Consider the following 72,089-nt stretch of genomic DNA (forward strand, 5'->3'; position numbering starts at 1 on the left):
GAAGGAACTGCAGTGCAGTCTTCCTCTGTGAAACAGCTTTGGAAAAGGACATTTAGTATTTCGGTTTTAGTCTGCCATCCTCTGTTTCAGTACCATTTTGGTCCAGAGTGTCTGGACATTTTGTTTTGATCCACCTACCGCTTTGGCATAAGACCAAAATTTCTTAGGATTTTCTGCCAAATCAGTACACAGAACTTTACTTTCGAATTCATTGAACGCCTCTCGCATAGCCCTCCTCACACTACATTTCACTTCGCGTAAGTTTTGTTTGTCTGCAAGGCTTTGGCTATGTTTATGTTTGCTGTGAAGTTCCCTTTGCTTCCGCAGCAGTTTTCTAACTCGGTTGTTGTACCACGGTGGATCTTTTCCATCTCTTACGATCTTGCTTGGCACATACTCATCTAACGCATATTGTACGGTGGTTTTGAACTTTGTCCACTGATCCTCAACACTATCTGTACTTGAGACAAAACTTTTGTGTTGAGCCGTCAGGTACTCCGTAATCTGCTTTTTGTCACTTTTACTAAACGGAAAAATCTTCCTACCTTTTTTAATATTTCTATTTACGGCTGAAATCATCGATGCCGTAACCGCTTTATGATCGCTGATTCCCTGTTCTGCGCTAACTGTTTCAAATAGTTCGGGTCTGTTTGTCACCAGAAGGTCTAATATGTTATCACCACGAGTCGGTTCTCTGTTTAACTGCTCAAGGTAGTTTTCAGATAAAGCACTTAAAAAAATTTCACTGGATTCTTTGTCCCTACCACCCGTTATGAACGTTTGAGTCTCCCAGTCTATATCCGGCAAATTAAAAGCTCCACCCAGAACTATAACACGATGGGGAAATCTACTCGAAATATTTTCCAAATTATCCTTCAGGTGCTCAGCCACAACAGCTGCTGAGCCAGGAGGCCTATAGAGACATCCAATTACCATGTCAGAGCCTGCTTTAACCGTGACCTTCACCCAAATCATTTCACATTTCGGATCTCCGTCAATTTCCTTCGATACTATTGCACTTCTAATCGCTATAAACACGCCTCCCACTTCACAGTCCAGCCCGTCTCTGTGGTATACATTCCAATCTGAGTTTAGGATTTCATTACTGTTTACGTCTCGTTTGAGCCAACTTTCTGTCCCTAGTACTATATGGGCTTTGTGACCGTTTATTAATGAGAGCAGTTCTGGAACCTTTCTATAGACGCTCCTACAGTTTATTATTAGCACATTAATATTGTTATTCCCTGTTACATTTACCCTACTCCTACCTTGAGCACATTAATATTGTTATTCCCTGTTACATTTACCCTACTCCTACCTTGCCGCGTCTCAGGAGGTGTCTTGTCGGGCCTAGGGAGGGAATTCTCTAACCTAAAAAACCCCCATGTGCACTCCACACGTACTCCGCTACCCTTGTAGCCGCTTCCGGCGTGTAGTGCACGCCTGACCTATTCAGGGGGATCCTACATTTCTCCACCCGATAGCGGAGGTCGAGAAATTTGCACCCCAGATCTCTGTAGAATCGTCTGAGCCTCTGGTTTAAGCCTTCCACTCGGCTCCAAACCAGAGGACCGCGATCGGTTCTGGGAACGATACTACAAATAGTTAGCTCTGATTCCACCCCGCGAGCGAGGCTTTCCGCCTTCACCAATTCCGCCAGCCGCCTGTACGAACTGAGGATGACCTCTGAACCCAGACGACAGGAGTCATTTGTGCCGAAATAAGCAACAATTTGCAGTCGGGTGCACCCAGTGCTCTCTATCGCCGCCGGCAGGGCCTCCTCCACATCTCGGATGAGACCCCCCGGCAAGCAGTCAGGTTCAGTCAGGTTCAGTCAGGTTCAGTCAGGTTCAGTCAGGTTCAGTCAGGTTCAGTCAGGTTCAGTCAGGCTCAGTCAGGCTCAGTCAGGTTCAGTCAGGTTCAGTCAGGTTCAGTCAGGCTCAGTCAGGCTCAGTCAGGTTCAGTCAGGCTCAGTCAGGCTGAGTCAGGCTCAGTCAGGTTCAGTCAGGTTCAGTCAGGTTCAGTCAGGTTCAGATCTGGCGAGCCAGGGGACCAGCACATCAATTCGTACACGCCATTGTGTCTCTCGAACCACTCCATCACACTCCTGGCCTTGTGACATGGCATATAATCTTGTTCAAAATGCCACTAGCATCAGGAAACACGATCGTCGTGAGGGGGTGTACGTAGTTTGCAACCAGTGTACGATACTCCTTGGCTATAAAGGGTAGCTTCCACGAGTTCCACTGGACCCATGAATGCCCAGGTGAATGCTCCCCAGAACATAATGGAGCCGACGCCAGCTTGTCTCCGTCCCTCAATGCAGGTGTCAAAGATCTGTTCCCCTGGAAAGCGACGGATTCGCGCTCTCTCATTGGCACAATGAAGAAGGTATCGTGGTTCGTCGGACCATGCAGTGCTCTGCCACTGCACCAAAGTCCAGTGCCGATGGTCATGTGCCCAGTTCAGTCGTAGTTGCTGATGTCGCAGTGTTAAAATTGGCACAGGCAAGCTGCGGAGACTCACCATTAAGAGTGTTTGGTCATCTGTGGTTCAGACACGCTTCTATTTTGCCCAGCATTAAAGTCTGATGTTGGTTCCGCCACAGTTTGCCGCCTGTCCTGATTTACCAGTCTGTCCAGCCTACGACGTCCGATATCTGTAATGAGGGGTAGTCGCCCAACCCCACGACGTCTGGACGTATTTTCACTTTGGTTTCGTCACCTGTTGGAGACACTTACCACAGCACTGCTCGAACACTCAACAAATCGTGCAATTTCCGAAATGCTCGGGCCGAGCCTCCAGGCTACCACTGTCTGCTCTCGGTCAAATTCAGATTCATAGCCCGCCTTTCCCGTTCTACACCCGGACAGCGCGCTCACGGATGCTATGTGCACCTTATGTGTGTCTGGCAAGCACTCATTCCTCGCCAGGTGACGCTGTTGTCGTCTGGAGTGGTTTATATCGATGTGGACGGTGATGTTCAGGCTGATTAGAGTATCTGACATTACAAAAGAAAAGTGGGTACTTCTTTTATTATTTTTAAACCAAAATAAATTCAAGCAGAAAATCATTCCAAGTAAAAGATCTTCCTCTGGAATAAGTAACAGTCGTATTGTATAATACCCAGTCTAATCTGCCTAATAATGGCTACTATAACCTTTCCCTGGAATACTCTATACAAGACTTTTTGTTCTTTTGATAGTATCAGCATTAGTGGCAACTACCAAACTCTCTAGTAACAGCATTCCGCCAGGAACTCATGTGTAAACTTTGCGTATTCCAGTATGGTGCTTTTCAAGGTGACCATAATCGTTTATAGATTTTGAGCGTTTCACGTAATGAAATGAAAATATTTCCAACCAGTTCTGTTATGGAGAACGCTATGTTAGTTAACAGAGCTTCATTTGCGCTAGTTTCTAAAGCTTTTGAAAATTGATCTTCACTTGCTAGTCGGGTTAAACTCTGCCGAAAACAAAGAAGGAACACGTGTGATATCACCTGCAGCATAACCAGTATCGCTTACGCCTGTAGCTTATTAGAGCGTAAGGTAATGTTATGAGTTGACGGAGAAGCGTGGTACTTCCTCATACAGTGCAAACAGCTACAAGGTAAAGTTCTGGTGGTACCTCATTTTCGTAAATGGCTCATAGGGCGGAAAAAGGTATTTTGTTGTAAAACGCGACCTGCGCAGAACTTGAAGGAAGAGGCATTGCAAGAATAGCATACATCCGGGTGAAGTAGTAAATCAGAGTAGAAGTTTGGACAATCGTTTGGTGTTAAGCCAGTTGAGTGAACAGACTACAGCTGACGAGGGAAAAAAGATAAAACGTAATTCACTTGCGATACTGATTACTGCATTCATAGAGATTCTGTAGACACCAGATGTTTCACAAGAGTTTCTGTACAGAATTCCATTTTGGACCTAACACGAAAAAGCCTAGAACAGTAATAGAGCAGAAGTCTCACTGTGATTTATGACTAGAACACTGATGCGAACCTCTTGATTCCGGATGATTGAGGACTTATTTACTTCTATTTATAAAATCGAATAAAACATGCTGTTTGTAGCTGTGTCTGTTGTTATTGTCGTTGTGCTCAGTCCGAAAACTGGCTTGATGCGGCTCTCCTTGCTACTTTACTTTATGCAAGTCTCTTCATATCCGAATAACTACTGCAATAAACATCAGTTTGAACCTGTTTGAGGTGTTCTTGTCTTGGTCTCGCTCTAAAATTTTTATCCCCACTTTTCCCTCCAGTGCTACACTGATGATTCCTTCATGTCTCAGAATTAGTCCAAACAACCAGTTCTTTCTTTTAGTCCAGTTATGCCACTAATTTCTGTTCTCCCGAAATCTATACAGTACTTGCTCCTTAGTTACCCATTCTACCCCTCTGATCTTGAGCAAACTTCTGTAGCACTGCCTTTAAAGGCGTATTTTCTTCTTGAACTGTTTACGTCCACGTTTTACAAGGTTACATGCCATGTACTTTCACAAAGGACTTTATAACAGTTAAATCTATGCATAATGTGTCTTCTTCAGAAACGCTTTTCTAGCCATTTTCCGTTTATATTTTATATCCTCTCCACTTCTGCCATAATCAGCAACTTTGCTGCCCATATAGCAACACTCATCTACTATTTTTAGTGCTCATTTCGTAATTAATTACATCAGACTCGCCTGATTTGATTCGACTACATTCCATTACCACAGTTTTGCTTTTATTTCAAGCACTGTTCACTCCGTTCAACCGTTCTCCTAGGTCCTCTGCTGGCTCTGACAGAATTACAAACCGCGCGACTGCTACGGTCGCAGGTTCGAATCCTGCCTCGGGCATGGATGTGTGTGATGTCCTTAGGTTAGTTAGGTTTAAGTAGTTCTAAGTTCTAGGGGACTGATGACCACAGCTGTTAAGTCCCATAGTGCTCAGAGCCATTCGAACCATTTGAGCAGAATTACAAATGTCATCCGCAAACCTCAAAGGTTTTATTTGCCTTCTTGAAATTTAATTCCCTAAAATATATTGTTGATTTCTTTTACTGCTTGCTCAATGTACAGTTTGAACGACGTCGGAGATCGGCTAAAAACCTGTCTCACTTCGTTCTCTGCCAGAGCTTCTACCTCTAACCCTGCATATTCTATAAACCTACTTTCCCCCTTTCTTAACCCCTCTTTACTATAAGTCGTAGCATCAGTGCTGCCTCACGTGTTCCTATTCCTATATTTATCCGGAATCCAAACTAACAATTCACGAGCTCGGATTCTGTCAGTTTTTCCATTATTATGTAAATAACTCGCATCAGTTATTAAACTGATAGATCGGTAATATTCACACCTGTAGTACCTGATTTATTTGTAATTGAAGGTCTTACATTCTTCTTGAAGTCCTTCGTCCATCTCGTGCCTCTTGCATATCAGGTGGAATAGTTTTGTTCATGGCTGACCCTCCAAAGGATATCAGTAGTTCTGACGAAATTCTATCTACTCCATGGGCCTTGTTTCGATTTACGTTTTTCAGAGCTCTGTTACATGCTTCTCGCAGCTTCATATGTCCCATTTCATCTTCGTCTACGTCCCCTTATTTTTGTATGGTACTGCCTTCAAGTTCGTTCTCTTGTGTAGCTCTTCTATACACTCCTTCATCTTCCAGCTTTCCCTTCTTTGCTTAGTACTGGTTTTCCATCTAAGCTCTTGACATTCATACTCCGCTTCTCTTTTCCCCAAAGGCCTCTCTAATTTTCCTATAGGCGGTACCTGTCCATCCCCTGGTGACATGTGCTTCTACAACCTTGCATTTGCCCTCTAGCCTTTACCGCTCAGCATTCTGCATTTTCTGTCAGTCTCATTCTTAGACGGCTGTATTCCCGTACTCTTGATCGACTTGCTTCGTCTTCATATTTTCTCCTTTCATATATGTAGGGCTACAGAAGGACTTCTGTTAGGGCTTGTATTTTTACACGTGGGATCCTCCGCTGCCGGCACTATTTCATCTTCCAAAGTTGCTCCCTCTGAAACTTTCCGCAACATTTGTTTCTTTCAACTTATGCACTCCCCATCTCCTTAGTTTCTCACCATTTTGCAAATTATTCAGTTTTAATCTACAGTTCATAACCAATTAACTATGGTCAGAGTCCGCATCTGCCTCTATAAATGTCAAATGTCTTACATAATCAACGTCAAACCTACATGTGTCTTCAGATCTCTTCTATGATTCTTTCATAATTCTTAAAGCAAGTACTAGCAATGATTAAATTATGCTCTGCGCAAAATTCTACCAAGCGGCGTACTCTTTCATTCTTTTAACCAGTCCATATTCTCCTACCGTTTTTCCTTCTCTTCCTTTTCCCTCTATCGAATTCCAGTCTATTTCACATTCAAAGTTTCCTCTCCTTTAAATATCTGAGTAATTTGTTTTATCTCACCATACAGTTATTTTTAATCTCTTAATCATCCGTGGAACTAGATGGAATATTAATCTCTGCTACTGTGGTGGTTGTCGTATTGCGTTCACTATGCTGCTCATAGTATTTACCTGCAATCCTATTTCCTAATTCATTATTAGACGTGCCCCTACGTTTGCTCTATTTGATTTCGTGTTGGTAAGCTCACTAGAAAACCACCTCATACTGCACTAATTCCCACTGTATCTAATTCCAACCTTTCCGTTTCCCTTTCCAAATTCTTTAAGTTAACTGCTCGACTCAGGGATATAAAATTCCACTCTGAGACGTACAAAGGTATTCCCCGCCTAGAGATCTGAATGGGGGACTATTTTAGCTCTGGAATAGTTTACCCAAGAGGATGCTATCATCATGTAACCATACTGTAGAACGCCATGGCTCTGAGCACTATGGGACTCAACTGCTGAGGTCATTAGTCCCCTAGAACTTAGAACTAGTTAAACCTAACTAACCTAAGGACATCACAAACATCCATGCCCGAGGCAGGATTCGAACCTGCGACCGTAGCTGTCTTGCGGTTCCAGACTGCAGCGCCTTTAACCGCACGGCCACTTCGGCCGACCGTAGAACGCCATGCCCTCGAAAAAAGTAATGGCTGTAGTTTTCCTTTGCTTTCAGCCGTTCCCAGTACCAGCACAGGAGAGCCGTGTTGACTGACGTTACAAGACCAAATCAGTCAACATCCAAACTGTTGACCCTGCAACTACTTAAAAAGCTGCTGACTCTTCAGGAGCCACTTGTTTGTCTGGTCTCTCCATAGAATCACCCCGTTGTGGTTTCACCTGCGTATTGAAGGTGTCTTCCGGGTTGAAGCAATAAAGCCATCCCACCTCAGCAAGGTCCGTGGTTCATGGAGGTAGCTCTATGTCGTGCAGTTGTTTAGAATTTCTTAACTGATTGTGTTCTTCTAGATGAAGCATTGTATGAGAATAACAAAAAATAAACGGAACGGCTTGAAGCTGATGTTTATTTAATTTCTTATACTTTGGTTATAGTTTTCTTTCCATTAAGGCTTATTATTTTGCGAATTCTCTTTATTTTCCTTTATTATTTGATTTTGATTTCTAACATTTTATAATTTCAGCGTTTTTGTTTGGATACCACTCTCTTTGGATCATCTCTGACTTCCTAAGTCTCATGTTGAAACTCAGATATCTGGTAGAACAGTTCTTGCTGGTGTTTTATTGAAGTTAGATGGATACGATTTTATTGAGCAACACTATTCCAAAACATGAAAACATGCACATGGATATGAAGATGTTTACCGTGAGTAAATTAAACCCGTTTTCTTTTTCAGCTGCTACATATTATGCCGCACAATAAACTCCAGGATGGTTTTCACTGTCCACAGGGTTGTGAATCATGATGCACTTGTCCACTTCATATATCATTGTGTTAGTTTCCTCACTGGCAGAGGACGTCTGACGTAAATGTGTTGACCAGTTACATCAGCATGCTTCATATGCGCTTCTTTGTAAACAACTTAGACGAGCAAAGGAGAGCGGTCAGGCAGGTTTCTACGCCCAGGTTACGGAAGCCACAGAAATACACTAATTAATATTCAGCCTGTTCTTCCACGTTTAACTCAGTAGAGACTACAAACTATGCACCTCTTTACTTGTTATGGCGGATTTTCTCAGGTGATCAGTCTTCTTTAGTTATATAATGGCACCCGACACGACTTTCTCTTACTTATTCTTGTAGTGGTACATGTTATTATTTAATAAAGCAACATGTCTGACTTCTTCCTGCAATACCTGTGAAAGCTGTTCGTGGAGAAACGTGAAGAAACATGATTTTAATTAGTTGTGTAAGAAGAACGACGCAGCCGGCCGCTGTGAGAGAGCCGTTCTAGGCCCTTCAGTCCGGAACCGCGCGAAATCTACGGTCGCAAGTTCGAATCCTGCCTGGGGCTTGGAGTGTGTGATGTCCTTACGTTAGTTAGGTTTAAGTAGTTCTAAGTTCTAGTGGACTGATGATCTCAGATGTTATGTCCCACAGTGCTCAGATCCATTTGAACCATTTTTTAAGAACGACGCACTAACCGCCCATTTTTAGGATTTGGTGCAGATATGAAGGGCGAAATATGAGCACAGTGCATCCACAAGATGCGACGACGGGCGACTGTCTTTGCTTGCGATGAAGTCGTTTACACTTTGCAGTCGCGCTTTTAGGATGCTCCGCACTCCAAAAAGAAGGGACCTGACGACAATGGTCAAGCTGCAGAACAAATGAAGCTATAATTTGTAGTCTTTTACGTAATTTCCGTCTTTCATTCGATGACTTACGGCGTCTAGACTGGCTAAGAGCATGCTGTAAATGAGAGATCTGTTCACTCGATGTTATTGTGGTTTATGAGAAACATTAAATAAAGAACTGTTCTCTAAAAAGTGGTTACGTGATTTCGCAGCTAGTTGCTAGAGAAGCTCTCTCTTACAGCCCTCGACCCACGTCAGTTGGAAATGAAGTCCCACGGTACAGTTAGTGGTACTGCATCAAGAATCGGCGAACAGGCGCCCGTAGGAAGACGCTCAAGGTAAAGATACTATGAATAGCACCATGATGACTGATCTCTTCGTGAAATAGGTACCCTCAGCAATGCTAACATAAACCGTAGTGAACCGCACCACTTCATTTTGGCGCCATAAGTGCAAGACGCAAATGAGAGGTGCGAAAAGAAAACTTTAATCAAAAACAAGAATAATTGAAAAAGTAACGAAAAACTGTACGTTGTTGCCTTGAGCAACTAAAATACAGTGAAGAACGTAAGGACGAGCACACGTTTTAGTGTCGCCCAAGAAAATTCGAATATTTAAGTGGGGTAGGACGTCAAACGGGTCGACTTTGAGCAGGAGAGGTACCACAGGACATTTTAATTTCCACTGTCTATACTTTTACAAATAAATTCATAAAACTTTAACAGCAGGACCAGGAAGGATTCAGGGTTCATACTCATAGCAGTGGAAGCTCAAAAACGTAGTAAAACACTTTTTTTTTACATGTGAAATTTCATCATTTTTTTTCACTTTCCACTGGCTGCATTTGTTGCTATAGGTACACTTTCCTTCCTAAGTGAGAGAGATTCTTCAATGACTTTTGCACAGCATACAAATCATAGTTACAGGTGTATGAAACTCTATAAGTTATTTATTTTATGAAAAAAATGAATGAACTGTTACATTTTAAACTTCATGTTTAGAAAAAACTCAAGTTCTATAGTTAATTATCTCAATTTTTTCCACAGTTTTTTATTAGATTTGGAAAATTCTAGAGTTTCATACACCTGTAGCTACTGTTTGTATGCTATGAAAAAATCATCGAAGAATCTCTCTTACTTAGGAAGAAAAGTGTACCTATAGCAACAAATGCAGCCAGTAATAAGTGAAAAAATGATGAAATTTCACATGTAAAAAAACAGGTATTTTGCTACGTCTATGAACTTGCACTGCAATGAGTGTGAGTCCTCAATCCTTCCTGGTTATGCTGACAAAGTTTTATGAATTTATTTGTAAAAGTGTAGACAGTAGAAATTAAAATGTCCTGTGGTGACTCCTGCTCCAAGTCAGCCCGTTTGACGTCCTAACCCCCCCCTCAGAAGAAGTAATTCTTGATCTCGTTCAAATCAAGTGTGTGTGTGTGTGTGTGTATGTGTGTTATCACAAGAGAAGAGAGATCAAAGATTAGTTGACCACAGCAACCAAGTCAACAAGAAATATTTACGTTCTGAAATAACCGTCAACTCGTGAAACATTACGTCGGCAAAACGGGAGATTCTCCGTACTGTGTCAGAGACCAGGAGCGCTTCCGCGGTTTCCGATGGCATGAGCGGCAGTGAACCTTCGCAACGGCAGAGCAACTAGGCTCCGCAGAATGACGCCCGGTTAGCAGATTACGCAACGGCGACACGCAAGTCTTCTGAGCGGTTTGATGCGGCCCGACACATCTTCCTTTTACTTCTTCCCAATGTCACCAGTTATTCCAGTATATTCCAACATCTGCCTTCACTTACAGTTTCTACTAGCTATAGCTCCCATTTCTCCGTGATGCCCTGTTATTCCGTACCTTCGTCTTGTCAGTGCGTGCCACATACTGTTTTCCTCGCCGATTTTGCGAATAACCTTATTTCTAATCAGTCCGCCGAATTTTCAACACCTACTTTAGTGCCACATTCCGAATGCTTCGATTCTCTTTTGTTCCGGTTTTCCCACGGTCTACACTTTATTTCCATTCAGTGCGCCGGCCGAGGTGGCCGAGCGGTTCTAGGCGCTACAGTCTGGAACCGCGCGACCGCAACGCTCGCAGGTTCGAATCCTGCCTCGGGCATGGATGTGTGTAATGTCCTTCGGTTAGTTAGGTTTAAGTAGTTCTAAGTTCTAGGGGACTGATGACCTTAGAAGTTAAGTCCCATAATGCTCAGAGCCAGCCAGCCATCCATTCAGTGCTGTGTTCCGGATGCACATTCCTAGCATTTTCTTTCTCAAATTAAGGCTTATTTGATACTAGTAAACTACTTTTAGCGAATAACTAGTGAATTTCAAACTTCTTTTACTATTTTATATCTTGAACGTTTTTCTACGTCTTTAAATCTTAAGAAACTGGCCTCTTTTTCTTAAGTCATGCCTCAGTTACAAGCACAATATCGTATTTTCCTCTCTGTATCCTCTACCCTTCCTAAAGCCCAACTGTTCGACGTGCAACAGATGCTAAATTTTCTTATTCATACTTTTTATATTATACTTGCCAACAACTTGGATGCGTGAGCTGTTAAACTGATTATGTGATAGTAAACACGGATAAAGATGAGAACTATCTACGCGGTTGTGTGAAAGGCCGGCATATCGTATGTTCGTTCTCATAATCTAGTCTATAGTCTGTATAATCTTTCGGTTGCCACTTCTTCCAATGATTTTATACGTCGAAAGGAATGTCATCGATCCATTTCGATCTGTTTAATTGCAAGTCTTCCGAAGTTCTGCGGAAATCTAATATCAATCCCCTACATTTACCAAATGGTAACGAATTTCATCTTTTGTAACACTTGGAGAAAGTCCCGCTCCCATAACACTGGAATTTCCTTTGTATACTTAAATTAATAAGTTTGCTTTTAATTTCACCAAATGTTTCTTTGACCTTTCTATAGCCCGAACCTGTCCCCCCTTATAACCACTTAGTTTTAGATTTCTTCATATTTGTCCTACAACCATCTCGATTTAACTTCCTTTCACTTCCTATAGATTTCATTCAAGAGTGACAGATATTATTGTACTCCTTTCTTTTTCTGAATATTTTTGTGTATACAACTAAAAGCTGTTGGCAGAGGGATAACGAATGTCTTTGATAGCCATTGTTCATTTTTCTGTTCAAAATTTAAGTAGCGGCTGGAATCGAAATCAAGTCGCATGACGTGATCAGCCTACGTTTTATTATAAATGTGCAAGCATGTTCGAAACTACTGTACGTTTTTAAAATAAATACATCGTTAACTTGTTTTCGTGGGATTGTAATTCGCCTCCTATCTTCGTCACGTGACGTATCATTTCTCAGCCTTTATGGATGAGTGTTTGGAGGAATAATTACCTAATTGGAATTTTAACTGTGGCAAATATTTAACTTTCATCTTAGACTGACATGTAGTATAGTAGATTTTCTGTTATTGGTTTGATGTGTATTTACGAAATTCATTTTTATATAGAACTTGACGCCATGCGAAGATGAAGACCCACAAAGCTGTAAAACGGTTGTAAGCAGCATGTAGTCCTAGTGAGTTTAGCAGTTCTAGATGCTAAAGTATCCATAGCACATCACTTCAGGTGGACTTACAGATTTTGAAATAGACAACCATAATACGCTATCAGACTGAATAGGAAAGTTAAATTAATGTGGCCCGCATCTCGTGGTCGTGCGGTAGCGTTCTCGCTTCCCACGCCCGGGTTCCCTGGTTCGATTCCCGGCGGGGCAGGGATTTTTTCTGCCTCGTGATGGCTGGGCGTTGTGTGCTGTCCTAAGGTTGGTTAGGTTTAAGTAGTTCTAAGTTCTAGGGGACTGATGACCATAGATGTTAAGTCCCATAGTGCTCAGAGCCATTTGAACCATTTTTTTAAATTAATGTGCATAGTATTATCCGCACAAATGAGCATGGTCCTGCATTTTAGTAAATTCATCCACTAAACAATTCCGTATACGCATCAAACCATGTAAAAACTAAGCGTTAAACAAAAATAAAGGCTGAAAATAGTTGCTACTATTGTATTTTTTAAACCTATTGTTAAATACACAATCTACAGAATAAAGAACAACTTTTTTCTTTTCTTTCAGTCGTCTTTAGGTTTCTTGCAATTCTCAGTCTTTCTGCGATGTATGATTCTAAATTTAAATTTTTGAGGTAGCCACAGGTCACATATGACTTTACTTTATTGACATGTTTCATTCGACAGACGCGATTCTCTTCAGAATTGTGGGAAATAGAATAATTTATGCCAAAATAAAATGAAATAAATTAAAATCACAGATTAAACCTACAAGCGATGTATTTAGTAGTGAAGGACAACAGTACAAATATATTCAGATGTGTATAGCGCAGTCATACATGAAATAGAGTAAGTTGGTTGTGAACACTCATTGTAAAGTCTCTGGTTAGGTACAGTCTGAGAGTAAACAGCAAGACATATTATTTCTTGTTCAGTGAGTCAGAACGCTACCTATGTACACTTCGGCAAGACAAGCAAACAATAATTTCACTAAAGTGTAACAAAAATCCGCTGATCTTACGGGCATTAACACAGACAGGTCCAAACTTCATACTTGAGTGTTAATACATGTACATCTTTGAAACAGGTTAATAATACTACTAAAATTAGCCTGTATTATAGATAATGTGGATTATACGTACTAGTTGGACATAGTGAAATGATTCCTCTACATTTAGTTGTTCTTCTCATATTCTGTTATGGATGCGATGTTGGACTGTAGTTCATTCAATTATAAATGTGTATTTAGATCCATCGAGCGTCGTCAACATATCTTAGGTAGTAGTGTCTATTATTGCTCTTCTCTTTGTGCTTACTGAAGAAGAAATTTTCAATTTTGTCAAGAAATGTCTTTGCTAGAGTGCCAGCAAGACAGTTTCCCATAGCAAATGTCTATTTTACATATGCGGAGCTTATAAATTAAAATGTAAATGAGTGTGAAAAAAAATAAATCCGTCAAACAAGGAAAAATTTTAAAACTGAATTCCGAGAAAATATGAGCAGCAATGAAAATATATGTCAGTATTCAGTACGCCTCTGAGAGAGCATAATCACGAAAAGACGGGCATAGCACAATGTAGGTCAGTTGTACCCGACAAAGGCTAAAAACTAAACATTCTTCAGGAACTAGAAATTTCTGCTCAAACGAGGAACTATTCGAGTGGTAGATTCTAAATGAACAAACCAACCAAAGACACACAAATTTTATGGAAATGATAAAGCAACCTTTAAAACAAAACGTAACCAATTTTATACTATTTACCCTTACACTTTTTACTTAAGTATTAATTGTATATTTATTACCGCACTATTACCTAAACCAAAGAAAACAATACTAAAAATCTATATCTTGATATCGCTGACAGCAAAATGTATTCGCTGGTCTTATAAAGCACAATTAGTCTCATTTGTGCGAAAAGAAGAATGTGACAGAAATCATACTCTTTTTAAGTTAATAGAACATCTACAAAATGTTGTTTGACGAATTTCAAGCAAAATACAATCTAACATAAAATACACTAAATTATAAACACATGTAGACTCCTGTGCCTTACAGCATATAACACATGTTGTGTGTTACACTCGCTGTATCTTCAATAGGATCGCTAACGATAAGCGTGTGCTTGACACCGGACTGGTAAATTAAAAAATATCATAAACAACCAGCTTTGTCTTTACATGCAAATAACAATGTTATTTATCACCTGTAAAGTATTGAGATCTACTTGCTACTCTCTTTAAGAACTTGAATATAAACTCCGGCGAATATCAGCACAAGATCGTCTACAAGCAATCCTCCTTCCAGCTCTCAATTCGTGAAGGGAGCCGAATGAAACAATAATACGTAGCACAAAAAGTACCCTTTGGCATGCACTTTTTATTGATTCATATACGTAAACCTACACCCTGAGAAGCAGTTACTAACTATACAAACTTCCAAATAAGTTTCAAAAATGGTTCAAATGGCTCTGAGCACTATGCGACTTAACTTCTGAGATCATCAGTCGCCTAGAACTTAGAACTAATTAAACGTAACTAACCTAAGGACATCACACACATCCATGCCCGAGGCAGGATTCGAACCTGCGACCGTAGCGGTCGCTCGGTTTCAGACTGTAGCGCCTAGAACCGCACTGCCACTCCGGCCGGCCCAAATAAGTTTCAAGCCGTGGTAAGATCTCTCATAACATTTGACAATATCATGAAAAAAAATTTTGAAGAATGCCTCGTTAGATGAAATCAAGTCTGCTTGCTGTTTTCAGTAATTGCATTAATGAATTAGTTTGCTGTTCAGAATGTACCAGCGCTAAAAATTATGTTCCTTCACTACAAGTATGTGCAGTTCATAACACACCGGCATGCCCTTTGCATTTTAAATCATTGCTTTTCATCGTACACGAAACGTTGATCTTTCAGCTATTTTATAACGCACGTGCGCGTCGAAACTGTAGTGAAAATGCCACTACTTGTGCAATATTTTTGTTAAATAAAGTGCTTTGCGAGTGTTCAACACTTATTTTCTCTTTGACAGGTTTTTCCGCAGAGAGAGTGATGCGAATCTCGAGCAAAGTGCATCTTTTACGCACAGCTAAAATATCCCTCAGTACTGAATGTGAAATATAAAAGTCTACTCCACCTTGCAAATACACAAAAACCGTACAAATGTACATCAGATGCAACAGACAACATGTAATTTATTCATGTTCATTCATGAATAAATAGCTGTGAGCTCGGCGCTTATACGTTGTTCAGTACTGTAAGCAGAAATGAAGGGGCCCACAGCAACAAGTGGATGCCTTGAGGAAGCTCTTGAGGTGATGCGGGACAAATCTTCCGCCCCCACTTGGACGAGCCGCTCTCAGGAGACTGAATAATTCACAGAGAGAGGCATATAGTGACAAAGCTACCTCTCTCTGACCCGAGTTTTAACTTCGTTAGTTACAAAAACTTTTGTAGGCTTAGGCGCAAAGTGCTACTTAACAAAACCGAGGAAGTTATCCGTAACTGACTGGAAAGGCTCAGTGGATTAATGGCCTGCTTTTCCAAGCTAGTAAGAGACGTTTTTATTCGGTTTTTCAAAGTTATACAGGGAAATGAGCGTCTGTTTCTTGTTTGCGTCTTGAAACGCAGCGCAGAATAGTCAAGCAACAAATGCATGAAACAAAATTTACACGATTCAGAGACAGATGATTCATCCGACTTTACTCCCTTAGCTAATTATTGCTGTAATTGAGATAGATATACTTTAAGGTTATACAAGCATGCTAATTTCATACATTTTGCAGCAGTTTTCAGCTGTGACGTGCACATGCTCTACAGGAAAACTCACATACATTTGGCACTGAACAGTGGTAAAAACTGGTGTTTGCGCGTGGTACCTATACTTCTCGTAGAAGCTATACAAATATGAACTGCAGTTTATAATTTGTTGTATTATAACTGTAGTTTTTCTGTTATATTTATTGTAACAGATCTGAAGATGGTTAACGTCGAATCTTGGTACTGATAATGAAGAGCATGCTGTCAGTGACTGAAAGTAATCGTAGTAAAAGTTCCACCATGATCGATGCTCTCGAAGTGCCATTATGTTCGCCTTAGAAAAACTTAAAGACTCATTGACCATAAGTAAAATAAAATTAGTTTTATGCAAGGCAAAAAACCATAGAAGCTATAAATTTTTGCTTCGGTAAAATCTGTGAATTTCTGACAAAGTCAGAAATTCTATTACGAAGTTTAAAGCACTTCACTCACGACAGCACGGTTTAAGGGAAGGAGCTCAATAAAAACTGCAACTACACGTCTTTTCTGTGCTCCCTGGACAGACAGCAGAAAACGTATGAAATTTTTTGGGATCTAAGGCTTTGGGCGATGTGAACTGTTGTAAAGTAAACGTGAAGGTATATCAATCCGGAATTCAAAGGAAATGTTATTAAATTTGAAATTCTTATATGATAACCAAGAAAAAATCCATAGGCACGAGACAGAGTACTGAAGGAAATGTAATCAATTATAGATGTGAGATAGAAACCATCAAACAAAGTATGCCAAAAGGTATACGTGCACGTTGAGCAACAAATTTTACACTTAACGAAATTAATTGTACAATACATATTCTTTTACTTACGTGGACTTTTTCACACAGTAGGGACCTATACTATATTTATGGTGTAAATTAAAATATTTAACGCCTCCATCCGAAGTCTAGCCACAATATAACTCCATCTAGACAGCGAACGACACGTTGCTATGTTTCTAGACATGATGCTCTATTGACAATCGTCTAATATGGTATACCATAATAAGTGTATATATAACTGTCTATATTGCCATTTCTTGATATGGAATCTAATCACTTATTAGATTTAGTTTCTGAATTCGGTGTTCGAAAGTCAAATTTTACTGTTTGGAGCCTGTTTTATCGATGTATGTTGTAGGGTATGAAGAATTTTTGGCATAATTACTGGATTATGTGGTAGGGTATGAAGAATTTTTGGCATAATTACTGGATTATGTCATAAACTGGTAAAATAAACTCGTTTCGCATGTCAATAGAATGGAATCTTTTGGGAATTCCCTAAAACTTTTTATAAAAATTTGTTGTTTTAGGATCACAACGGTTTCTGGTTTGGATTATGCTTTGTACATAAATAATGGTTTTTTGAAAGCTCTTTTTTTCGAGTAGCATATTAACAGTTACTTAGTATTGTATACACATGCCTTTGCTTCACACGAAAGACTTCCAAATTGTACTACCATAGTGCCACCTGATGGTCTTACTGAATGGTTGTTGTGTTTACTCTGCATCTCTGTATATACTGAGCTGTTTTGTGAGCATGGGCGAACGTATTCGGTGCACTATCCTTATATTTGTATTTATTATTTATTTTGAATCTGACATTGCGATATCCAGTGATTTTCATGATACTTTCATGTATATTCGTGATGTGACACGATACATAGCACAGATAGAAGAGGTTCCGAGAATTTGTAGAGCTTTATGTATGTTACTGTTCTAAGCATATGGGCAATTAATTTTGTACATTGTTATACTTGAGCTGTAAACCTGTTACCCTGTCAATTTGGTTCTGTCCTTCGCAGATCCGGAGGTGGTAATATAGTCTTACCGAAACCGGTTACCGAAATAAATGCTTTACTAGCAGTCTTTGCTTTTAGAAGTTTTTCTTCTGAATTTATTGCACTGCCTCTCCAGCTACAGGTGGAGTGCAAAGGTTGTCTAATGAGTAGAAAAAAACTTTTACGTTAATCTTTGCCCAAACACGGAAATGGAACAGGAATTTTGCGAGTAGTCTCTGCAGACAACCTTGATGCAAATATCTAAAAGTGATCCTGGAAGTACTACAACTACTTTATTTACGACTAACCACGCGTTAAGGTAATGACAGCGATCTCTACACTGCTTGTACTCATCATTTTAGTTTAGGTATTCGCAAAAGTGGACAGTGGAAAAGTTGTCCATTGCCGGCAGTTCACTGGTTACACGCCATGACTGATAAGCCTGCTTGATTATGCAGCCGGTTCGCTCCTATGCACTAGGGAAAACGTACCGCCCACACAAAGGGCTGTCCGTGGCTTTGTCCCCTCAGTAGTGCCCTCGCATGCGCTACTTCAAAGGACCTACCCCGGCAGTCGGTCTGTTTAGGAAGACCCCGCCTTCAGGCTTATTACTACTTTCCTTTGTAATTAACGGGAAGCTGAGCTGAATGCGAAACAGCAATGATGGTTCCACTACACGGGAGTTAAGCTGAAGCTCGTGTTGCAAGACATCATCAAATTTTAATGCGTCTGTTGTGACGTATTGTGTGTCAGACCAGTTAAAGGTAAGAGCCATAGATAATGAAGTAGGTTCCTATTACTGCTGTTCTCAATTCAAGACACCAAACTGTGTCGCAGAAAATAATGCTTAATTCACATTTATGACGTCATTTTCAAGTTACCAAGCTACAAACAGTGTTTTGTGTCATACATTTTAAAGTTGTATTGTCTTCAGCTAATTTTTAGGGTTATTATTCTACATATGTTTTGCACCGTTCAATTAGTTTCACATAGTACTGCTTCGTTAGGTTTCAAATTTTCTTATAGGAGAGTAATTTTATTGCAACAGATGTATTCTGTGCGTCTTACTTTCAAGTAAAACAGTTATTTAAATTTGAATGTTATTAGACCAACGAAGCATCCTGACAGACTGAAACTCGAAACTTCATTTATTGCCGGCAAATGATTAGCCATATTTTGCCTTGTATTTGTGGAACTAATAAGGCTGATCACTGTATTACATAAAAAAATTACAGAATTATCCGCTGTCAACTCAAATTAATGCGACCACCTGTAAAAAGCTTGTATAATCACCTTTTGCAACGAGGACTGCTACGAGACGTGCAGGAAGAGAATCAATAGAAATGAGCGTTTGGCGTCATTGGCCGGGAGGCCCCTTGCGGGGCAGGTCCGGCCGCCTTGGTGCAGATCTTATTACATTCGTCGACACATTGGGCGACCTGCGCGCCAGATGGGGATGAAATGATGGTGAAGACAGCACAACACCCAGTCCCTGAGCGGAGAAAATCTCCGACCCAGCCGGGAATCGAATGAAGTTCTGGAAAGTACCGACAGGAATGTGGAGCCATTCCGATACCAGTGCCGCTGCCAACTACGATAGGCTTCTTAGCTGAGGACCAATAGCGCCTACAGGTGGTTCACAGATTCTCGATTGGGTTTAAACTAGGGAAGTTTGCTGGCCAGGGGAGTACGATAAATTCTTTCTGGTGCGCCTCGACCCACTCGTGTACACTGTGAGCTGTGTGACGCGTTGCATTGTCCTGCTGATAGATGCCATAGTGTCAAGGAAAAACAAATTGCGTGTTTGGTTCAAATGGCTCTGAGCACTATGGGACTTAACATCTGGGGTCATCAATCCCCTACGACTTAGAACTACTTAAACCTAACTAACCTAAGGACATCACACACATGAAAGCCCGAGGCAGGATTCGAACCTGCGACCGTAGCGGTCGCGCGGTTCCGGACTGAAGCGCCTAGAAGCGCTCGGGCACAGCGGTCATCTGCATGTTTGGGTAGACATAGTTGCCAAAACATAGTTGCAAACATGTGTTGATCCACTATGTCTTCCAGAACGAAGAGCTCACCCAGGGAATGCAACGAAAAAAATTCCCTAGACCATAATGCTACTTCTGCTGGCTTGAACCCTTCCGACGATTGTTACAGCGTGCTTGCTTTCAGATGTTTCACGCCGTACACGCCAACGTCCATTTGTCCGATGGAGCACAAAAGGTGATTAATCTGAAAAGACCATCTGTCACCATTCAGTGTACGTCTAGTTACGGTACTGGGGCGCAAATTCCAGGCTTCGTCGCCTATGAACAGCAGTGAACATAGCTGTATGAACTAGGAGCCTGCTGCAGAGGCCCGTACACAACGACTTTCGCAGAACGACTGTGAAGGAGACATTGTTAATATGCTCCTTGATTCATCTGGGCGGTCAGTTGCTCATCTGTTGCACGTTTATTGTACAACACATCTCCGCAGCAGTCGTTCAGCTTTGTGATCTATGGCCCGTGGTCAACCGCAGTTGCCTCGGCGCCGGTTTTGGATAACGCCATTTTGCCATGCACGGTATACTTCAACCACTGCTGTACGTGAACAGTGTGCAAACTTAGCCGTTTCGGAAATGCATCCACTCTTGATCCGAAAGTCAATGATCTTGCCCTTTTGGGTGTCAGAGATAAATTACTCCGGTTCCGCATTACGACAATAACTGCACTGTTTCCGCGTCCCCGAACACTCTTTATATACCCTCCGCTACTGGTGCTTAGACCTGCCGTCTGTGAATGGTTGTGGCACATTGACGTCGAACATAGGCGATGGTCACATTAATGTGACCGGACCGCGTAGTTACTTAACTTTCATTTACACATTACTACAGCGAAGTGTCTTTTGTTGTATCTGTAACTGTATCCACTGTAATGACAATTCCTTTAAAACTATAGAAACCGAGCCAGCCGCTGTGGCCGAGCATTTCTAGGCGCCTCAGTCCAGAACCGCGCTGCCGCTACGGTCGCAGGTTCGAATCCTGCCTCGGGTATGGATGTGTGTTATGTCCTTTGCTTAGTTAGGTGTAAGTAGTTCCAAGTCTAGGGGACTGATGGCCTCAGTTGTTAAGTCCCATAGTGCTTAGAGACAGTTGAACCATTTTATAGCAACCGAACCAGGTGTCGCAGTGGTTAGAACACAGGACTCGTTTTCGGGAGAGGACGACGATTGAAATCCGCATCCGGCCATCCAGATTTAGGTTTTCCGCGATTTCCTTAAATAGCTTAACTCAAATGAGGGGATGGTTCGTTTTGAAGGGCATGACCAATTTACCTTCGCCATCGTTGAAACAATCTGAGGTGGTGCTCTGTGTCTAATGGCCTCGATGTCGACGGGACATAAAACATTAATCTCCCTTCCTTCCTCTGTGTATTATAGAAGTGCCGTGTATATATTTCTTGTATTAGTACAACTGTTTTTTTTTAGAGTACTGGTACTTCGCTTTTCCCAGTTAAACCTACAGTTCAAGCAAATACAGAAGCACTAGCTAATAAATTCTTCTGACGCCGCAAAGAAACTAGCAGAAAGTCTTTTCCAGCAACTGCTGCAGCTAGCTTTTAAATACGAATCGGTGTTGGGTGGGTTAAACTGAAGATCGCAGTTTGTTTAGGCATCTGGAACATTGCTTAATCCATCAGTGAATGAAAAAAAAAGAGCTCCGGATTTTCAGTGAATGCTATGTTTTTCTTTAATTTTAGTAAACTAGATTACTTTAGCGGACTGTCTTTTCTGGAGCAAGACTGAGTCACGTGGCACGTTTTGAACAGGAGCAATTTCGCATTTGACTCTGTTTGGTTTTAGATATCACGATTGCAGTTTTAGCCTTACGATGACTTTGAAGTGAGAGATACTGTGTGTGTCAAAAACCTGAAAGATGATCTGCCATACACAAACGTTCCAAGCCATAGTCAAACATTGTTCATGCAGTGGAATGTAACAACATTTGTGCATCTTCTTTATAGAATTTTACAAAACAGGGCACTGTTCTGCGCACATTCAAATTGTAGTGGCAGTTCAGGTATAGACTTTTCATTTGAAAATGACCATAAAGTAGAAATTGGCATGCCCTTTATTGAAATTAAATCGTCTGTCGAAGGCGAAAATTTTGTCGTCCAAAGAATGTAAGAGTGATCTGTATTGACAATGCAATGACTCATGTGTCTGGACGACAAGATGTATTTATCAGTATCCACTGCTGCTCATGACTGCATTTTGATATGCCATTTTTGGACGACTGATACAGCTCTCTTCTTTAGATGGTGGTCCGCCCCCTAGCTGAGTGGTCAGCGCGGCGGCGGCTGGGTCGGAGATTTTCTCCCGTCACGTACTGGGTGTTGTGTTGTCCTCATTATCATTTCATCATCATCAGTGGAAGGCAATGGGAAACCACCACTGGAATCACTTTTGTAGACGCTCATGCGGTGGACCTCTTTGGCGATGTTCCCCCATGACAAGACCTACCGTATGGCAGAACGCAAAGTTTAGATGCTGAGAGTCGCAATCTCGTGTCTGTTATCTGCCGTATTCCAAGAAGAGTTGAATATCAAATCGGATGTCTTTATGTGCGCCGCCTCACACAGGGAGAAGATAGGCTTTGCACGATGACATACCTATTGTACAGCCCGAGATATCTGAAATAATCTGTGAGTGGTTTCAAAATATGAAAAGGTGTTAAACTACATAGATTTATATGAAACAGAGGATGGGGAAAATGTGGGTGGGGAAACTTGCTTTTCCAGCCGCAAAGGGCGCTGTGATAAAGCAAGGGCGAAAGCTGCAATTTGTGCCGGACCGAGAACCGAACCCAGATCCTCCGCTTCTCAGGAACGTTGCCTTAAGGGGCTCCGGAAAGGCTCAAAATAATGAAAAGTTCAATTTTTACTTTTTTGCGTTTTCTGAATCTGCAGACTATTACCTTTTAGTAGATATATAATTTATTCAATTCCGAAGACTACAACTATTTTTAAATTTTTTTTGAAATGTGTTCTACATGGGCGTGACCCACTGTGGCGCTGTTAAACTGCTGTCAAATGGTGTTATTAACGTCCGTGTTCATCAGGTACATTTTAGTGATGTGAGATAAAGTATGTGTTGTGGCTAACCTGTGATGGTTCAATATATATCGCTGGTGTGATTGTCGATTGTTTCATGTTTATTTATTCTGTCGTCATCTCGAAAATATTCGTAATTAATTCTGTTTCTTGAGTCTCTGTTTTGTTGAAGTATAATAATGAGTAAAAGTAAAGTTATTAGAAATCCTCTGAAGGCTTTTAAGAAAAGGAGAAATGTTGGAAAGCCAAAGGTATGTGTTATTACTGTAAACAATAAAGACAATAACCAAATGAGTGAACCTAACCTCTCAAGTACACCTGCCCATAGCAGTCAAAGTGGGAAAGAAAATACTTCACAGAAGAAGCTTGGTTCAATGAGTGAAAACTATGAATGTTTTATGGGCGAATCGGATGTGAATGAAATATTTGATATGTCGGTTCTCAAAGGAATTTTTTCAAACTGTGTAAGATGTATTCATTGTAGTGAAGTTGGTCTGGAACTCTCCATAATAAAGCACGTAGGACTTGATAGTGAAATAAAACTGAAATGTGATAAGTGTTCATACATGACCACCTTTTGGAACAGTGTTGCAGTAACTGCAACTGAAGAAAATGGTAGCAAAATCTACGAACACAACATTAGATTTGTTTATTCCTTGCGTTCAGTTGGTAAGGGTGCTACTGCAAGTGCAATTTTCTGTGGCATCATGAATCTTCCAAATCCCCCAACCAAGTTTACGACCTATAATAAATTAATAGGGTCTAAAGTAGAAGATGTCTGTATAGAATCTATGAAGAACGCTGTGGAAGAGGCAGTAATGGAAAATAATGGTAACAGAGATTTGACTGCAGCGTTCGGTGGTACCTGGCATAAACGGGGACACACATCTCTTCATGGTGTAGTATCTGCCACCAGTATGTATACAGGGAAAGTTTTAGATGTAGCAGTAATATCAAAGTATTTTAGATGTCCACAAAAATATAAAGGTACACATGAAAATACACTCCTGGAAATTGAAATACGAACACCGTGAATTCATTGTCCCAGGAAGGGGAAACTTTATTGACACATTCCTGGGGTCAGATACATCACATGATCACACTGACAGAACCACAGGCACATAGACACAGGCAACAGAGCATGCACAATGTCGGCACTAGTACAGTGTATATCCACCTTTCGCAGCAATGCAGGCTGTTATTCTCCCATGGAGACGATCGTAGAGATGCTGGATGTAGTCCTGTGGAACGGCTTGCCATGCCATTTCCACCTGGCGCCTCAGTTGGACCAGCGTTCGTGCTGGACGTGCAGACCGCGTGAGACGACGCTTCATCCAGTCCCAAACATGCTCAATGGGGGACAGATCCGGAGATCTTGCTGGCCAGGGTAGTTGACTTACACCTTCTAGAGCACGTTGGGTGGCACGGGATACATGCGGACGTGCATTGTCCTGTTGGAACAGCAAGTTCCCTTGCCGGTCTAGGAATGGTAGAACGATGGGTTCGATGACGGTTTGGATGTACCGTGCACTATTCAGTGTCCCCTCGACGATCACCAGTGGTGTACGGCCAGTGTAGGAGATCGCTCCCCACACCATGATGCCGGGTGTTGGCCCTGTGTGCCTCGGTCGTATGCAGTCCTGATTGTGGCGCTCACCTGCACGGCGCCAAACACGCATACGACCATCATTGGCACCAAGGCAGAAGCGACTCTCATCGCTGAAGACGACACGTCTCCATTCGTCCCTCCATTCACGCCTGTCGCGACACCACTAGAGGCGGGCTGCACGATGTTGGGGCGTGAGCGGAAGACGGCCTAACGGTGTGCGGGACCGTAGCCCAGCTTCATGGAGACGGTTGCGAATGGTCCTCGCCGATACCCCAGGAGCAACAGTGTCCCTAATTTGCTGGGAAGTGGCGGTGCGGTCCCTTACGGCACTGCGTAGGATCCTACGGTCTTGGCGCGCATCCGTGCGTCGCTGCGGTCCGGTACCAGGTCGACGGGCACGTGCACCTTCCGCCGACCACTGGCGACAACATCGATGTACTGTGGAGACCTCACGCCCCACGTGTTGAGCAATTCGGCGGTACGTCCACCCGGCCTCCCGCACGCCCACTATACGCCCTCGCTCAAAGTCCGTCAACTGCACATACGGTTCACGTCCACGCTGTCGCGGCATGCTACCAGTGTTAAAGACTGCGATGGAGCTCCGTATGCCACGGCAAACTGGCTGACACTGACGGCGGCGGTGCACAAATGCTGCGCAGCTAGCGCCATTCGACGGCGAACACCGCGGTTCCTGGTGTGTCCGCTGTGCCGTGCGTGTGATCATTGCTTGTACAGCCCTCTCGCAGTGTCCGGAGCAAGTATGGTGGGTCTGACTCACCGGTGTCAATGTGTTCTTTTTTCCATTTCCAGGAGTGTAATTGCAAAGCTAACTATAGTGGAATGGAAGTGGCTGGTGTTGCCAGTATATTCCAGCGTTCTGAGGCGTGTGATAAAGTGCGATATGTTAATTACCTTGGTCACGGTGAGTCTAAAAGTTTCAAACATGTTCAAGGACTGAAGCCCTATGGTGATGATGATGTAGTGCAGAAATTTGAGTGTATTGGACAGGTACAGAAGCGAATGGGAACAAGACTTCGGCGACTGAAAGCTTCGTACAAAAAACAAAAACTCAGTGATGGTAAAGGGTTGGATGGGAAGGGAAAGTTAACTGACAGTGTAATTGACAAAATACAGAACTATTATGGAATGGCTATTAGGTAAAATACACAAAGTGTCGACGAAATGAAGAAGGCTGTTTGGGCTCTTTTTTTCATACTTCTTCAACCGATGAAAATCCCCAACATAGCTTGTGTCCCAAAGAAGACGACAGTTGGTGTAAATATAACAAAGGGTTGCTAACTGGTGAAGTGTACACTCATAAGCATAGTCTGCCTCATGCAATAATGGAGGTGATAAAACCTATTTTCAGAGACTTAGCAGCACCTGGACTGTTGAAAAAGTGTATTCACGGAAAAATTCAAAACCCCAATGAAAGTGTAAATAGTGTTATATGGTCGAGAATCCCCAAGACTGTATTTGTTGGAATAGAAACACTTCACTTTGGTGTGTATGATGCTGTTGCGACTTTCAATGATGGCAACATTGTAAGGTGCAAGGTATTTAGAAATATGGGAATGAAGATAGGTTCTAACATGGTACGAGTGATGCTTGCTTTAGACAAGGAACGCCTTCGGGCTGCAGACAGGGCTGTAAAGAGTCTATAAATACAAGCAAGTGTAAACAGGAGGAGGAACAAGAGGAAGCTGGAGGAGCAGTTTGCAGAGGATGAAGATAATCCATCCTATGGACCTGGAATGCACTAAAAAGTTAATCCAATCTTTGTCGCTCGATTCCCAAAACTTTTATTTTCTCATACTAATTACATGTTTTCTAAGGATCTTCCAAACATATTTGTTTCAAACTTTCAGTAAATGTTACACAGTACCTTCTGCATAATTTAACACAGCCTTTTTCCAAAAAACTGTATATTTTTGAATATATAAATAAAAATTGCAAAAAAATGTTGTGAATTTTCATTACAATTGAAAAAAAATCATCTTTAATAGCTGAACTAAAATTTTGTAAAATCCCTGTGTTAAGTTGTAGCCCATATTCCAATAAATAATCTGTAAAAAGTTAAACTTCCTACCTCAAATACTTTGTGAGGAAAGATGTAATTTATAAGCGTTATTTTAACATTGCAAGTATAGGGCGTTCCGGAGCCCCTTAATTGCGTCAGCCATCGGATACGCTTTCCGTCCGACCCAGATTTTCAACTTACAGCGAACTGCAGTACTCCCTCGTCTGTTAATCCCTTACTCGCAAATTATTCATTCCCGTACCAGTTCGGACGATACAAATGCATACGCACTGAAGCAGTTGTCAAGGAGACTTTGCGCTCTTACAGAAATATGAGTCTGTTCCTCAGGCATGTTCGACAGAACAGCCAACACTCAAGTATAAACTACTCAGAGTTTGCAAGTTAATACATCTGTACAGAGGTTTTGACATTGAGTTAGTATACTATAAATCCACGTCCTTACTTCTCAAGCCACCTTACGGTGTGTGGCAGAGCGACTTGTGATACCTCTATCTGATCTCAATGGGTCGTGAGAGACACTGCAGAGAGCAGAGGTGTTGAGCGCGGCAGCTACTCTGCGGGCTGCAGAACTCGGCTCCGGCGTTTGACAGACGGCTAGGTATTAGGGAAACCAACCGCTGGCCGTGGCCGCAGCTACTGAGACCAGGACTGCGGCTGGCCGGCACGGCTGGCACTTGGTTCGCCGCAGCTCAGTCGTAAGACGGAGATAACGGAGATAGCATCGGCTGTGTACCTCTGGCGTCGTCAGGCGACACGATAGAAGGAAAGATACTGGGTACATCCCGTGTTGCAATCCCTCTCCACAAACGGAATGCTTGTTACTTTTTTTGTGAACTTCGTGAACAGGGAGATAAATTCTTCAGTTTCACTAGAATGTCTACAAAAATTTTGATGAAATATTAAAGAAAATTGAAGACAGCATAAGAGGTACTGACATAGCAATGCGACAATGCATAGGAAATGAACAGAAACTACGAATCACATTAATGTAATTTCTACTATAGAAAATTTTTACCAATAACGAAAATGTAATTGTTACAGTATGTAGTGAGTAAAATCAAGTTGTTGATTCACCGAAACATGTAAGTTGTGGTAATATAATACGATTATCAATACTGCCGTCATCGTTGATTTCTGGTGGAGACTGTACTGAATTATTATTTTGTGGAGAAGAAGAACAGTAAGAAGAAGAGGGAGAAGAAGAAGAAGAAGAAGAAGAAGAAGAACTTAGGTTTCCTGATAATATCCTGTTCCATCACAAGATAACGATGTAGATAGAGTTTCGTGTTGTGAGGAACATCCGGCTGATGATTGTGGACGGTGAAAAATGTACGCTGCGTAATGTTCGTAGGAAATTGTGTTTCGACAGTTAGGATGCGTCTGTTTTACAAACAACTTCAGGTGCTGAGGTTTTTTTTTTGTATTCTTAAGTCACTGACCAAAGACAAAAAAAGCCTGTCCTCATCTCTCATCATTTGTGTGCCCAGTTGCTGCCTAGCTTCTGCAGATTTTTGCAGAATATCGATTACTTGTCTTCCAATTTCGTCTTCGGCTCTCCTTTTCTTACCGAGCACTTAGCCTGGTATGATTCACTTGGAACTTCACTTTCTGCTGTGGCCTGATTCTCAGCATTCTCAGGTGACACGCTGCTATGTGTGTGAGACGGGGAAGTGGTAATATTTAGAAACAATAGGAGATTAAAATACAGATACGGTGTCTTTCTAGCAGCTGAAGAACCACTTTTAGCAGTTAATCTCGGATTTTCTCGACTGTATGGACCTGTAAAAATGAAATATTATCTTAGCTACCAATAATGTCTATACTTTGTAAACGGAAGCTAGAAACAGTGGTATGTTACATGAGTTTCTCCACACCAAGTGTGGTAGGAACTGATGGGACATACGCTAATTTAAACAAAATGATTACAAAGAAATGGTTCAAATGGCTCTAAGCACTATGGGACTTAACATATGAGGTCATCAGTCCCCTAGAACTTAGAACTACTTAAACCTAACTAACCTAAGGACATCACACACACCATGTCCGAGGCAGGATTCGAACCTGCGACCGTCGGAGCCGCGCTTCCGGACTGAAGCCCCTAGAACAGTTCGGCCATGATTACAAAAACTCTGCTTATTAGATTATCTTAAAAAATATTTCAAGACATTTTGTTCCGAAAAATGTTGCCTTAAAACTAACCTAACTCGAGAAAGTGTGAAATAATTTAGTAATTTCTTCCTTTCAGATATCTGACAAATGAGAATTTGTTCGTTGATTTGCATCATGCTTTCCGACTTGGAGTAACAACAGTTAGAGTAGTTTTAAGAAGAGTATTTTCATCAATCTGGATTATCTCAAAAAATGAATGTTTGTCACAACCCACCAAACACGACTGGCTGAAAATAGCGAAAGATTTTGAGACTAAAACCAATTTCCCAAACTGTCTCTACTCTGTTTATGGAAAGAATGTACGACTGATGGAACCAGCAAACAGTGCATCAGTGTTCAACTACAAGAAATATTTCTCTATTGTATTAATGGCTGTTTGTGATGAAAACTATAAATTTGTAGCTGTAGACGTGGGATCGTATGGCAAATGCGTTGCCTCAACGATATTTCAACAATCAGTGTTATGTAAGCGAATACTGCCTAATAACTTGGACATTCCGGAAGACAAACACATTTCAGACACAAACAAAACGCCAGTGCCTTATGTATTTGTTCCTGACGACGGGCTTTCACAGTCACACAGAATTATACAGGGTGAGTCACTAACTATTTCCACCAAGAATGAGGTTCCAAATGATTGGAAAAGAGCACAGGTAGTCCCAGTCTTCAAGAAGGGTCGTCGAGCAGATGCGCAAAACTATAGACCTATATCTCTGACGTCGATCTGTTGTAGAATTTTAGAATTTTTTTTGCTCGAGTATCATGTCGTTTTTGGAAACCCAGAATCTACTATGTAGGAATCAACATGGATTCCGGAAACAGCGATCGTGTGAGACCCAACTCGCTTTATTTGTTCATGAGACCCAGAAAATATTAGATACAGGCTCCCAGGTAGATGCTATTTTTCTTGACTTCCGGAAGGCGTTCGATACAGTTCCGCACTGCGCCTGATAAACAAAGTAAGAGCCTACGGAATATCAGACCAGCTGTGTGGCTGGATTGAAGAGTTTTTAGCAAACAGAACACAGCATGTTGTTATCAATGGAGAGACGTCTACAGACGTTAAAGTAACCTCTGGCGTGCCACAGAGGAGTGTTACGGGACCATTGCTTTTCACAATATATATAAATGACCTAGTAGATAGCGTCGGAAGTTCCATGCGGCTTTTCGCGGATGATGCTGTAGTATACAGAGAAATTGCAGCATTAGAAAATTGTAGCGAAAAGCAGGAAGATCTGCAGCGGATAGGCACTTGGTGCAGGGAGTGGCAACTGTCCCTTAACATAGACAAATGTAATGTATTGCGAATACATAGAAAGAAGGATCCTTTATTGTATGATTATATGATAGCGGAACAAACACTGGTAGCAGTTACTTCTGTAAAATATCTGGGAGTATGCGTGCGGAACGATTTGAAGTGGAATGATCATATAAAATTAATTGTTGGTAAGGCGGGTACCAGGTTGAGATTCATTGGGAGAGTGCTTAGAAAATGTAGTCCATCAACAAAGGAGGTGGCTTACAAAACACTCGTTCGACCTATACTTGAGTATTGCTCATCAGTGTGGGATCCGTACCAGATCGGGTTGACGGAGGAGATAGAGAAGATCCAAAAAAGAGCGGCGCGTTTCATCACAGGGTTATTTGGTAACCGTGATAGCGTTACGGAGATGTTTAATAAACTCAAGTGGCAGACTCTGCAAGAGAGGCGCTCTGCATCGCGGTGTAGATTGCTCGCCAGGTTTCGAGAGGGTGCGTTTCTGGATGAGGTATCGAATATATTGCTTCCCCCTACTTATACCACCCGAGGAGATCACGAATGTAAAATGAGAGAGATTAGAGCGCGCACGGAGGCTTTCAGACAGTCGTTCTTCCCGCGAACCATACGCGACTGGAACAAGAAAGGGAGGTAATGACAGTGGCACGTAAAGTGCCTCCGCCACACACCGTTGGGTGGCTTGCGGAGTATAAATGTAGAAATGTAGATATGTAGAATAACTCCGGAGTATGATAGCAGATGAAACCTTTGTGGGACAAAAGTTGCATGGGACAACGGGGGCCTTAATATGACGATGGCTTTTTTGTTGCTAGGTGGGGGTCGCTTCACAGATGTGAAGGTCACCTTTTTTTATGGGATGCTATAGTTTGGTACATCTTTACTGATAGCAGCTATCGAGACGAAGCCAATGATGTGTAACAGTAAGGTCTTTCAAGGTAAAAAAAGGTGGCATGAAAGTCGATTTACAGGAGGTGTTCGAAGTGATGATCATTGGTACAAATGTTTTGCTGCTACCTTCTTATCATGGATTGAGTGGTATTCCTTACCACATCGGCACTTACCGAAGCACATGCTCTGACAATTCACACTCCCATATCTTCAGGTGTAGTTGGGATGTCTTCATAAACTATATGGTTTCACGGATCCCCACAAGAAAAAATCCAGAGGCGTCGGGTCTGGTGAATGAGGCGGCCATGGCACATCTCCTCCGCGTCCAATTCAACGATTTGGGAATTGTCTCTACAACTCATTTCTAGTATCAGCGAAAAATGTGCCGGACATCCATCGTGTAGATAGCACATTCTGTTCCTTGTTCCTAAAGATATTTCTTCCAATAACAGACCTAATGTTTCTTGCAGGAATGTGGTGTACTTCCTACCATTAAGATTTCCTTCGATTAAATAGGAACCTACAATTCTGTCCTTCAGAATCCTACACCATACATTCACCGACCACGATTTTTTGTGTGCAACTTTCCGCAGCCAATATGGATTTTCAGTTGCCCCATAATGCATGTTATTCAAATTAACATTTCCATGGTTCGTGAAAGTAGCATCGTCAGTAAATCAAATCAAATTAATAAATGTGTCGTTTCTCTGAAGCTGAAGTTGAGCCCATCGGAAAAATACAATACGACCATACAATCTGTACCAGTTAATTCTTGGTGGAGACTGATATGGTAAGGACGATATTTATGGCGATGCAGAACACGAACAACACTACTCTCGCTCATGCCAGATTGCCTTGCGATTTAACGCGAACCAACACAAGGATCTCGAACCACAGTGGCAAGAGTACCAATTTCCGTTTTCCCTTTAGTAATTTTCCTTCGCCGAATATGTTTCCGATCCGCTAAAGAACCAATTGTTCTCAGTCTATCATATACACATTTAAATGTACGATGTGTAGGGTGAGTACGTTGTGGATATCTTTAGGCGTATAAGTCTCTAGCTTTCATTGAATTTCGTTGACATTCTCCGTAAATGACGATACTAGTCTTACCGTCCCTATTAGTGTTGGATTGCGAAACCGTCGAATGGTGTTTACGTGTCAATGGCACGTTAGCTGGATACGACGTATTCGGCGAATATTTACTATTTGCACGATATACGAGAGAGCATGTGCTTCGATAAGTGCCGAAGTGATAAGGAATACCCTTCAATCCATGAGAAGAAGATGGCAGCATTGCATTGATACCTATGGTCATCACTTCGAACACCTTCTGTAAATGGACGTTCATGCCACCTTTTCGACCTTCGTTGACCTACAAAGACCTTATCGTTACACATAACTGGATTCGTCCCGTTAGCCGCTATCAGAAAATAAGTACCAAACTATAGCAACCCATTTAAAAAAACAAATTTGACCTTCATATCTCTGACGCGACCCCACCTAGCAACAAAAAACCAACGTCATATCGTGGTCCCCGTTGTCCGATGCAACATTTGTCCCACAAACTTTTCAGCTACTGTCATACTTCGGAGTTATTCTAGGTGGCAATAGTTAGTGACTCACCCTGTATGTTGTTAAGGCATGTTGTGTTCTACACAACTATGTACGAAAGAGTGATGGTGTCCAGTATTTAGATACATTGTATGACTGTACATCAGTTGAAGAGGATATTCCACAACGAATACGTAGGCGTGCATCCAATTCATACTACAGAAACCGTTTTGCCGATTACTTTGTATAGAAGGCGCTCTGCCATGGCTGTTGGATTATTCAGTGAAGTCTGAATTATATGTACATGTTGTGTTACTAAAGATTAATAAAAGTAATAGAACGAACACAGAGTGATTTGTTCCTGTGGTGTTGCACTTTCTTTGCCCCCGAACATCATAGTCACTTCCTCCCAAACTCTCTTCTTCACATTTTTGTCAGCATATTCTTCAGATGACAAGTCCCACAAAGCAGGCCTCTCCCTTACGTTTATAATAAATTTCTCGGTATCAAAGCCCATGATGACGAACAGATCCTTTTGCAGACACACAGCAGCACAAATAAAATGTAAAATATCTCCACAGCTGGAACTGCATTGTCAGCTGGCCACCCACTGGCAGTGCAACATGCGAGATGCCACATTGAGCTGCGTGTAACGTTTTTTTAACCGCTTTTTTTTAGAGTAGCTAACATTATTTTTTTAAAAAAAGATGAGTGACAGCATGGGTGGTTGACCCCGACCCCATGCTGGTGTACTGGGAAACAGACGGAGAACTTGTACACCTGTTGATAAATGTCAGTTGTCCCGTTTTCTGTGAAACATGCGAGAAAGCCACTCAAAGCTACAGTGGAGCAGTCAACAGAGGTCAAAATATGCATGTTCGTGACTATTACAACTTCACGCTGAATTCACGGTCCGCAGAGTCTGAAGCAAATCAGGTGAAGAGCGACAGAATGAAATACGCCACCCTCCAATGGGAACGTAGGACCAAGGAATTTGAAGTACTCTCCTGGGAGTCAGGATTCCAGAAAACTTGGTGTTGTGCAGATGCTAACCTTGATGGGTGGCCTGGGGGGAGCTAAATAACAGAAGTTGAGAGGAAGGGAAATTTTGTGGGAATTTGTTCACTTCCCAGAGCAGGCATTGGTAGGCGCTGGGAAGCAACGCATAATTAATGCGACTTGCGCTGCAATTGGAGTAAGTGATTTTACTGGAGGGGAAACTGAGGCAAAGAGTGGACTGTGAGAAGTCTCTGTAGAGGTCTTCCATTCCCAGCTTGCCTAGAGTGCGGACGTGGCGTTCTTTACTCAGCTTGCCTGAGAAAGAGTGAGCATCTCTGCAGTTTAGAACTTAGCAAACGGAACGATTGAGCTTGGAGATAGGCAGTTTTGGTTCAGCTATGTACTGAGCAAGATAGCTAGGAGTGAGAAGACGAGTGCAGCCTTGCAGCATCACGAGGTCGGCTGATGTCAACACAACAAAACCGCTCCACCACGTTGTATTCGTTGATATTGCGCCCGCTCCGGCCATTGATTAATTTGCTGAATCACGTCGGCAAAGTTTCCACGAGGGTTTCATGGGCCGTCTATTGTAGAATTCTTCTCGCACTTCGCATTACGCCTGGTCAGTTGGTAGGAATTACTTTTGATTTATCGCGCTTTACTGCACGCAAACGCAATTTATTACCACTGCCTGTTGGGAGAGTCATGTAATGTGATGATTGAAGGTCGTGAGTTAAAATAAATCTGTGCTAATCGACTGCCTCTGTTTTCAATCAAGTAGTTGAAATCCCAAGTCACTTTCTTAATTAATTTTATGTCCAACATTTGCATCTGTGTTCAATAGCTGAATATAACATCAATGTGCACCACTTTTTAATTACTTTCTTTGCGTTATCCGACATTGCCGCAGTTATGCACTTTCTGTTGATCTGTTAATCAATTACCTGGGGTGAACACACACCAAAACCAGATAGGTGATGGGTGGGGTGTTACATTTTATTTGTTGTTCATTTTGTTCTTAGGTATTTATTTGTAATTATTTTTTGTTCTACTTTTTACTTTTTTTTTATTTCTTTCTAGGGGTTCGGGGGTGGGGGGGGGTGGGGGGGGGGGTATCCACAGTAGCCAGACGGCGGGATGTCCTGGTCGTCTTCTCGTTCAGCGAGGGTGAAACACCCTATAATTACCGTTGATGTCTCTCGTCAGTCCATCAATCTCTATCTCTTCTCACACCTGGTACACCCCAATGGTCTGGAGGGCGCGTAAACAACGACCACAAGTAATTCGCAAAGAGCGTACCATACGACGCATTGCGCCTTAAAATAGTGTAGTTACTCGTTAAATAATGCCAGAAATCTAACAACCCTGCAACACTCTCACTAAAAAAAGTATGACAATACCATAAGGAAAACAACAGTAATAATCAAAAAATTAAAAACGAATATCTTTAATTTACAAAGGAATATGACGTAAAAAGGAAAGCGCGTTGGTGCGAGTGCGAATGCTAAACCGGCCAGAGCTGGATGGATCGCGAGACGTATCTCAGTGGAGGAAAAAACGGGGGCTGGCCGTGGTAGGGGGGAGGGGAGGGGGGGGGGAAGAGGGGACGGACGCGAAAAACATGTGGTGGTGAGCTTGCTTCAAAAGTCATCTAATCCAGTTGCAGATGCAAGCCTTATTGGGTGCGAGGTGTGTACCACAGAGTCAGTAGAAGTGATATTATACCCTAAAATTAATGTAAACGACTACGGTAAAATTAAAGGCTTGACTGGCTTATAATAGTGCATATGTGAATAAATCATAGAGTGCGTAGAGCATGTCTGCAATTGATACAGTGTGTCAAGAAATACTGTAGTAAATGTGGGGATTCAAACGGCTCTGAGCACTGTGGGACTTAACTTCTGAGGTCATCAGTCCCCTAGAACTTAGAACTAGTTAAACCTAACTAACCTAAGGACATCACACACACCCATGCCCGAGGCAGGATTCGAAATAGCCGGCCGAAGTGGCCGTGCGGTTAAAGACGCTGCAGTCTGGAACCGCAAGGCCGCTACGGTCGCAGGTTCGAATCCTGCCTCGGGCATGGATGTTTGTGATGTCCTTAGGTTAGTTAGGTTTAACTAGTTCTAAGTTCTAGGGGACTAATGACCTCCACAGTTGAGTCCCATAGTGCTCAGAGCAATTTGAACCATTTTTTTGATTCGAAACTGCGACCGCAGCGGTCGCGCGGTTCCAGACATGTAGCGCCTAGAACCGCTCAGCCACCCCGGCTGGCTGTAAATGGGGGCATTTAAGCAAAATAGCAATAACGAAAATCATATAGCTGGGCTGTGTCAGTGGTCCGTAATTAGTATTTTGGCTAATGGATGAGACGGAATCTGTTTACCTAAAGGTAAATGATAACCAGGCTTCCAAATACCCCATATACCCTTAGGGGTATTTTATAATATGTAAGGATTAATTTTCATCTTCGTTGCAACGCGCACCTTCTCATACTTCCACTTCAAAATAACACGTCTGAATCAAAAGTAAAATCTCCGGCTAGCTGAACGGCGTAAATTCGCAGATTTCAAAAGTTCGATTGACTGTACCGTACTTGTAAAAGGAAGCTACCATCTTTACTTTTTGTGAGTCGGACCGAAGGGGCAGAATCCACGCATCTCTATGTCTTAGTTTCAGCCGTTCGAGTTTGTTGTACTTACATTTCGCATCGTAGCCACGCGAACCTGGAATAATTGCATCGAGTGTACGTTGGATTTGGTCACATGAGTAGAGACAATTTGGACTTGCAATAACTTCGTAGCGAGTTGGACTCTGTAATATTTCACGTATGTCGACAGGATAATTTCGTCGAGCATCGGTTCGACTTAGGTTCTCACGAAAAGTGCTAATCTGGAGTTAAAACACTACATGGCTGTGAACAGTAGCATTTGAAATAATTTTACAATGCTGCCAGTAATTAAAACTTACCGCGTTTATAACCACAATATTGGGGCTCGAGTGACTTACAAATTTAATAAGTTGCGGCAGCTTGGTTTTCACCATTTTGCTACTTATTTTGTGCGGGCTTTGCATAAGCAGAGAATAATGTGAACGTTAAAAACATTGTTAGGAAACATTATTTACGTGTCTCACCTGTTATCCAGCCTAACAGAGTATTAGTTATGATTTTATGTACCAAGGACAATTAACTAAAATTTTTATTCGTAAACTGACCGGCGAGGTCACAAACCCTACGATGCAGACACGAGACTAGAATTTCAGCCAGCGGCCACACAACAGTTATTATTACCATACCGTCGCTCCTCCTTCTTTGTTTTTCTCTGCCTCGTGATGACTGGGTGTTGTGTGATGTCATTAGGTTAGTTAGGTTTAAGTAGTTCTAAGTTCTAGGGGACTGATGACCATAGATGTTAAGTCCCATAGTGCTCAGAGCCATTTGAACCATTTGAACCTTGTTTGTTGCATTCGAGAATGGCGCATGGGAACAATCATTGTCAGTAAACATCCATTTTAACCCTAATTTCACGGATTTTACAGTTATTGCCATTGCGATAGACGTATTTAGGACCGTAACTCCAGGTGTAGGTCCAGTGTGTCCAGCACGCAGACAGATTGGTTGCAGGCCCTCAACTGGTCTCTCTCTCTCTCTCTCTCTCTCTCTCTCTCTCTCTCTCTCTCTCTCTCTCTCTCACACACGATCACACGGTCATCACTGGCACCGAGGCAGTACCAGCTTCAATCGGGAAACACGATAGACCTTCACCCCGCCCTCCAATGAGCTCTTGTTTGACCTCACTGAAGTCGAAAATGGCTGTGGTTTGGGATCAGCGGAATGACTGCTACATGGCGTCTCCCTCGATTTGTAGCAGTTCGTTGTGTCCCTGTGGTGCCAACTGCTGTTCAAATTGCTGCTGCACTTGCAGTACGCTGCGCCAGAGCCATGCGCCGAAACCAATGGTCGTCCTTCTCGGTAGTGTCAGGTGAACGTCCGAAGCCCAATCTTCTTGCGACCGTACATTCTCGTGAGCATCGCTGCCAGCAGTCACGTACAGTGGCCACATTCCTGGCAAGTCTTTCTGCAGTATCGTTTAAGAAACATCCAGCTTCTCGTAGCCTGTTGCACGACCTCTTTCAAATTCAGTGAAGAGTTGGTAATGGCGTCTTTGTTGTCGTGAAGGCATTCTTCATTAACATCAGCTCACCTCGTCGATTCTCGAAGGTAACAAATGTTCATGATCATTATAACGCGTATTTAAAGCAAACCTGATTTGTATCCTCACAAGAGCGCTGCTGGCGCCATTCCTATGCGACTGGCGCCAAAAGAGAATGAACATTATCTTTGAGATGTAGAAAGACGCTTACCAACGTTATGTCGCACAACTCCACCTTGGAGTGAAATTTCTTTCCATCAGCGTATCTCAATTAATTTAAGCGCTATAATGTAATGTGTGTGAATTCCTAAGGGACCAAACTGCTGAGGTCATCGGTCCCTAGACTTACACACTACTTAAACTAACTTAAATTTAACTTATGCTAAGAACATCACACATACACCCATGCCCGAGGAAGGACTCGAACCTCCGGCGGGAGGGGCCGTGTAATCCGTAACATGACGCCACAAACCACGTGGTCATTCAACGCGGCTGAGCGCTGTAACATATTGAAGTCGTAGCGTACCTTTTGAGATACCCTGTATTTCAAACGGTACATCTACTCACTTACTCCCGATCCTAAGCGCTTTTGCAGTTACTAAAATTCTTAGCTCTGGTGAGACCAACACAATAGGCGTCGAATACTAAATCTTCATAAGTGCAACGGTTATTTATTTACAATTGTCTGTATTTGAAGACATTATATATCCGTTAGACGACGCATTAAAATCATCTTGCCTATACGAAATCTAAAGTTTTCTCATAGATTCTAGCGTTTTCAAGGAATAAACGTTCTTCGCGCAATTATTGTCAAATGATTTTAAATGCTTCACGGATTAGTAACCCTCAATTCAGTTTACACAGTTCCTAACCATCACACAAATAATCTTCAGCCTACAAATTGCAACCAACCAACTGCTGTAATGCATTTCAGTTATACACTACTGGCCATTAAAATTGCTACAAAGCAGATGATAAACGGGTATTCATTGGACAAATATATTATACTAGGACCGACATGTGATTACATTTTCACGCAATTTGGGTGCATAGATCCTGAGAAATCAATACCCAGAACAACCAACTCTGGCCGTAATAACGGCCTTGTTACACCTGGGCATTGAGTCAGAGCTTGGATGCCGTGTGCAGCTTCAACATGATACTACAGTTCATCAAGAGTAGTGACTGTCGTATTGCGACGAGCCAGTTTCTCGGCCACCATTGACCAGACGTTTTCAATTAATGAGACGTCTGGAGAATGTCCTGGCCAGGGCAGCAGTCGAACATTTCCTGTTTCCAGAAAGGCCCGCACACGACATGCAATATGCGGTCGTGGATTACCCTGCTGAAATGTAGGGTCTCGCAGGGATCGAATGAAGGGTAGAGCCACGGGTCGTAACACATCTGAAATGTAACGTCCACTGTTCAAAGAGCCGTCAATGCGAACAAGAGGTGACCGAGACGTGTAACCAATGGCACCCCATACCATCACGTCGGGTGATACGCCAGTATGGCGATAACGAATACACGCTTCCAGTGTGCGTTCACTGCGATGTCGCCAAACACGGATGTGACCATCATGATGCTGTAAACAGAACCCATATTCACCCAAAAAAATGACGTTTTGCCATTAGAGCACCCAGGTTCGTCGTTGAGTATACCATCGCAGGCGCTCCTGTCTGTGATGCAGCGTCAAGGGTAACCGCAGCCATGGTCCCCGAGCTGATAGTCCATGCTGCTGCAAACGTCGTCGAACTGTTCGTGCAGATGGTTGTTGTCTTGCAAACGTCCCCATGTGTTGACTCAGGAATCGAGACATGGCTGCACGATTTGTTACAGCCATGCGGATAAGATGCCTGTCATCTCGACTGCTAGTGATACGAGGCCGTTGGGACCCAGCACGGCGTTCCGTATTACCCTCCTGAACCCACCGATTCCATATTCTGCTAACAGTCATTGGATCTCGACCAACGCGAGCAGCAATGTCGCGATACGATAAACCGCAATCGTGATAGGCTACAATCCGACCTTTATCAAAGTCGGAAACGCGATGGTACGCATTTCTCCTCCTTACGCGAGGTATCACAACAACGTTTCACCAGGCAACGCCGGTCAACTGCTGTTTGTGTATGAGAAATCGGTTGGAAACTTTCCTCAGGTCAGCACGTTGTAGGTGTCGCCACCGGCGCCAACCTTGTGTGAATGCCCTGAAAAGCTAATCATTTGCATATCACAGCATCATTTTCCTGTCAGTTAAATTTCGCGTCTGTAGCACGTCATCTTCGTGGTGCAGCAATTTTTATGACCAGTAGTGTATTTAGCAACTGAACGTTACACGCACTGCGCGTTATATTCCTTGTCTACCCGTACGTATTTCATATAATTCAAACACTAGTTGCAATAAAAGTCTGACCTGGCACAACAGAAAAGTACCGTGTCAGTCGTCCAGTTATGCAAGGGTAAGACTGGCGGTACAGAGTCTCATTTTATGTCATGAAAAGCAGCACTCGTGCCTCGACGCTCCATACCGGCCGGAGTATTGTCGGCCTGCTGTTGCCGTACACGCTGTCTTGGCCGGATACTACTTCTCCCGTAGTGCTTCCGGAACAGCATAGCAGCATAAATAATCTTTTCTACAATCTCCGAACACAAATTATAACATCGTTTACCCCTGCTCGTGACTTCATCCGATTGCTCAGGAATGATTTTCTGTGCATTCTGCTGTCGTTACTATTTATGCAAAAAGTAAAGTTAACGTGCTAACTGTCCTCATTGGCGAACCATTACACTTTTCTGTTAATCCAACCTGGTAAGGATTTCAAACTGACGAGCAACATTCCAGAATCGGTTGAAAACGTGTTCCGTGGGTCTCTTCTTTAAAGGAAAAATTACGTTTCCTTAGGGTCCTTCTTATGAATATAAGCCTGACAGCTGCTTTGCTTCTACACTCCTGGAAATTGAAATAAGAACACCGTGAATTCATTGTCCCAGGAAGGGGAAACTTTATTGACACATTCCTGGGGTCAGATACATCACATGATCACACTGACAGAACCACAGGCACATAGACACAGGCAACAGAGCATGCACAATGTCGGCACTAGTACAGTGTATATCCACCTTTCGCAGCAATGCAGGCTGCTATTCTCCCATGGAGACGATCGTAGAGATGCTGGATGTAGTCCTGTGGAACGGCTTGCTATGCCATTTCCACCTGGCGCCTCAGTTGGACCAGCGTTCGAGCTGGACCTGCAGACCGCGTGAGACGACGCTTCATCCAGTCCCAAACATGCTCAATGGGGTACAGATCCGGAGATCTTGCTGGCCAGGGTAGTTGACTTACACCTTCTAGAGCACGTTGGGTGGCACGGGATACATGCGGACGTGCATTGTCCTGTTGGAACAGCAAGTTCCCTTGCCGGTCTAGGAATGGTAGAACGATGGGTTCGATGACGGTTTGGATGTACCGTGCACTATTCAGTGTCCCCTCGACGATCACCAGTGGTGTACGGCCAGTGTAGGAGATCGCTCCCCACACCATGATGCCGGGTGTTGGCACTGTGTGCCTCGGTCGTATGCAGTCCTGATTGTGGCGCTCACCTGCACGGCGCCAAACACGCATACGACCATCATTGGCTCCAAGGCAGAAGCGACTCTCATCGCTGAAGACGACACGTCTCCATTCGTCCCTCCATTCACGCCTGTCGCGACACCACTGGAGGCGGGCTGCACGATGTTGGGGCGTGAGCGGAAGACGGCCTAACGGTGTGCGGGACCGTAGCCCAGCTTCATGGAGACGGTTGCGAATGGTCCTCGCCGATACCCCAGGAGCAACAGTGTCCCTAATTTGCTGGGAAGTGGCGGTGCGGTCCCCTACGGCACTGCGTAGGATCCTACGGTCTTGGCGTGCATCCGTGCGTCGCTGCGGTCCGGTCCCAGGTCGACGGGCACGTGCACCTTCCGCCGACCACTGGCGACAACATCGATGTACTGTGGAGACCTCACGCCCCACGTGTTGAGCAATTCGGCGGTACGTCCACCCGGCCTCCCGCATGCCCACTATACGCCCTCGCTCAAAGTCCGTCAACTGCACATACGGTTCACGTCCACTCTGTCGCGGCATGCTACCAGTGTTAAAGACTGCGATGGAGCTCCGTATGCCACGGCAAACTGGCTGACACTGACGGCGGCGGTGCACAAATGCTGCGCAGCTAGCGCCATTCGACGGCCAACACCGCGGCTCCTGGTGTGTCCGCTGTGCCGTGCGTGTGATCATTGCTTGTACAGCCCTCTCGCAGTGTCCGGAGCAAGTATGGTGGGTCTGACACACCGGTGTCAATGTGTTCTTTTTTCCATTTCCAGGAGTGTATTTATTTCGTGTGGTTATTCCACGGTCATTCTACTTTGGGACACTCCGGTATGGTTAGTCGTATGTATTTTACCGTAGTTACTGTTCCCGGTCATTTTCCATTTGTATTATACTGTGAAACCACTATTGAGGCGCAAACGAAACAGAGGCTCTTTGATTACTTAATTGGGATAGACACCTGTAACCACCAAAAATTCTATTTAAAGCATATTACTTGAAATACTGAAAAAGACTTCATGCGTACCAGATCCATGCGTACCAGATCAGCAACTACTGGAGACGATGGCGTCACAGGCTTATTACTGACTCACTACTGACTACTACAGCAGATACCTTCAACCACTCCTGAGGCCTGGAAACAGTGAGTAGTTAATCCACTAGCTAAAAAGGACATTGTTATAGTGCCCTTTGATTACCGATCTATTTGCGTTTTTCCTGTACTGTCGAGGGCCTTAGACTTCGTAGTCCACGAGGAGCTAACAAATTGCTTAATAACAAACAATTTACTACAGGAATACCAATCAGGTTTCCGTGAACATCGCAGCGCATCATATGCCTTAATAATGATAGCAGATGACCTGAACCTTGCAACGGATACGCAAGAGCGACAATCACGTGCTTCTTAGATTTCAGCGAAGCTTTCCACACTATTGACTTCGGCATTTTACTTTACAAACTTAGCAGCCTAAATTCCTTGCCGAATTCAGTGCAGTGGTTTCTCTCATATCTGACGCCTCGCCAACAATGCATCATGTCAGGCACCATAAAGTCAGATTTCATCAATTTTGTGTTGTTGCAAATACCATATGTACACTGACGACATCCAGTTGTATCTATCTAAGTATGAAATCAATTAACATGAACAAAGTTATCGACAGTCTCAATATCCATCTTATAGGTACAGAATGTAGGAATAAAGCTCAATCCATCCGAAACGCAAGCGTTACTGGTTAGTTATTCTAGGCTTATTATCGGAAATACCTACCACCTTTAAGGCGAAATAGGACCAATATCAGCTTATCTCCTTCTGCAAAGAGTCTAGGAGTAAAACTAGATGAAAATCTAACTTGCTCTGACCATGTAACAGCAATGTGCAAGAAGGCATCAGCGTCTCTCCATGCCCTACAAAAATACAGAAAGCTCTGCTGTCTCGACCTGGAAAAGAAAGTTATACACAAATCTCCAGTTTTGATAGTGATGTTATCCGGCAAGTACTTTCTCAAGAAAGCTCATGTCACCTCTAACTGGTTGTGGATGCCTGTGTTAGTTATATCTTCGATATTCCAGTCTTTGATAGTATTCTACCATCATACGAAACGTATTTTCCTCGAATCTCAGTGTTCCTAACTGGTCTGGTCTCCTTAAATTTCCCTTCCCCAGAACTCGATGTATCAAAACAAAAAACATCCAGGTTGTACACAAATAAATTTCTATATATCTGTCAGTATTATTATTATTATTTCTTTACTTTCTCAGACGTTAAGTCTGGTTAAAAATGGAAAGTGACGCGGACCTTGATCAAGTGTCACTTCCTTTTAACTGTATGGTATGTGTTATATTGCAGTTAGGAACTTTCGGGTGATTGAACATGTATCAATAATTACAGATTTCTGTAGTTGTATTTATAAGTTTGGATGTAGCTGTATTGCATTGATGTACTGGTGTATATTGTGTGGTATGACTCCTGTAGTTGATAGTATAATTGGTATAATGTCAACTTTATCCTGATGCCACATGTCCTTCACTTCCTCAGCCAGTTGGATGTATTTTTCAATTTTTTCTCCTATTTTCTTTTGTAGATTTGTTGTATTGGGTAGGGATATTTCGATTAGTTGTGTTAATTTCTTCTTTGTATTGGTTATGTGGTGTTGTTTTATCTGTTATAATGGTTCTGTTCCAGTATAATTTGAATTCATCATTCTCCAGTACACTTTGTGGTGCATACTTGTATGTGGGAACGTGTTGTTTTATAAGTTTATGTTGTAAGGCAAGCTGTTGATGTATTATTTTTGCTACATTGTCATGTCTTCTGGGGTATTCTGTATTTGCTAGTATTGTACATCCGCTTGTGATGTGATCTACTGTTTCTATTTGTTGTTTGCAAAGTCTGCATTTATCTGTTGTGATATTGGGATCTTTAATAATATGCTTGCTGTAATATCTGGTGTTTATTGTTTGATCCTGTATTGCAATCATGAATCCTTCCGTCTCACTGTATATATTGCCTTTTCTTAGCCATGTGTTGGATGCGTCTCGATCGATGTGTGGCTGTGTTAGATGATACGGGTTCTTGCCATGTAGTGTTTTCTTTTTCCAATTTACTTTCTTCATGCCTGTTGATGTTATGTGATCTAATGGGTTGTAGAAGTGGTTATGAAATTGCAGTGGTGTAGCCGATGTATTTATATGAGTGATTGCTTTGTGTATTTTGCTAGTTTCTGCTCGTTCTAGAAAGAATTTTCTTAAATTGTCTACCTGTCCATAATGTAGGTTTTTTATGTCGATAAATCCCCTTCCTCCTTCCTTTCTGCTTGATGTGAATCTTTCTGTTGCTGAATGTATGTGATGTATTCTATATTTGTGGCATTGTGATCGTGTAAGTGTATTGAGTGCTTCTAGGTCTGTGTTACTCCATTTCACTACTCCAAATGAGTAGGTCAATATTGGTATAGCATAAGTATTTATAGCTTTTGTCTTGTTTCTTGCTGTCAATTCTGTTTTCAGTATTTTTGTTAGTCTTTGTCTATATTTTTCTTTTAGTTCTTCTTTAATATTTGTATTATCCATTCCTATTTTTTGTCTGTATCCTAGATATTTATAGGCATCTGTTTTTTCCATAGCTTCTATGCAGTCGCTGTGGTTATCCAATATGTAATCTTCTTGTTTAGTGTGTTTTCCCTTGACTATGCTATTTTTCTTACATTTGTCTGTTCCAAAAGCCATATTTATATCATTGCTGAATACTTCTGTTATCTTTAGTAATTGGTTGAGTTGTTGATTTGTTGCTGCCAGTAGTTTTAGATCATCCATGTATAGCAAATGTGTGGGTATCTTCCAGTAATATTGTATCCATAATATGTATTATTTAGCATGTTGGATAGTGGGTTCAGAGCAAGGCAGAACCAGAAAGGACTTAATGAGTCTCCTTGGTATATTCCACGCTTAATCTGTATTGGCTGTGATGTGATATTATTTGAATTTGTTTGGATATTAAGTGTGGTTTTCCAATTTTTCATTACTATGTTTAGGAACTGTATCAATTTAGGATCCACTTTGTATATTTCCAATATTTGTAGTAACCATGAGTGGGGTACACTATCAAAAGCTTTTTGGTAATCAATGTATGCGTAGTTTAGCGACCTTTGTTTAGTTTTAGCTTGATATGTCACCTCTGCATCTATTATCAGTTGCTCTTTACATCCTCATGCTCCTTTGCAACAGCCTTTTTGTTCTTCATTTATAATTTTGTTCTGTGTTGTATGTGTCATTAATTTCTGTGTAATGACTGAAGTTAATATTTTGTATATTGTTGGTAGGCATGTTATGAGGCGATATTTCTGGGTTTGCTGTGTCTGCTTGATCTTTAGGTTTCTGATAAGTTATTCCATGTGTAAGTGTATCAGGGAATGTGTATGGGTCTGCAATGTAACTGTTAAATAATTTAGTTAGATGTGAATGTGTTGAGGTGAACTTCTTTAGCCAAAAATTTTCTATTTTATCTTTTCCAGGGGCTTTCCAACTGTGAGTAGAATTAATTGCTTGGGTGACTTCATGTTGCAAAATTATCACTTCAGGCATTTGTGGTATCATCTTGTATGTGTCTGTTTCTGCTTGTATCCACCATGCATGCCTGTTATGTTGTACCGGGTTTGATCATATGTTGCTCCAGAAGTGTTCGATGTCTGTTATGTTTGGTGGATTGTCTGTTTTAATATGTGTGTTATCTATTGTCTGGTAAGATTTCTTTTGGTTTGTGTTGAATGTTTGGTTTTGTTTCCTTCTATTTTCACTTTTTTTGTATCTTCTAAGTCGTTTGGCCAATGCTTGTAATTTCTGCTTCTTTTCATCTAATTGCTCTATCGCTTGTTGTTGTGAGATTTTACCTAACCTTTTTCGTTTTTTTTCTGACATTTCATTTCTTATAAATTGTGTTAGCTGTCCGATGTCCTTTCTCAGTTTTTCTATTCTGATCTGTAGCCTGTGTTGCCATGCTGGTTTTGTGGGTTTCTTCTGTGTGTTGGTTGGTTCTGATCTATGCCTAGTGTGTATATTTACTGTAGTGAGTGCTCCTATATAAACCAGTAGTTGTAACTCTTCCATAGTTGTGTTTTCATTTATTTTGTTGTGTATGATTGTGTTGATAGTTTTTATTGTTGTTTCGACTTGTGGGTTATTTGGCGGTCTTTGCAAGAATGGTCTAATGTCTGTATTTGTGTCTTTGTATTCTATATATGTCAGGCTGAAATTTTTCTTCTATATCTAACATGTGTGTCACTTCGTGTTCTATTTGTGCTTGTTCTGGTGGTTGTCTTAAAATTTCGTTTTCCTCTGATTGTTTAATTGATGCGTGTTGTTCTTTGTTTGTTTGCTCTGGGATGTTTGAGTCCATTTCTGTGTTTTCTTTTTCTTCTGATTGCACATTATTTTGTTCCAGTATTTGTTGTACTCGTTGTTTGATGTTTTCTAATCCTGACTGGGGTATCCTGTTCTTTTTGATTATTACACGGATCTGATCAGCTAGTCGTTGTTCTGTTAAAAATTTTAATTCTGGGTATCTGGTAATAAATGTTGTATATACTTGTGATCTATATCCAGTTGTGTTGGTTCCTAGGTTTGTTGCTTGGTAATAACAGAACATGTGCCGATTAACTTCATCCGACCATCTCATCCTCTTTGTTTTCCTTCTAGGGTGGTTGCAGGAAGCATATCCTGCAAAACACCTCTATTTGGATTTAAATCATTTTCCAGTTGGCTAGCAGTGTCGTTACCATTGTGGGTGGGCATAGGGTTCAAGCGTCGTCCCCGACCATGACGGCGCTTGTCCGAGGCTTCTTTAGTTCTGTCCTGAACCAACTAATCACACTAAAAGGGGGGTTAGCCCTATTAGTGGTTTGTTGTTTTCGTCGCCTTTTACGACTGGCAGAACATACCGGAGGCCTATTCTTTTCCCGGGCCTCCACGGTGTTTATTATTATTATTATTATTATTATTATTATTATTATTATTATTATTATTATTATTATTATTATTCTCATTATCATTATTATTATTGATAGTGGAACCAGCAATAGTACAAGTACTGCCAGTATTAACTTTAATACCTCTTAATTAGTATCATTTATTAACATTGTCTCAATTACATTCGAATCATTTTATTAATATTTGTCATGTTAAAGTTATTGTTATTTATGAGGTAATTAGAATGATGAAAACATACTGGCGGACCGCTGTGGCCGAGCTGTTCTAGGCACTTCGTCCGGAACTGCGTGACTCCTACGGTCGCAGGTTCGAATCCTGCCGCGGGCATGGATGTGTGTGATGTCCTTAGGTTAGTTAGGTGTAAGTAGTTCTAAGTTCTAGGGGACTGATGACCTCAGAAGTTAAGTCTCATAGTGCTCAGAGCCAAAACGTACTGTTATGTGAAACCTTTGTCCGATGTAAGAGAAGGCGAGAAGGAGGAATAAATACATGTGCAGTAGTCAATTTCTTCTTCGTTAGAATGCAATATGTTACCTTTATTTTCGTTAACGGTCAGCTGCCAGGCGCTGCATCAACAGTCAAGTATCTGTAAGTTTCCTGCACGTCGCCACGGCCTTCTGATGTTGCTACTTTCCTACAGGCAATTCCATCATATGCAAACAGCCTCCTGGAGCATCCGACGCTTTCTGCTGGATCGTCCATATGCACTTTAAACAGTAAGGCTTCTATCTAACTTCCGTAGGGTACTCCTGAAATTACCTCTATATCTGTTGATATTGTTGTCTTTGGAGCGACATGTTGAGTTCTAACTGCAAGGAAGCCATGGATCCAGAGACACATGTCTGGTCCGATACTCGGTAAGTCCGGGTTTTTTCACTAAACGACACTGCGGTACTGTATTAAATGCCTTTCTGATGTAGGGGAAAGCGCCGTCAACCGGAGCTCCGATGTTTAAGGCACTCCTGATCTTTAGGACGAACAAAGAGAGCTGACTTTCGCAAGATAACTGTTTGCGGAAATCTTGCTGATTTTTATAGACTTGATTTTCGTACCATAATACACTGAGGCGACAAACGTCATGGGATGCCTCCTAATATTGTGTCGGAGCTCCTCTTGCCAGGCGTAATGCAGCAACTTGACGTGGTTCGTACTCAACAAATCGTTGGCAGCCCTTGCAGATATATTGAGCCATGGTGCCTTTACAGCCGTTCGTAATTGCGAAATTGCTGCCGGTGCAGGCCTTTGTGCACGAACTGACTTCTCGATTATGTCCCATAAATGTTCGATCTTGGTGGCCAAATCAATCTCTCGAATTGTACAGAATGTTCTTAAAACCAGTCACGAACAATCGTGACCTGGTCACATGACATCAATGTTTTGGAACGTGAACTTCATGAATGGTTGAAAATGGTCTCCAAGTAGCTCAACATAACCAATTCCACCCAATGATCGGTTCATTTGAACTAGAAAACCCAATCCATTCCATGTAAGGACAGCCCACACCATTATGCAGCCTCGACCAGCTTTCACAGTGCTTTGATGACAATCCAGGGCATCGTTGGGTCTGCGCAACACTCTAATCCTACCATCAGCTCTTATAGATTGAAACCTGGGCTCGTCTGACAAGGCCACGGTTTTCCAGTCGTCTGGGGTCCAACGGGTATGGCCACGAGCCGACGAGAGGCGCTGCAGGCGATGTCGTACTGTTACCAAAGGCAGTCGCGTCGGTCGTCTTCACCACAGCCCACTGACACAAAAATTTCGCCTCACTATCCTAACAGACATGTTTGTCATACGTCCAGATTGATTTGAGCTGTTATTTCACGCAGTGTTGCTTGTCTGTCAGCATTGTCAACTCTGCACAGACACCACTGCTCTTGATTGGTAAGTGAAGATCGTCGGCCATTGCGTTGTCCATGGTGAGAGGTAATACCGGAAATCTGGTAATTTTGTTACCCTCTTGACAGTGTGAAAGTCGGAATATTGAATTCCCTAACGACTACCGAAATGGAAGTCCCGTGCGTCTAGCTACAACTACCCCTCCACGTTCGAAGCCGGCGAATTTACGTCGTGCGGCTATAATCATGTCAGACACCTTTTCACACGGATCACCTGAGTTCAAATGACAGCTCCGCCAATGCACTGCTTTTTTATACACGATACTTTTGTGCGCGATACTATCGCCATCTTGATATGTGCGTATCGTTATCGCATGCCTTTTGTCACCTCAGGGTAAGTAAAAATGCAACATGTTCCACAGTTCTGCAACAGATTTACGTCAGCGACATAGGCTGAAAATTAAGTGCAAAGTGCATCTGTCCTGCAACCCTTCTTGAAAATGGTAACAACCTGAGCTTTTTTTCAGTTGCTAGGTATCCTTTGTTGCTCCAGCAACCTACAATTAACTGCTGCTAGAAGGGGAGCAAGTTCTTTCTCATAATCTCTGTAGAATTTTACAAGTATCTCATTTGATTCATATGCCTTTCCACTGTTAAATAATTTTAGTTGCTTTCTGTTCGGCAATCACTTATGTCAATATTTGCCATTTAGGTTCTCGTGTGATAACTGCAAGGACGCACCATATTATATCTTCCGCAGTGTAACAGATTTGGTGCTAGTATATTCACAGAGCGAATGAATGAAAGATTCAGATCCCCAGATTTTTTACATAAGGTCAAAATTTCCTACGGTTTTTTGTCACATCGGCTAGTGGTGGTGGTGGTGGTGGTGGTGGTGGTGGTCAGGGTCCACGCTCGACTCCCGGTTAGTCATTCACACTGCACTTCGCGTGCCGTATGGACGTCTCTCGGGTGGGAGCGCTTGCACCGTATTGTGAGACCAGTAAGGGGTCTGAACTTTGCTGGTAGCCACCATCACAGTGGACGATACCGTAACTAGTCTTTACTTCAAAGGATACCTTTATTGCGTCGTCCCAAAATCCACAGAATGTTCGTCCTTTCAAAATCAATTATGGCTTTCTACCAAGTTGTGCTCAGTGATTGTGCCAATTTATCTTTCTGTCCCACGTGAACGTACCTGACATGCTCCAAGCAGCGCTGCTGAACATAGAGTTATGTCGACCCGATTCACCGCCACCAGTCCACGGCTCGTGATCTAGTTGAAGACGGCACAGTAGCTCAGCGTGTTTGACCAGGGGACCGGATACATTCTGTAATAAAATAACTGAGCGCAGTTTCTCATCCGCGTACACTGAATGATGTCATGAGACGTCCACACAGAAACAGTGACGAGGAAACGACAAAGAAACAGGTCGAAAGAAATAAGACAAAAAAAAAGTGGTTGGCGTTGAGGCTCTGGATCGCGGGTTCCCGGGTTCGATTCCCAGCCGAATCGGAAACTTTCTCTGTTAATCTCATCTTCATCGCCTTAGAAGTCGCCGAAGTACCGCCAAATAGAAAGACTTAAAGAGCAAACTTAAACTGAATACTGTAGATGCTAGACTTGAGCAGTCCCACTGGATCCTTGTCAGAGCCAAATAGATCTGCAATCTACTGCGATGGTCCGAAGATTGTTTTAACTTTGTATTTTTTTGCTGTTGGTGATCCCGCGTATGGCAGAAATGCCAGTCATTTGTCCTCTTCCTGTGTTATTTCAGAGCTACACTTTGTATGTATCACTTCTTAATTTTTTTCTCACTGTAGTTAGTGCTCTGAAAGACTACCCAAGGTACTCCATTTCGGTAGACAGGCTCACCTGGTTACTTATGGCCCGAGCCTTGTGAACACGAGTATTGAGAACAGTGCCACTTTGAGCCACGCGTTGGCAGCCAGATGGCAACAAGTGCAGTTCACAAGCTGCGACATTGTCGCGAATAAAACAGTGACCCGTATATACAATAAGTTTCCTTTTATTTACGTCTATGGTCACAACAATAGTGGCTGCAGTACATTAGGACTTTGTTTTTATAAAACAAATCTGATGATGTTCATTATAGACAGAAATCGGAAATCTGTTAACAAAAAGTTTGTGATCATAGACGGAAATTAAAAGAAACTTAAGTGCAGTTCAATTGGCGTCACAGCGTGACCTAAAATGGCATCTTCGTACCCAAATGTCCAGAAGCAAGAAACCCTCTTCTCCACCTCCATGGTGAACTTTACCCTGCCGTGGATGGTGCTGATGTGCCCAAGAAATTCACCAACGGAAGTGCTTGCGTTTGAGTTGTGCTTTGTCTATAGCAATATACTCAAAATATTCCGTATATGCATTCGGTACTTTCGGTGTCAGGGGAGACCCCATAGCCACGCCACTGGCTCGTAAAAACGCCTGCCGCTCTGAAAGTAAATGTCGACAAATGAGGCACACTCGATGAATAATGACGCAACATTCAAGTTCACCAACAGATCACACTTTGAGTCGAATGTCTTTACACCACTTTCACAAACTCGTATGAGTTTTTCACTTGGTGCACACAGCATCTCACTGAAGGCTTCAGTAATTATGCCTGATACTTCGCCAGACTGTAAGTCAATGATCTGATGGTGTTTACTGTCAGATGTAGTGGCATTCCTTCCTAATGTGCTTTCGAAAGACAGTAGCCATCGCTGATGTCACATCCTTCGTGAGTCCTTTGTACGCTGTCTCCTGCAGTAGCGTGGAGATATCTAATGGTAATCGGTGGCACATAATAAAATCGACGCATTGCCTTTATCCGCCGGCACAATGAAAATGTGTCCATCCTCTCGCAGGGTGCAAAGCGCTCTGCGGTCTGCTTTTGTCTGTCAGTTGCGTGAGTGGTGTCACGTTTGCAGAAAGTCTAGGAAATTCAGTGTTATGAGTTCGTGAGAAGGGTTATGCGGGGGAGGAGGGGGGGGGGGGGGGCGGATAAGTTCAGACAGGATTCGAATGGTGGAGGATCAGCGGTTACGCGAGTAGACGGAAATAAAGGCGAGATGGAGTGCAGTTCGGCGATTTGGAGGGAGTTACAGAATTTTTGTGGAGCAGAAATACGGGTGAAATTAGCATAAGAGGGGATATTTCGTAGGCAGGCTTTGCAGGTGTGGAACGTGGTGGGCGGGTGTAATCACCATGTTCGGCTGTTTATCAGCTTGAATCTATTGCGGGCGTTTTGTTGTACTGATAGCAGACAGAATTTCCGCATTCGTTTACAGTCGAGGGTTATTCGGAGGTGTTTTGTATGTTAATGTATTAATTGTATAGGGTGGCTGGAAAAGATACGGTAGAAGGCTTGAAGGCAGATCCATAATCGAATAGACAGTTGGAAAAACATTTATCGAAAATTCAGAAATCACGCTTGTACACCCACCATCAAAGACGATTTGATGCGGTGGCGCACCTGTGCCGGGTATTTACGACCGCTGCCCCACAGCTGAATCGCTATTTTCGTCGTGAAATTGCTCGGAGGTTAATCAGGTGGACCGGACGCACGCAGCCGCAGAAGCGCCCGCGCAGTGCAGACCTGTTGCTTCTCGTGTGTGTGTGTGTGTGTGTGTGTGTGTGTGTGTGTTCAGAGTGCGAAGGGACGCGACGACTCGCTGTGTCCGACCTGCAAAGCCGATTTGCGCGCCGCTCGCTCCCGTGCTGAATATGCCGCGCTGCCCTCTACCTACGCAAGCCGCCAATGACAGATGACCTGGCCGGCCGGTGTGGCCGTGCGGTTCTAGGCGCTTCAGTCTGGAACCGCGTGACCGCTACGGTCGCAGGTTCGAATCCTGCCTCGGGCATGGATGTGTGTGATGCCCTTAGGTTAGTTAGGTTTAATTAGTTCTAAGTTATAGGCGACTGATGACCTCAGAAATTAAGTCGCCTAGTGCTCAGAGCCATTTGAACAGATGACCTGTCCGTCGGTTTTGCACTTGGGGACTCCCAGGGATCGAACAACGGCACCTTTTGAGTTGATAGATCGGTATTATACAGAAGACGGGAGATTTTTATTATGTACATCCAAAGGCCACCTAACATTTTATGGATTTGTGCTGATACGCTATCTGATCAAAAGTATTTGAACATCTGTTAGTAGGCATTAATACAGGATGTGTCCACCATTCGACTTTGTGACAGACTGAATTCTACTGCGGACATTTTTAATGAGGTGTCTGAATGTCTTTTAAGGAATGGCAGTTCCCTTCTTTTTCTTTCAAGAGCCAAAAACCAGAATGTTGGACGTCAGGATATTAAGCGAAGTCGACGTTGTGACTCATCCCCAATATGTTCCATTGGGTTCAGATCTGGACTGTGGGCAGAGCGGTCCATTTCAGGAAGATCCTTGTCGGCAAGTACATTTCAGAAATGTTGTTGTCGACAAAGTATTGCCTCACATGTGTTGCTTTTTTACGGGATGCATTGTCTTGCTGGTACAATCACTGATCGATTTGAACAGTTCCTCTAGCGTCAGCAGCAAACAGTGCTATGAAAGGCGTTCATATTCTTCCTCATTTAGCGTTTCATTAAGCGCAATAAGGAGACCAAAACATTCGGTTCCACTGTCCTATGACGTCGCTCTTCACGCCATCTCCAGCATCGCTTAGAATTCCCTATAAAAAGGTTTGTCTAGTTAGCGGCAGCTCGACCATTGTGGTGTTAGTTTAGCCATTGTTGCTCCTTCGCATTTCCATTTCATTGTCCCATCTCCAAGAGTCGACTTGGGCAGCCTTAGAAGTGACAAAATTTCAAATGGCTCTGAGAACTATGGGACTTGACATCTGAGGGCATCAGTCCCCTAGACTTTGAACTACTTAAACCTAACTAACGTAAGGACGTCACACACATCCATGCCCGAGGCAGGATTCGAACCTGCGACCGTAGCGGTCGCGCGGTTCGAGACTAAAGCGCCTAGAACCGCTCGGCCACTGCGGTCGGCGACGAAATGTCCCTCATGTGTTTGTTACTCTGGTAACATCCAACGGCTACTCCATTTTAGAAGTCACTGAGCTCTCCGACTGACGCATTCTCTTTCTCTGCAGAGGACGCAATGCTCCCCCCTCCATTTTTTACTAGCGGGTCCGTCCCTTGTGACATCTATAGATCAACTCCACATTACATAGAGTGTCCGCTTATTTTTGATCACTTAACATACAACATTGTGAATAAAATAAAATTTAGTAGTACAAAAGTTCCAACAAAGTAACAAACAGAATTGGAAAACCAGTGAAATAACGTGAGAAAACATAAAGCTATTTGCACGAAAGTTGGTAAGTTGCTATCACAAAAAAGTGGTTCTTTCCACGCAGTCCCCTCATACTCCAAGAAATGGATACACATGTAGGTTCACTGAAAAAAAAAAAAAAACGGATCTGTTAATTTGTGAAATCAAAAAGTTCGTTCTGTGGTTATCCAACATGTATGTTGCTTGTCATATTTGAACAGTTAATATATTATTTCAATATGCGATTTTTTATAAACTAACATGTCTTTGAAAAATGTGTATACACGTACTTTACTTCTGAAAAGGGCCTTATCTACCACATGCCCGTTTAATAAACCTCTTCCGTTTCTTTCTGCCGAGTATGCACGTTTGTGAGTGTAAATAATATGCGAAAATAGTTTCATTGCGGTGTTATACTTAGCAAAAAATGTTATATTCGCAGGTACATTGTAAGAGTTTAAAAAACTGCATATATTCTAACGTAATTTTGTGTATCTTTTACGATAATTTTGCGAAATCACTATAAGCTTTCGTAGCCACGCTTTTCTGTTACGTTGAAATGACAATGAAGGTCCTTAGATATTCAACTTGTGTTAGATAATACCAGAATTAGACATAAATTGTTCTTATTTTTTACATCAAAAATGGAATTACAATCGTGTACATTAAGTTTTATCTTTCGTTCTTTTTTCTGTAACTACTGTCCATAGAATTAGTATTCATTTTCTGCAGTTTTGTGCTTAAATTTCGTTATTTTTGAACGCAATATTTTCATGAGCGTAGAACTGTACAGTTGTTAGAGACGTTTAAAGGGCTGTAATTGATGTATACGAACTGTCTGATGCTCTGTGATAACGAAACGATCTGGACAACAAAGAGTAGTGATTCCTTGTCGGAGGTAAGACGTAGAGCGAAACGTAGCCACGTAAGAGAATGTCTTTCCCTCTTTTTTATATATGTGAAGCACAGAATGAGAAGTGGGCGGTTAGATGTATTTAAGCGTTCGTTTCCAAAACCAAATATTTCGTTTACAAGTTGTAACAAAGTGTGGTTTGACCGTATACGTGTAGTTATACTCTGGTTACTACAAAGACAGAAAAAAAATCGCAACGCCAAGGAGGAGTTGTGCGACATAAACCAAAGTTAGAGGCGTGTTTCTACATCTGAAAGATGAAGCCCATTCAGCATTCGCGCCAGACGGGTAAGAGTGGCGTTAGTAGCCCCACTATGAGGATGCAGATCTGATTTGCTTTAAATACACGCTTTAACGGTCATGAGCATTAGTTACCTTCGAGATTGGAAGTGCCGGCCGGAGTGGCCGAGCGGTTCTAGGCGCTACAGTATGGAACCGCGCGACTGCTACGGTCGCAGGTTCGAATCCTGCCTCGGGCATGTATGTGTGTGATGTCCTTAGGTTAGTTGGGTTTAAGTAGTTCTAAGTTCTAGGGGTATGATGACCTCAGATATTAAGTCCCATAGTGCTCAGAGCCTTTTGAACCATTTTTGAGATTGGAAGTGATGAATTGATGATAGTAAAGTATGGCTTTATGGCGACAAAGATCCCATTATCAATATCTCACTGAGTTTGGACGAGGTCGTGTAACAGGGCGTGGAGAAGCTGAATGTTCCTTCTGCGACATTGCAGAAAGACTTGGCGGGAATGTAGCCACTCTACATGACTGCTGCAGGCAGCGGTTGTCATGAGAATATACGTTTACAATAAGACTGGGAGCTGGGCAGCCACGTGGCACTACCGAGACAGAAGAAGACCATCGTGTTTGGCGTTGGCTCTGGCGCATCATACTGCATCTGCAGTAGCAATTGGATCAGTAACTGTCATCACAGTGACACAACGAATATTACAAATCGGTTACTTCAAGGACAGCTCCGAGACAGATGCTCTGTAGCGTGCATTTCAGTGAACCCAAACCACCGGCATTTGCCAGTTCAGTGGTGTCAGGCCATGGCTCATTGGAGGGGAGGCTGGGGGCCTCATGTGTTGTCCAATGAAAGGCGGTTCTCCTTCGGCGCCAGTGACGGCCGTGTGATTGTTGGAAGGCAGGCTAGTTGGGGCCCCGCAACAAGCGTGTCTGCGTGCTGGACATAATGGACCTACACATGGGGTTGTGGGGTTATGGTCTGCTATATGGTAACACAGCAGGAGCGCTCTCGTGGTTATACCAAGCCCAATGAATGCAAATTTGTTCGTCAGTCGGTGATTCGACCTGTTGTGCTTACATTCGTGAACAGCATTCCAGGATAACGCTCGCTCACATACCACTGTTCTAACTCAACATACTCTACAGTGTGTCGACATGTTGCCTTGGCTTGCTAGATCGCCAGATCTATCTCCAGTCGAACACTTATGGAAGATCATCGGACGACAAATCCTGAGTCATCCACAAACATCATTAACCGTACTAGTATTGACCGACCGAGTGAACTGGTACGGAACTCCATCCCACCAGCTGACATTCGGCGCCTTTGCAACACAATGCACGTACGTTTGCAAGCTTGCGTTCAACATTTTGGCGGTTGTGCTGATTACTCATGTACTAGCATTTCACATTTACAATGGCTTATCTCGCACTTACTTGTGATCTTCCAATGTTAATCACTTAAATGTCTTACCTAGAAAAATGTATTCCCTAAATTTCAATCATCTACATTAGTTATTTTTTGGGGCTGGTGCTGCGATTTTTTTCTAGCAGTGTGTTGGAAAGTTTTCCACTGAAATCCAATATGGTGTGTCAAGTCCAACATGAATGGCTTTTTAAAAAAAACCGTTGTATACCAAGTTGTGAATTGTGGTTAACGCATTCGCACGTGTCTCATAGATTGGTGGTACGGTCGTCTGCAGAAATTTATCTACGGAGCGGCGTCATCTTTTCTGTAGAAACTAGCGATGTGCCCAGACACTGCACTGGTAGCGCTAAGTATTTATATACAGATGACTTGTTTACAATATCTATTTTGTGTATACAGGGTGGTCCATTGGTGTAAGTAGGCTGTTTATGTTTTCATATTGGCAACGTTACTGGCTATGCTGTGTGCAGTCTGTGGCTAGTTTGCATTGTTGTCTGCCATTGTAGTGTTGGGCAGCTGGATGCGAACAGCGCGTAGCGTTGCGCAGTTGGAGGTGAGCCACCAGCAGTGGTGGATGTGGGGAGAGAAATGGTGGAGTTTTGAAATTTGTAAGACTGGATGTCCTGAACTGCTATGTATATTATGATTTTTCAACACTCTTAATGTAAATACATTGTTTGTTCTCTATTAAAATCTTTCATTTGCTAACTATGCCTATCAGTAGTTAGTGCCTTCCGTAGTTTGAATCATTTATTTAGCTGGCAGTAGTGGCGCTCGATGTATTGCAGTAGTTCGAGTAACGAAGATTTTTGTGAGGTAAGTGATTTGTGAAACGTATAGGTTAATGTTAGTCAGGGCCATTCTTTTGTAGGGATTTTTGAAAGTCAGATTGCGTTGCGCTAAAAATATTGTGTGTCAGTTTAAGCACAGTCGTGTACAATTTTTGTAAGGGGACGTTTCATATGTCGACCCTTAGCCGAGCATACCTCACTGGAATCTTCTCATTTTTTTCTTGTAGTTTGTGTAATTAGTGCAGCTTTTGTTTATTGCTAGCGCGTAATTATAGAGAGAATTTCCATTGTAGTTGTAGTTTCTCATTGTTGTAAAGTAAAACAGTTGTGGCATGCATGTAGTTTCGCACCAAGTATTTCGCAGCTGCGCTTGCAATTAAGTAGGCATTATTTCCATTGCTATGTTATTTTATTTTGCTCTTCAAATTGTGCTTTTCTGTGTTATCGTGTGAAATATTGTGACAATTATGGCGTGTGAAAAACGTAATACTAGGCTCCAAAGTAAACTGAGAAATGACAGTGAAGACGAAAGCAGTGTGTTAGGGCCGCAGAGTAATGAATTAACTAATGTTCAAACTAGTAATTTGGTAATTGCGCATAGGGAAATGGAGCGGGTTACAAATAATGGTGTACACAGTGAAACAATTAGTGAACAGGGAAGCATTATCGATCGATCGGTCGGCAACAGCTTGCCTCAGGAATCCGAAATAACAGGAAACAATCTCGCAAATACTGTAGATTCAGGTTTTGGGTCCTCACCGTTTTCTCAAGAAAGTCAAGACACATTTTCTGCTTGTCAAAATGTGAATGTTGCCGGTGCAAATGCACTGCCGAAAAGCACAGAGGAACAGATTCCAGACACTAATACATTATTATTGCAATTAATGCAACAAATGAAACAAAATCAGAGACAAACACAGCAACAGTTAGACACAATGGAACAAAATCTTAAAAAGTTAGACACAGTGGAACAAAATCTTCAAAAGTTAGACACAATGGAACAAAATCTTAAAAAGTTAGACACCACGCTTGAACAAACACGTGAAGATTTAACTACTGAGTTACATAACATCGAATCGAAATGTCAAAAAGTCTGTAATGACGTAAAAACACAAATTTGTGAGCATTTCCAACCTATTTTTTCGCGTCATGAAAATGCATTACAGAATCACGAAGCAGCCATAAAAGAACTGCAAACTATTGTTCATGAAAATCACGACACCTTGAAAGCTAAAATTGACTCAGTTGCATTTACTGATTCGGTTACGCAACTTGCAAAAACTCAAGAAAACTTAAAGGACACAGTAGATACGATTTCAACACAAATGGACACTCTGAAACTTGGTTCAGAAAAACACACAGAGGAAATAATTTCATTATCGGATAAAGTAGCCGTACTTTCAGATCAGTTCACCAACTTATCTGCAAAGGTAGATGATGATCTGAATGACACAAGACCTGTAGCCATCACTGACACAGAAGAGTATGAACAAATTAAGAAATTCAAACAAAATCAGAATCAAATTAATACGCAATACAGAAGAGAAATCCGGGAAGTACAAGATCAGTTGGCACAAGTAATACAAAAATTTCATATTTCAGAGGACACTCGCGCCCCAACACGGGAAGAGGAACTTAGAAATACGGAAAAGCCACAAAATAATAACACAGGGCATTTCGGAAATTATGAAAGAAATTGGCAAGGTGCACCGAATTTTGAGATGGAACCGCCGACACGACGTAACAATGACCGATATGCTACTCGCCGACATGATGATTTTGACTATAAGCTGTTCATTACCACACGTAAATTCAAAATGTTTAAGAATTCTGCCAACAACATTCATCCACAAGCATGGCTCCATCAATTCTCTCATTGTTTTCCTGCCAACTGGTTGTTAGAACACAGATTAGAATTTGTGTGTGGCTACTTAGAGAATGAACCAGCTGTGCGAATGCGATCGGTCATTCACGATTGCCACAGTGAAGGAGAATTTTATCATGCGTTCCTATCAGCATATTGGTCTCAAGCTACACAAGACTGAGTAAAACATAGCATCATGATGATGAAACACTTTGAACAATCTGAATTTTCCAGTCTTGTCAAATATTTTGAAGACATGTTGCATAAGAATCAGTATCTTTCAAACCCATACAGCCCCTCAGAAGTCATCCGCATTTGCTTACTCAAATTGCCTGAACATTTACGACATATTATTTTAGCAGGACGTTGCAAAGACGACATTGAAGCTTTTCAAGGACTGTTACAAGAACTGGAAATTGACACTGACAATCGCGGAACGCGAAAACAGGAGCACAACAATTACAGGTCACATCTGTCACAATTCCGCGATGAAAGAAATAATAACTGGACACGACAAGGCTATTCTCACAACACATATCGTGACCAAAACAGACACCACCCGTATGACAACCGTTGGCAGAGTAGTAATAATTACAGGGAAAGATCACCTCTCCGCGGTAGTGACTATCACAGAGACAATCAGAGAAACAGACAATTTGGGAACCAAAATAATTATTATCAAGGGAGACAGAATAACTTTAGACGCAACGGTCCAGCGCGCAATTATGATTCAGGGAGAAATTCTCCACCACGTGACCGACAAGAAAGAAACTATGGCATCTACTGACATGACGACAGATGATATGATCGTAACGACAGACCTGAACTGCATCAGAACTGGCGGGATTCAAACAGAGCAGGGCCCTCTCGAGGAGGTGAATTTGTAGGTCTCCAAATCCCAATAACGACGCACGCCAACAAAGGAACAGACAATGACTCGCACCGCAGGCAGCCACCTGCGCCGGCTGGCTCAGAGAAAAATAACACAGACGCTAACCTTGAGAAAAGATTTAACATTCCTTACCGACGTATAATACATGACAATTGCTTTTCAGTTGAAACTCTGCATACTAGGAAGAGTAAAGGTTTACACCACATTTCACATGTAAAACCGTTTATTGAAAGATAATTTGCTTTTTAACTTTGTCTTTGCCATATAACTTCTCACTTTACATTGCTAGTATGCTTTGTCAGACTTAGAATCTGTTAATATGCAACAATGTTTGAAGTTAAACATCCAGTCAAGAACCAAGAGAACTTATTTAAACTGAAATTACGAATGCATTGTTATTGTGAACAGATGACACAGTGTTATTGTGTGTGTACATTCTTGCTTGTTAGTTGCACGATTACGTAATGACTATAAGGCTCACATACTTAGAACATTTATCAGTACTGCTAATGAGATTTTAATGCAACATTTTGGTTTACTTGAAATTTGGTGTATCATGAGGTAAGTACATTGGCTTCTGCAGAACTTAGCTTTCGGAGGACGATAACTACGACACTTCCACAGAGATTATCTTACAGCAAGATGCACATTTAGCGCTACAGGACACGTATTTGAGTGATTAATTTTGTACTTAAATCATTTATTTTTTAAAGATATTTGAAGTACAATAATACAAAGGTTTTCCGTAATACATTTCATTCAATTGTTGTAATCTGTAACGCCTGAGGGTATAATTACATTAATCCTCAGGGGGTACACGCCTACTTTGTGTGCCATGTGTTTGGCAAGCACAAGGAGCCCTAGCTAATATGGTATTTGCTTATACAACTTTACACATCGGTACCATATTACTCTAACACATAAATTACACAGCTATCTGATTATTTAACAGAGAAACAAACATTTTTTTACTACATCAGTGACACATGTTTACGTAATTACACCGCTGGATAACTTCACACTTATGAAATTGTATTTTGTCTGTACTTTGTGAAATGTTCATAATTTTTTCGGAACTATTGTGGTACTATGAGAACTTTGAATGATGTATTTGGTAAGGGAGCATGATTTTAAAGTACGTTTGAGGTAGATGACACTATTGAAATGTGCAGAGAATTTTTTTTTGAGATATGACTGAGGTGTTATGATGTTATTTTTACGACGACGATGTGTATTATGTGTTGAGGTATGTTCATGATCAATAAGCTGATGCTATATGAGGAATTTGATTATGCTACATATCTGTTATGATGAAATATTGAAGAAGTGTCGACGAGTATTTATATGTGTAATAAGGTAAGGAGTAATGAATAGTGGTTAGGGACTCTGACTTGTGAAAAAGGATGTAGGAAACCAAGAATCGTACTTCAAGAGTTATGAAATGTGTGTAAATGTGTGAATGTACCACAATGCCGAAGAACATTTTTTTGGACACTGTTATATTTAAAGGATTTTGTTTCTACAGATTTTTAACGCAAATTCTTGACCTGTGAAATATTTTTATATGAGACTGTCACTGTAGCGGAAACTGGTGTCGTAAATATTTCGGTAAGAAAGTTAAGTGACCACCTGCACGTAATGCGTCGTGGGCACCCAGCTGGGCGACAGTCGCCTGAAAAAAAAAAGCCATTAGCATGTGCCTTTCAGAGGTACAGGTGGAGAAAAAAAAAGGGAGGCCATTATCCTCGCTATTGATATTCCTTTGTAGAAAGCATCACAAATACAACACGCTCATAACTTGGAAACATTCTTACATCTGCACACCTGATTAGGACAAGTGTCTATCTACGAGAATTGAGAGAATTTCTACTAACTTATGAAATGCCACATGACTATTGAATGATATTTTTATGCTTTGTACATAGTTGCTTACTTCATTTGATATCTGTTTTCCAGCTGTCTTGCAGCATTGGTTTCATAAAATAAAATTAAATGCATTTGCTAATGTGAACATTTTCTGTCAACAGATCTATTAAATAATTATTTTATGATCCACATTCTTCGAAAAAGGAGCTCTTGGAATGGAAAGAACAATAAGAAGGGACTACTAACAGTAATTGCATATATAATTTTATTTTCAAGTACTTGGTAATTTTTTGTAGAATTAGTTTTTGTGGTGCACCACCTTTAATTACATAGACATTACGATGTGAATATACATTTCCATTGTCTGTATTGTTGTCTTTAATGTAATATTTTTTCTGCTTAAGCAATGTCATGTTTAGATATAAGTTTTTGCATTTGCTGCTGCTATTTGCCAGGCATAGTGCTACTAAATTTCACTTTGTATTATTCTTTTAAGCCAGTTTTACTACTGATTTATTTTTCTTGTTTGCTGCTCATTGCCTTATATTAGTTGTAATATTGCAATTGCTTTGCTAATTTATATATACTGCAGGTTGCTTTGCCAATTTGAATTTTTTGTCATTGCTGTTTGTGTTAATTGTTTTGTGCTGCTGCATTGCCTCGTTCCTTAGTTTAGCATCTGAGCTCAGTAGATTTAAGTTAGCTTAAGAGGGGTAGACTATATAAGAAACTGACTATGGACAATAAGGAAAAAATGCATTGAGAAGTTACATGAAAAAGATTTGGGCCAAAATGAGTATTGTACATTGAGAAATAATTATTTTGAAAGAAATATGAATAGAGTACAGAAAGCAGGTATAGATAGGACTTTTTGGGAATAATGACAAATGAAGGGAGATCTCCGAGAAGTAAAGAAAGTTTTGTTTGCAAAATACTGCAGTAAAAGAAACCCTGTCCTTTCCTTGTGTTATCCCACTATGTGTTTGTGGCCCTTTGTGTATTTGTGTTTTTCCTGTCTTTATGTGTTTAGCTAATAAGATTTATGTTGTAGAATTTTTCAAATACTATGTTATTTTCTTCATAAAAGTGTTTAGACATTATTTATTCTGTTTTGTTTTAATGCTCATGTGTGAAGTTGATGTTTCGAAAGTTATTCCGATCTTTTATGTATGTACTCATGTCATAATTCCTGTAACACTGACGTATATGTTATTTCGATTCTTTTGTAAAGCCTGTACTACAAATGTTCTCTGTATTGTTATGTTCTTTAATGATGTATTTTGTACCTTTGTAATTGTATTCATATGTTATAAAATTGTAATTGACACCAGGTCATCAAATTAAGTAACTTGTAAGTTCCATTTCACTGCACACGTTTCTGTTGGTCATAGTATATGGACAATACGTGAGAAGTAGGGACTGTTAGTGTTTAAACGTGTGTTAATAATTCAGCAAGAGACTGGATAAGAGCATTGCTGGTTCTAAGGACAATTCCAAAAACTTTGTGAGTGCACAAGTGGTGGTTTATGGACTTGCTATATTGTCCGCAAGACTCTTCGATGGTGATTGTGCACCTGCACAATTACAACAGATGGCTGCTGGCCGTCTCTACAAGGACTACAGTGGGTCTGCACCTTTGATGACCCACCAATATAATTATTTCTACAAGTGGATCTGCATGTTTGATGGCCCACCAATACCATTATCTCTACAAGGACTGCAGTGGTCTGCACTTCTGCTGGCCCACCAATACCATGCTCTCTACCAGGACTACATCACCTCCTCTGTGATGACCTACCTACCAATATTCTTCAAAACTTCGACTGACTCTGCGGTGGGTTTGCTCTGTTGTGGCCCATTACCTGTCTGCATGTCAAGAGTCAGCACTGTCTTTCCGTTGGAAGGACAACACTACTTCTTCAAGACTGCATGGAAATCCACTACTTCCGTGTGCATTCTTTTACTGCTCAGACTTTGAAAAAAACACTGCAATTTTACTGTAATGAATGATCAGGATTGTCTTTATGGACTGTGAGAAAATTTTAGCTGTTGACCAACATTGTATCAATAAGTGTGTGCATTTGATATCTTTTTATTGTAATTATGAAAAATTTTATCAAATCATTATTGGCCACTGCCCAAAACAATTTGTAAAATTTTTTGTGGGGTGTATGGGGGCTATGTAAGTAGGCTGTTTATGTTTTCTTATTGGCAACGTTACGTAGCGCTCTGTATGAAAATCACTGGCTATGCTGTGTGCAGTCTGTGGCTAGTTTACATTGTTGTCTGCCATTGTAGTGTTGGGCAGCTGGATGCGAACAGCGCGTAGCGTTGCGCAGTTGGAGGTGAGCCGCCAGCAGTGGTGGATGTGGGGAGAGAAATGGCGGAGTTTTGAAATTTGTAAGACTGGATGTCCTGAACTGCTATGTATATTATGATTTTTCAACACTCTTAAGGTAAATACAGTTTGTTCTCTATTAAAATCTTTCATTTGCTAACTATGCCTATCAGTAGTTAGTGCCTTCCGTAGTTTGAATCTTTTATTTAGCTGGCAGTAGTGGCGCTCGCTGTATTGCAGTAGTTCGAGTAACGAAGATTTTTGTGAGGTAAGTGATTTGTGAAACGTATAGGTTAATGTTAGTCAGGGCCATTCTTTTGTAGGGATTTTTGAAAGTCAGATTGCGTTGCGCTAAAAATATTGTGTGTCAGTTTAAGCACAGTCGTGTATAATTTTTGTAATGGGACGTTTCATTGGTAGTGACCGGGCCAAATATCTCACGAAATAAGCATCAAACGAAGAAAACTACAAAGAACGAAACTCGTCTAGCTTGAAGGGGGAAACCAGATGGCGCTATGGTTGGCCCAATAGATGGCGCCCCCATAGGTCAAACGGATATCAACTGCGTTTTTTAAAATAGCAACCCCTATTTTTTATTACATACTCTTGTAGTACGTAAAGAAATATGAATGTTTTAAGTGGACCACTTTTTTCGCTTTGTGATATATGGCAATGTGCTATTCACAAACGTATAACTACGTGGTATCACGTAACATTCCTCCAGTGCGGACGGTATTTGCTTCGTGATGCATTACCCGTGTTCAAATAGACCGTTTACCAACTGCGGAAAAGGTCGATATCGTGTTGACGCATGGGTATTGTCATCAAAAGGCCAACCGGCGCGTGCTGTGTAAGCTGCTCGGTATCCTGGACGACATCATCCAAGTGTCCTGACCGTTCGGCGGATAGTTACGTTATTTAAGGAAACAGAAAGTGTTCAGTCACATGTGAAATATCAACCACGACCTGCAACAAATGATGATACCCAAGTAGGTGTTCTAGCTTCTGTCGCGGCTAATCCGTACATCAGTAGCAGACAAATTGCGCGAGAATCGGGAATCTCCAAAACGCCGGTGTTGTGAATGCTACATCAACATCGATGGCACCCGTTCCATATTTCTATGCACCAGAAATTGCATGGCGTCGACTTTGAACGTCGTGTACAGTTCTGCCACTGTGCACAAGAGAAATTACGGGACGATGACAGATTTTTTCACGCGTTCTATTTAGCGACGAAGCGTCATTCACCAACAGCGGTAACGTAAACCAGCATAATATGCACTATCGGGCAACGGAAAATCCACGATGTCTGCGACAAGTCGAACATCAGCGACCATGCAGGGTTAATGTATGGTGCGGCATTATGGGAGGATGGATAATTGGCCCCCATTTTATCGATGGCAATCTAAATGGTGCAATGTATGCTGATTTCCTACGTAATGTTCTACCGATGTTACTACAAGATGTTTCATTGCATGACAGAATGGCGATGTACTTCTAACATGGCGATGTACTTCCAATATGACAGCTCGCGTGCGGTTGGAGCAGTGCTGAATAGCATATTTCATGACAGGTGGATTGGTCGTCGAAGCACCAAACCATGGCCCGCACGTTCACCGGATCTGACGTCCCCGGATTTCTTTCTGTGGCGAAAGTTGAAGGATATTTGCCATTGTGATCCACCGACAACGCATGACAACAAACGTCAGCGCATTGTCAATGCATGTGCGAACATTACGGAAGGCGGACTAGTCGCTGTTGAAAGGAATGTCGTTACTCGTATTGCGAAATGCATTGAGGTTGACGGACATAATTTTGATCATTTATTGCATTAATGTGGTATTTACAGGTAATCACGCTGTAACAGTATGCGTTCCCAGAAATGTTAAGTTCACAAAGGTACATGTATCACATTGGAACAACCGATATAAAATGTTCAAACGTACCTACGTTCTGTATTTTAATTTAAAAACCTACCTGTTACGAACTGGTCGTCTAAAATTGTGAGCCATATGTTTGTTACTGTTACAGCGCCATCTATCACAAGGCGAAAAAGGTGGTCCAACTAATACATTCATATTTCTTTACGTACTACACGAATATGTAATAAAAAATGGGGGTTCCTATTTTAAAAAAACGCAGTTGATATCCGTTTGACCTATGGCAGTGCCATCTAGCGGGCCAACCATAGCGCCTCTGGTTTCCCCCTCCTAGCTAGACAAGTTTTATTCTTTGTAGTTTTTTCGTTCGACGCTTATTTCGTGAGATATTTTTCCCGGTCACGATCAATGGACCACCCTGTATATTCACCATTTTTTGTGCTATGATAGGAGCATTTGTCATTCTGGTAGAAATAGTATTGGATTTTTACTGTGACTGCAGTAGCACATCATTTAATAAGGAGTGAACGATCTCCGAAGAGGTTTAAATTAATCCACGATCAGTAAAGAAGCGTCAATATGAACCATATTTCTGAAAAAATATCGATTCGTCTTGCGCCATGGACTCGAATGATAAGAATGTATGTTGTTGTTGTTGTTGTTGTTGTGGTCTTCAGTCCTGAGACTGGTTTGATGCAGCTCTCCATGCTACTCTATCCTGTGCAAGCTTTTTCATCTCCCAGTACCCACTGCAACCTACATCCTTCTGAATCTGCTTAGTGTATTCATCTCTTGGTCTCCCTCTACGATTTTTACCCTCCACGCTGCCCTCCAATACTAAATTGGTGATCCCTTGATGCCTCAGAACATGTCCTACCAACCGATCCCTTCTTCTGGTCAAGTTGTGCCACAAACTTCTCTTCTCCCCAATCCTATTCAATACTTTCTCATTAGTTATGTGATCTACCCATCTAATCTTCAGCATTCTTCTGTAGCACCACATTTCGAAAGCTTCTATTCTCTTCTTGTCCAAACTATTTATCGTCCATGTTTCACTTCCATACATGGCTACACTCCATACGAATACTTTCAGAAATGACTTCCTGACACTTAAATCAATACTGGATGTTAACAAATTTCTCTTCTTCAGAAACGCTTTCCTTGCCATTGCCAGCCTACATTTTATATCCTCTCTACTTCGACCATCATCAGTTATTTTGCTCCCCAAATAGCAAAACTCCTTTACTACTTTAAGTGCCTCATTTCCTAATCTAATTCCCTCAGCATCACCCGACTTAATGAGACTACATTCCATTATCCTTGTTTTGCTTTTGTTGATGTTCATCTTATATCCTCCTTTCAAGACACTGTCCATTCCATTCAACTGCTCTTCCACGTCCTTTGCTGTCTCTGACAGAATTACAATGTCATCGGCGAACCTCAAAGTTTTTATTTCTTCTCCATGAATTTTAATACCCACTCCGAATTTTTCTTTTGTTTCCTTTACTGCTTGCTCAATATACAGATTGAACAACATCGGGGAGAGGCTACAACCCTGTCTTACTCCCTTCCCAACCACTGCTTCCCTTTCATGTCCCTCGACTCTTATAACTGACATCTGGTTTCTGTACAAATTGTAAATAGCCTTTCGCTCCCTGTATTTTACCCCTGCCACCTTTAGAATTTGAAAGAGAGTATTCCAGTATGTATACGGCACCAATTTGTATCCACAGGAGCCAGACCCACTGAAAAATTTTTACAGCATAATTCTGTCATCGTAATAATTTACTGCCATCAGGTTGTCATATACTTTTAACGAATATGGAGGAAGAATTTAGTATGGTATATTTTTTAAAGTATAGATATGTTGTGTCGTCTCCATTTTATATTATAGCGTAATCTTATTTGACAACATGTGCTTACACTGTTTGTTCAATCTATGCACTATGTACTTGAATGTATAACTTGGAATGTTTCGTCCATTAAGGTACACATTTGTGGTGTCATCTGCCTCTTAGTGTTTACGTTAAAGCCCCTCGGCTTCTGTGGCAAACTCTGCTTAATTCCTCTGTATATTGCTTTTTCTAAGTGGATATTGAAAGTTGACCTATTTAGGTATTAGTAAGCAATCCTCTCCTTACTTTCGCTGAGGATGGTAGTAAGGTGATAGGCTGGTACGACTATGCTTTATCACAACTTTTCCCCGATTAGTGGATGGTAACGACACGACATATTTTCAGGCAGTCGATGTTGATCTGCAGTGTAGATGTGCCGCAGCAACTGGTAGTCAATATAATCTGGACCAGGTGCAGTATCCTTCCCTTCGGAGAGCACTGTACGGCAGGAGGGGGCGCAGTATCGGTGGAACCACCGTTAAAGGCGTTTACCACATTGTAGTCAAGGGATGTACTGGCTGCTGCGGATAGTAGATGGCGGGGCTGATGCCTGCAGTGTCGGATAGACCGTCAGTGACAGAACACCTCGTGTTCCTGCTACTAAGAAGGCCACCGTTCGTTTGTTGTATATTTTTACGAGTTTCCAGCAGGAGTGACTTATTTATTTACGGATACCTGTGTAGTTACTAGATTATTTTTATAATTTCTTGCGTTTTTGGGTGCTTACTATGCACAAGCTTTTATTTTAATAACAGTGTAGCGTACCGTACCGCCGTTGCTATCCACCCTTATATCGACCCTCGGATCGTACAGGCTTTCGTTTGTTTTGGTTAGTGTAGCTCAGTGTCGTTTAGACCATTAGTGTGAGAGCACTTTGAATTCCTGCTGCTAATAAGCCGAGTAAACCGTTCGTTTGTTGCATATTTTTATGAGCTTCAGACGGGAGCGACTGCAGTAATGGATAGGAACTGTGATTGCTGTGTACAAATGCGAGCTGAGCAACCCTTCGCTCACAGCTCCAGGCTGCGTTGGTTTCCGTCACACAGCTCGAGGCTGCTACCGAGGGGCGTCACTGTGAGGGGTTGGACGCGGGGATGCCAGAGACGTCGAGCACGTCCCACGTGTCCCCCGTTCTGTCCACGGCTGTGGAAGCCCCAGGTACTGCTTGCACTGAGGTTGACCCCTCACCCATGGTCGTGTGGGAGATCATTTCATAGTCTGGCAGGCAGCGAAAAAACTTTCCGAGGGGCCGATCGTAGGGCCTCCCCGGTTCGTTTACGAACAGGTTTGGGGCGTTACCTGTGGCTGATAATGTCTCTGAGGCGGATGCAGCCATGCACCCTGTTCCAGAGGAAGCTTCTCGGCCCACAAGGTCTGGGCGTTCACAGAGAGTGGGTTTGCTTGTAGTTGGGAACTCCAGCGTTAGGCGCGTAATGGGGCCCTTAGGAACATGGCTGCCAAGGAGGCGAAGGAAGCCAGTGTGCACTCGGTGTGCATACCGATGGAATCATTCCGGATGTGGAATGTGGAAAGGCTGCTTCCGAATGCCATGAAGAGTACAGGGTGCAGCCAACTGCAGGTGGTGGCTCGTGTCGGTACCAATGACGTATGTGCCTTTGGATTGGAGGAGATTCTCTCTGGTTTTGGGTTTCTAGCGGAAATGGTAAAGACTGCCAGTCTTGGTTGTGAGATTAAACGGAGCCCACCATCTGCGACATCGTCGATAGAACCGACTGTGCTCCTATGGTACAGAGCCCAGTAGAGGATCTGAATCAGAGGCTCAGGCGGTTCTGTGACGTGTAGGTTGCAGATTCCTTGACTTGCGCCATCAGGTGGTGGGTTTCCACATTGCGCTTAATAGGTCTGGAGTCCATTACATACAGGAAGCGGCTACACGGGTAGCGGGGGCTGTGTGGAAGGGACTGGGCGGTTCTTTAGGTTAGTAGGCCTCAGGGAACCACAGAAAGGGCATCCGTCTAAAACGGGCAGGTAAAACACATTACGTTAATTGTAGAAACTATCGGTATTGTAAATTGTCGTAGCTGTGTTGGGAAAGAACCTGGGCTCCAAGCCCTAATAGAAAGCACTGAAGCTCAGAAAGTTACAGGTACAGAAAGCTGGCTAATGCCAGAAATAGGTTCAGCAGAAATTTTTCCTAACGATTTAACAGTGTTCAGAAAGGATAGATTAAATATAGTTGGTGGTGGAGTATTTATTGCTGTCAGAAGTAGCTAGCCTTGTTGTGAAATTGAAGTTGATAGTTCCTGCGAAATAGTATGGGCAGAGGTTATACCTGACAATTTTGTGGGTAGAGCCAACCAAAGACTGCGATTCATTGGCAGAACACGTAGAAGGTACAACAGGTCTGCTAAAGAGAAGGCTTACACCACGCTTGTCCTCCTTATTCTGGAGTATTGCTGTGCGGTGTGGGATCCGCATCAGATGAGACTGACGGACGAGATCGAAAAAGTACAAAGGAGGTCAGCTCGTTTTGTATTATCGCGAAATAGGGGAGATAGTGCCACAGACATGATACGTGAATTGGAGTGGCAATCATTAAAACAAGGCGTTTTTCGTTGCGACGGGATCTTCTAATGAAATTTCAATCACCGGTTTTCTCCTCCGATCGCGAAAACATTCTATTGGCACCCACCTACATAGAAAGAAATGATCATCACGGTAAAATAAGAGAAATATTGGCTCGCACAGAAAAAATTAAGTGCTCATTTTTCCCGCCCCCGTTCCTGAGTGGAACGGTAGAGAGACAGCTTGAAGGTGGTTCATTGAACCCTCTGCCAGGCACTTTATTGTGAATAGCAGAGTAATCACGTAGATGTAGATGAGCCGCTGTTGAGTTCGAAGTCCCCTAGACTTAGAACTACTTAAACCTAACTAACCTAAGAACGTCACACACACCCATGCCCGAGGCAGGATTCGAACCTATATTTCTTTTAACAAATGAAATTTCCTGTCCTATCCTAGCCTACCCTTTTCTACAAAACACACACACACACACACACACACACACAATTATTAACTGCATAAACATTAGAAGTTTCGTATTTTCGATTTTCCACAGTCTGTATGGACTTGGGTGACGATCTTGAAAATCGAGATAGGGGTCTGCGAGCACCGGTACAATGAATGCTGGTTGACAGATTGCCCTCCCATCGGCATCACTTCTGTGTGGGCCTGTGCGTTACGCATATCGTGTGTTATTTCGCCTTTGTTTGCTGCCATTCCCGAAACGCAAACAATTATAGCATCATAAGACAAAGGACACATACATATAGACGGGACGGTGAACTCCACGAAAATAACCAGAGCCGCTGTGATCTAAATGTCACAACACAACATGGAGATGGCTTTGTTACCTTTTGCCCATTCGGGATTATAATTTTACCAAGTCTCGAGATGGCAATAAATTCGCAGCAACACGCCCTTTTCGCTAGTAATTCGATCTCCGTAAGAGACATTTGACATTATTAACGATGCGTTGTTTAGTGGTGAAGAACTTCCAAATATAGGCCTCCAAATTTGCTTTGTATAAAAAAACAGTTTTGAACCAGGGCATTGGCAGTTAATCCTTACACAGTCTCAGCTTTAACATGATTTTTTCCAGCTGACGTAACACTGATAATGTGCTTGAAGACAGATTCACATTTCCACCTGGTAACTTTGCCTTGCGCTGTAGGGTGAAGGCGGCC

General features: G+C 42.1%; 1 pseudogene; it reads right to left on the reverse strand.

Annotated features, from left to right (window-relative positions):
• Positions 1 to 27,930: 27,930 nt before the first annotated feature.
• LOC124805695 lies at positions 27,931 to 32,940 on the reverse strand (annotated as a pseudogene).
• Between the last annotated feature and the right edge of the window lie 39,149 nt (positions 32,941 to 72,089).

Source organism: Schistocerca piceifrons, chromosome 1, assembly GCF_021461385.2.
Source record: "Schistocerca piceifrons isolate TAMUIC-IGC-003096 chromosome 1, iqSchPice1.1, whole genome shotgun sequence".
Lineage (NCBI taxonomy): Eukaryota > Metazoa > Arthropoda > Insecta > Orthoptera > Acrididae > Schistocerca > Schistocerca piceifrons.